The sequence below is a fragment of the Benincasa hispida genome, chromosome 1 (assembly GCF_009727055.1).
Source record: "Benincasa hispida cultivar B227 chromosome 1, ASM972705v1, whole genome shotgun sequence".
Lineage (NCBI taxonomy): Eukaryota > Viridiplantae > Streptophyta > Magnoliopsida > Cucurbitales > Cucurbitaceae > Benincasa > Benincasa hispida.
Genome location: NC_052349.1, coordinates 92,004,061 through 92,076,149, shown reverse-complemented (window position 1 = coordinate 92,076,149; position 72,089 = coordinate 92,004,061). Strand labels below are relative to the sequence as shown.

Genomic DNA, 72,089 nt, shown 5'->3' with positions numbered 1-72,089 from the left:
TTTATTTGGGCCCTAACCTTAGCTTTTGTATATAATTTCATTTTTGTTTAGATATTTTCAACTATTTTTAACTACTTTAGCCCAAGAATCTTGACATTAATTATAATCATTTTAGTTATTTGGTTAACTTTTTATAAAGGAAAATTTATGTTTTTTAATTTCTAAAATTTTATATATAAGCGTGTCTGGTCTCTAAGATTTTAAAATGGGCCTTTTACTCATCAAATTTTTTAGAATAAGTTTAAAGGGCTGGCAGGAGAAATAACAATGTTTCATTTGGAAAAAATAGCAAAAATGTTTTCAAGTTATATAAATAGCAAAACGAATTTATATACTAGAAAATACTAATTAGTAAATGACAAAACTATCCTAAAACAACAAAGCTAAGTACAAATGAGAATACAAAGATATGCTGTTTAAAAAATAACATGAATACAACAAATACACTCTACCTAAACATTCTAGAACCACAAATACACAGTATTTAAACATTCCAGAAATAAAAATTAAAAATCACCCAATATGGTCCATAACACTTTCTCTCACCTATAGAATAAGTGTATCGTGGTAGAGGTCATTAAAAACTTATGAATGTTTGTTCGGAGGAAAAGTTTATGGTGACGCCTCCAAAAGAATTTTGAAACAAAAGAAAATTTATAATTACATCGAACTACTCACGAATTATAGAGAAGCCAAGAATTAAATCTCTCATTAGTTAAATTTGAATGTGAAAAAGCAGTAAAACTGGGATTTTTATTTTTTATTAATTTGAAAACATGCAGAAAATTAAATTGTAAGGGATAAACATAAACAAGGGTTGGGTCATCTAGTTTTCAGATCAAGATAGACATTCAATGCAATTTCAATCATTGTTTTCTGCCAATTAATTATACAATCGAATTATGCATGCATAACTACTCGCTCAATTCAATCTAACTAGAACTAGCATGAATCTAACCAAGAAAGCGTCCTAATTATTAATTAAGGTCGAAAAGGTCATACCTTAATTAATTTACATGCTTCTAAATTCTATTGGGTTTGATAACGGTCATATAGAACTAAAAACACATGCATTACAATTTAGGATTCAATTATGTCGATAAACTATCAAGAAAACCATATTCAATTAACCAATTTTATCTTTGGACCTAGCAATTAGTATATTCTAGAAATAACCAACAAATGCCTAATTAACTATTGTTATTTAGATGATCTTAGCTAGACGTTCTTATGCAAAAATAAATTTAACAAGATATTCATGCAAAATTGTGACGAACTAAGAATCAATTAGCCTGCACGATTATGCATGAAAAGTCAGTCTCAAAATCATGCATTTAGGAATTAAAGAAAATTCAAAATAGACATAATTAAGAATGCAAAACATCAATTGAGAGTAGAGAACTCAAGAAATTAACATCAAATACTTGATCCAAGAAACTAGATGGAATTTATCTAAAAAATCCATAGACAAACCCATGAGATACAACCCAATCCATGCTTACAATCCAAAATAAAACATAAATATAACCTATTGATATGGAAAATACAAAGGGAAAAGAAGAAAACTAGACCTCTCCTCGACCTCCATGAAATTCAGCATCCTTTAAACCTAAAAATCGAAGAGAGTATTTATAAAATTGGTCGCAACGTTGCAATACTAGTGAGAGTTTTACAACGCTCTTACCGATTCAGCCTCAAGCGTCAGGCATGCATTGCAATGGTGATGGGACTCTCTTTTGCGACAGACGCGTGCGTGCAAACGCTGGCGTTTCATTAATCATCGCAATGTTGCAACATCAAGGGTAGCGTTGCAACGCTGCCCTGCATCCCCAGCTTCTACCGCTCAGTGTTGCGCGAGCGTTACGACACTCTAACAGGGGTAGTTTAGTCATTTCAATTCTTTTGAAGTTTAGATGCTCAAATCACCTCCAAATTGCTTCAAATTAACTTTGTTTCTCGTCAAATCTCTAATTATATCTCTTGATTGCTCGATACCTACAAAATAAGATAATTAACCCATAAAATCCCTTAACGAGCCTAAATTAAGTAATGAAATATAGCTCTTTTTGAGAGCTATCAATGTCTACAACGATGGACTTCCTCTAAGGTGGGAAAGAGAAAAGTTGATTGTACTGGTGGAGTTGTTGTTGGTAAGTGAGTATTTGAAATGATGTGACTATTAGAAATATAATTGTGTGACATCAAACCAGTTATTGGGAGTTTCATCGTTTTCATTTCATGTGACCATTTTGTTCATGGGTTCTTGAAAGCCAATTTTAAATACTATCAATCCTAGAACATCATTGTTGAAAACAATATTAAAAGTAGAAACAAAAGAAAGAAACATGTGTTCGAGCGAAGAAGGTCGGCAGCCTGGTAAAAGTGATCGTCAAAAGCTAGCCAAAACGATAGAATTCAAGAAATAATTGCTAAATGAACGATCACACACATGAGGTTGAGAAAGAGTCCTAAAAAAAGTAATGTAAATGGGGAATTTGAGCATATGACAAATTTTAAGGTTTGGTTTTGAAAAATGGCAAAACCGATAAATAATAAGATTTATGAAAACTCACATGACATACAGATGGCCACGAATTTTCAAATCCCTATTTTACCCTTGTTTAGTTTGTAGCTTTTATTATTGATGAAACTACAAATACATGGTAAGTGTAGAAACATAACAATGACGAGTTCTGTATATCGGGTAATTGGTAATGCATTAGTTCTTCACTTTCCCTCTAATCAATTCATTTGAAAATTTTAAAATAACTGCTTTCCTCAAAATAACCATCATTCCTGATTTTTCTCACCTAGCTAATCAATGAAGATTTTATTATTAATTTAGATTATGTTTAACCACTTTTCGAATTAATCTCACTTGAATTAAATATCTAGATTTTTCTACCAGATTTATATTTTAAATATCCATATATTATCAAATTTCATTTATCTAATCAAAATTTAAATTTATTCAAATGTTTGAATTGTTTTTCATTATTTTATACACATCCTTAATAAAATTAACAAGATTTCAACCATTTTTTTAAGGTTTAAATTGTTTTGTATATGTTATTAGATTCAACTGTACATATTTCTTATTTATTCATTACTTTAGCTGATGTTTTGATAATACTTGACTTGCTCTTAGTTGGTTCGTATGTTCAAAATATTAAATATATAGTAAGTGTAGAGCTTTATTTATAATCAAGATATAAATACAATATAAGTGGAGAGCTTGATTAATAACTAGGATATAAATATAATGTAATTGGAGGGGGTTAATAACTAAATTAATCATATTATAATCTAATAGATCCAATTTCAAAATTGAAAAATGAGCGTCATTTCATAATTTTCGCACTCTTTTGGAATTTGAATTTATTTTTAATATTTAAATTAAATTTTGATAACTACTTCCCGAAATGATTTAAAATAAGCCAATTTTTTTCCTAATTTTCTCTCTGTAATTGATTCAAATTAGTTATCTATTTTTATTTGATTTAACAATTTTTCGAAAATATTCAGAGTTAATCCATCTTTAATTTGTTTATCACCATTTTGATTTTAATTTATAATATATATTTAGATTTTACATTATTTTATTTATTTTTATTATTTTAAATTCAAATTATTTTTTTTATCGTGATTAAGATTTTACTTAATATTTTATACATATCATCGTCTAACAAACTGTATATTTCATTTAAATTTGATCATTTTTTGTATTTTTTTTAATCACCATTCATTATCATCTTATTATATTATTATGCCATTAATTTATCTTTTTGACAAACAAATAAGTATTCACTTTTGTAATCTCGCTGTTTTTGTTATGTTTCTACAACGAGTTAGACTTCTTTCGTAAGTTTTATGATTGGTGGAGTTATAAATATATTGTAATTGTTTAAAGCATAAATGAAAATGGAATTATGAACACACAATAATTGTAAATAAATGAACTCCCCGACCTTTCTTCTTCGAATTATATTTGAATTTATATTTTATTATCAAATTAAATTTTATCTAACTTATCGAATTAATTACAATAAACAAAAAATTCCTGATTTTTCTCTTGAATTTATATTTGAATTCATCTTTTATTATCAAATTTGATTTTATCCAACTAACTTTCAATTTTTTTTTAATGTTTGTCACAAATTCAATTATATCTAAATATTTTTTTTCATTATTTATACATATTGTTAATTTGATCTTTTTTTCCTTCATATTTTCAATTGTGAAATTGGATCTGTTAGATTATAATATGATTTATTTGATCATTAATCAAGCTTTCCAAGTACATTGTATTTCTATCCGGATATTAATCAAGCTCTCCACTTACATTAAGGGCAAGTCAAATAACATCAAAATGTTAGTTAATATAGGGACCAAATATGAGATATGAACAATTGAATCTAATAACATATACAAAAAAATTGAAACCCGCAAAAAAAAGGAAAAATATTCGATTAATTTATTAAGAATATGTATAAAGTAATGAAAAATAATTTAAACATTTGAATAAATTTAAATTTGATTAGATAAATGAAATTTGATAATATATGGATATTTAAGATATAAATTTGGTAGAATAATTTACATATTTAATTCAAGTGTGATTAATTCGAAAAGTGGTTAAACAGAATCTAAATTAATAATAAAATTTGCATTGAAACATTTGCTACGTGAAGAAATTCAGGATAGGAATGACGATTATTTTAAGGAAGGCTGTTTTTTCAGTTTTTCAAATGAATCGATGATAGGGAAAGTGGAGAACTGACGCATCAGCAATTACCCGATATACCGAATCGGTCATTTTTTATGTTCCTACACTTACCATGTATTTGTTGTGTTAGAATAACAAAAGCTACAAACTAAACAAGGGTAAAACATGGATTTGAAAATTTATGGCCATGTGCATGTCATGTGAATTTCCATAAATCTTATTATTGGCCGGTTTTGTCATTTTTCAAAACCAAAACATAGAATGTATCATACGCTCCAATTCCCCAAGTTTAAAAGGTCCTTAAGACTTAAAAATATTTTCTTTATAATTTTAAAAAATGGTGTATCATTTTGAATTTAAAAACAATTAAATAATAATAATAATCTTCTCCCTCTTCCATCAACTCTCTTCTCTTCTTCTTCCTCTTCGGTTGGAAAAAAATCTCAATACTACCGTAGGAATAAGTAGAAAAATAATTGAAAAATTAAACGAATGCAATAAAATTGGAAACACAATAATTGACATGGAAAAATTTCAAACAGAATAAAAAGCCATGGACAAAAAAATTTTCCCTAAAAATTATTACAACCACATAGAAATCTCTCATTGACTCTAATTATAAGATAACTCTCTCAAAGCATTATATCACTCATATAATTGAGCTATTATACCAAGTTTAAAATGTTTCAAATTTCAAATTAGCCAACAAGAGCGTAGCTCAACTGACATAGTGTTCATACTATCACTTCAAATTAGAATGATTTAATACTAAAAGCATAGGTTGCTTTTATAGTGCTTAGCTAAGAAGCACAGACACAGATACGGATACGATACGATATAGATACGGATACGTCAAAGATACGTTAAATATGAAGATTGAAGGATGAAGTTGTGGATGAAGGGGAAATCATGAGTGAAAGAGAAAGGAAGAATGTAGATTTAATTATGTTTAAAAAATTGTCCCACGTATTCCCTTCACGTATCTGGAACCAGATACGCGTATCTAAAAATAAAAAATAAAAATAAAAAAATCAGATACTTCAAATCACGTATCAGACACGTATCTGGACGTATCCATATCGTATCTGTATCTGATACCGATTCTCTACACAATTAGGAGTATCTGTACTTCCTAGTTGTTTAGAAAGTCGCTGACCATAATTATTGTACACTAATAATCTTAAAATAGAAATTGTTTGATTAATCTAGTTTGCAATTAAAAAAATACATCAAACACTAAGTTAATGCTAAAAATGCATCCAATACTAAATTAATACTAATAACCCATTAAACCCTAAACTAATACTAAAAAATTATTTCAAAAAAACTATATTAATCATAATAGTTCAACAACCACAAACTAATGGTTAAAAGTTCATCAAATACTAAATTAATACTAATAATCCATCAAACCCTAAATTTATTCTGGCAACTTCAACACATCTAATTTAGTACAAATATGATCAAGCAAAGCCTCACTTATACTAAAAAAATTCAACCAATACTAAATCAATATTAATATAATCCAACAAATCCTAAATTAAAACTAAAATAATCAATAAATACTAAACTAATACTAATAATCCAACATAAAACACCAAGAATTTAACACATTCAACGAAAAATACAACAATCAAACATAAAAATAACATGTGACTGGAAAATGAAGTTTAAGGAAGCAAGAGAGAGGTTATCGGTCTGAGGTATGGGAAAATTTGAGAAAGGATCAAAGGATCAAGACAAAGGATCTATTGGTTTTATTATTATTATTATTATTATTATTTTAAGGTATGAGAATGCTCTAATTTTAATTCTTTTTAAAATAAAGGACAAATATCAATTTATATCCCTAAACTTTGGGAGTTATATCAACTTAAACCCTAAATTAAGAATTGTATCAATTTAAATCCTATATCAGTTTAAACCCTAATTTTTTGGAATTGTATCAATTTCAACCCCGAACTTTCGTAAACGTATCAATCTAAACTCTAGACTTTCATAAATGTATCAATTTAAACTCTAAACTTTCATAAGTGTATCGTCCAATAAAATATAATGGAGGGTTTAAGTTGATACAATTATGAAGGTTTGGGGTTTAAATTGATACACATATTATAGTTCAAGATTTAAATTGATACAATTATTGGTTTTAGGTTTAAATTGAATACTCAAAGTTCAGAATTTAAATTGATACAATTATTAATTTAGGGTTTAATTTGATACTGATGGAACACGAGACATACGCAATGGAAAAATGACCTAATTACACTTTAATTGTTTTTAATTAAAAGGAAATTAGCATGTAATTTGAAGGAAAAAACAGTAATTAAAAAATTACCTTTGAAGCTCCCGAAAACCGCTTTTCCTTGTTAAATCTCGACCCAAACTCTTCTGGACTACCACTAGAGTTGACCTACTATCCTCTGGACTCAGAACCGGGTTGTGGGACCCGATGGATGAAGAAAACCGAGAAAGAGAAAGAGATGGAAAAAGAAATGGATTTTCTTTTGGTTTGGGTTTTCTTTTTTGAACTTCACTCAAAGAAAAGAGTTTTTTTTCAGCCCAACTTTTGAAAACTATTTTGACAAAAAATGACAAAAGTCTTTAATTCAAATTCAAAAGCCCATTTTATAGAAAAAAACCATGCTAACATTTGCATGAAACAAATCCATAAAAACCCAACACCTATAATTCACTATCTTAGTAGACTTAATTCTCCACTATAAGCCAACACCTAGTCCACTATTTTGTTAGTGGAATTATCCAACAAATGTTTGGATTTTCCCACTAACTTTAGTCAAAGCGCAATATAGTCATTTGGTCAAAGTCAAACTTTGACCAAAAAGTCAACATTATATTTTGACTTTTTATGATTTTTTTCATGTTGACTAATTTTGACCTCCCGAGCATGAATACGCATCCATTTTCTCGAAATTCAAATCACATTTGAATATATGGTTGATCAAAGTTTGATTTTTCAAAGTCAAAAGTCAATTCTTTGACTTTTTACATCTTTGACCATTTCCATTATTTCCGAGCTTTAAATAGGAACGTATTCATATTCTTGATATTTAAATCACATTTAAATATTAAAATTGTATCTCTAAACTGAAAAACCGACCACTATATCACATATACTTGTCGGTTTCTCTCTCTTCACCTAATTCGAACAATTCGAATTATTCTATCACACTATTCTAAGTTTATTCCATATGAACTAGTAGGGGAAACTAATGGACCTATAGATCATGGGCTCCAATGATCCGAGATTAGGTGGCTAAAACTCTTTTAGACGGAGCTAATCAACATTCGTTAACTAACGGGTCATTCCACTATAGTCCCGTAGTTGCACTCCCTTCACTATAGATATATTTGTGTTCATTTGATATAACCATGATTAGTAAGCTAATCCTTCACAGGTTGTTCGTAATCTCGGCTGGGTCATAAAAACCGTTTTACCCCCAAGACTATATCTTGTTCCTTAAGTTCCACTGATCCTCTAATGAACAATTAGTTTAAGGTCCAATCTATAAATCGAACCCCTCTCGGGCCAAGGAGAGGATGAGGCCCCTTGTTCAAGACCTGGATTCAGTACTAAAGGGAACAACCTATTTACTATCCCTATAACGAGTATGAGTGAATTCCGTCTTGCACCCTATGTTCCCAGCTATCCACCTGATCTTACCCCTAAAATGGAAGGCTTATTGGACCAGCGATAATGAGCTGCCCTCACCTATGCAGATCTAAGGATAATTCCGAGTGAACAGGAGTTCATAGTTAACTCAAGATTAAGATTAAGTTACCTAGGTCATCAATTAACGAAATAGTCAGTTTTATACATTAAACGGTATTTAGAATGTAAGAAGTGACTATTTCATGATTCAGTCTTATGTAAACTCTTTACATAGGACGCTCCCACTTTCATATCTCTATATGAACGATTCAGGATCACATCGTTTGTACTAACTTCAAAATGGGCCGCATCCGTAGTGTCCCGCGTCCAACCTTATTCATATATTATAGACCATTTTGGCTATATATTTAAACTTGATCCACATTTATGTCACTACATAAAGTTCAAACTACATTAAATAGTATCGGGACCTTAGTTTATTGGATTCAAGATTACAATTTCAATAACAACTTTATCGAAAAACAAAACAGAATATGTTTATTAATTTACAAAATACGAGTTTTAGGACATAAAATAACTTTAGATATAAATTGATATTTTCCTAAAATAAAATTAATCATTCGTGGATGAATAAAATAATCCACTTCGTCTCTTCAAGAGATCAAGATGCTTGCGTAATGCAGATGTGCAAATCTGGACAGAGAAAATCTAATTTGATTTCTATGTGCTCAGTAGTGAATTTATTTAATTAGAGAAGTCATGACCTGGAAAAAAAATTATGGACATCGATACTTGTCAGATGTTTTTTGTAGTAAAGTTTTAGGAAGGAGGGTTAACTTACTTTTTCTTGAATCATAATATTAGTTGACCTAGGATTTTCCCCCTTCCTCTTCGGATTCGGATTTTTAGGGTTAAATTTTCTTTCCCTTTTGATTATGGTTTGTCGAACCGATGTCCTTGAGCTCGAGCTCAAGGATGAAACTCATGGTGCCTCGCCCTGGGGCTCGCCTAGTCGAAGATTTATTTGGATTTTGAGCAAGATACCTAGCCCTAAGTCTTGTTTATGTCCTACTTGAGCCAAAATGGTGGCAACTCCAACCCATATACTATTGAGTAAAATTTACCTATAACACGTCAAATATAAACTATAATATTCAAATAATAAGTTTTAAAACAATCATATATTCTTATTAAGTTCCAAAAAATATAATATAAATAAAACGAGAAGAGGGAAGAAGGGTTAGGGAGAAGAGAGAATAGATAACTTTTTAATTATTTTTTAAATTTCATAATGACACATTAGCTTTTAAAATAATTTAAAAAATACTTCAAGGACCCTTCTAAACTTTTCTTAAAATCTCAAGATTAAAAGGAGCCTAATTTCAAAACATTATTGACTAAATACACCTATTTATCCTAAAATTCAAGGGTTAAAAAATTGATTTTCCCTTTTATAAATTATTGTGCATATCATTTGTTTAATATTTTACTTAACAATTAATATATATTTTTTTTAAATTACACAATATCTTTAAAGTTACCTATAGAACCTAAGTTGTTAGGTATTAAAATTTCCAAATAGTTGTAAGTTATGCTCGCCACACAAAGTTTATGAACTAAAATATTCTATATTCAAAAGTGGAAGAAACTTGATTGACAAATTAATTCTATGAAAACTCAAATAGACCAAAACATTTAAACTAACATTATGTTGGGATTGCGACTAAAGTCCTATATTGACCTAGATAAAAGAAAAACCATATCAGCCTCATTGGATATGAGGCCAATTGAGTGAAATAAAAAATAAAATTTATGCTTAAAATGAACTATATCATATTATTATGGTTACATATTGAAGTTTGTTGTCCCGGACACATTATTTTTAAAAATTACTAGTTCTAGTTTTGTAATCTAAAGACTTTAACCAAAAGGTAGCATGTAGTTTCTAAAAAAACATTTCATTAGTCATTTCAAACTTTATGCTTTGCTTGCTTGCTTATTAAACTTTGCAAAGTGATGCTTTATTCTACATGCAAGTCAACAAAACCAAGCTTCCCTTTTATTTTATTTCTTTGCAAGTACTATTTGGAAAAGATGGTTTGGAAGAATATTTAGTTGCCAAATTTGAATAGTAATTGAATTTCTAAAGTGGGTTGATGAAAAGAGAATTATTAATATAAATCAATCATAATATCGTTATGCTCTTTATAACATTTTATTTTATTAAGAGCTAGCATATGATATGAATATAACATCAAAATACTCAAATTGATGGGCCAAAAAAAATTACTAAATTTAATCTAATTTTATTGATTTACGAGAGATACGATGTTATGTGATTGGTTTGGAAGGATTTAGATTCGAAAAGATAATATTTTTTACATTATTTTTATTAGATAGAAGTTGCTCAAATTCAATGATTTTATCATATAAGTGTGATTTAATTAAATAAGCATCTTAAAAAGAACCATAATTTTTGTTGGATTTGCTTTATTATAAACTAGTGAACCACTTTAATTAACACATCAATTGAACAAATTAAAAGTGGACAAAGAAAATCTACATAAAGATTTTGGGAAGAAAATTTAAGAAACATAAAGAAAAAACCCAACAAAAAGGAGATCATGTACATTGGACTTTGCATCCAATTGGATATAAGCCAAAAAGAGGGAGATGAAAAATTTTAAAAGCGAATGCATTCTTACCCAATAGCATCTTCTTTCTTTTCAATATCTTTTTAGTTCAAGGCACTTCATTAACACAAACAATCAAACACATCCTCAATTCATTTGAATTTTTGTTGTTAATTCTCTCTCTCTCTCTTTTAAAATTTAAATAATAATAAGAAGAAGAAATTGTCTTTGACAGCTTACTTTTGTCGTACACAACAATCAATGAAGTGGGTTGTTTCTAATATTGAAATTATTTTACAACCTTTTTAAAAATTCATTGCCTTAAAAAGAAGAATAATTTCAATTGTACTAAAGCTATGAGTGAGGACTTAAATGCAAAACTAGATCTTTTTATATATATATAATATGTGGGTGAGGATCAAAACTCCGATCTTGAAATTATTAGTACATATTGATGTCATTTGAACTATGCTCTTTTGAGTAGAAAATAGTTATTTTTACTGAGTGATTAGCTAAACATCTTTTTAAATAATTTTTTAGAAAATAGAAAATGGTGCTTAAAAACAACTCTAGAATGTCAAATTATAAGTTTAGTTCTTAAACTATGGTAAAGTTGTATATTATAGGTCTCTTTAAATTTTTTATTTTATGTTTAGTTGAGTGTTTGAAATTTAAAAAACAATAATGAATAGATCTCATAAATTTTTAATTTTATATCTAAAAATTATCATATATATTAAACACCTTTTTTGAGTTTAGAAATTTTTTAGAAGCCTAAGCTCTTTCGCCTATATATATATATATATATTATCTACCCCTCCTTTTAATTGTATTTATAGAATCTTGAATAATAGATGTTAAACAATAAAAAAATATTATTTTTTATGAAAAAAAAATACTATTTTATTCCTTATATTTTGAGTTTAATTTCATTATTATTTTATTCTCAATTATCTAAATTTAATCTATGTACTTTAAATAAATGTTAAGTTCAGTCATTATTGAAATTGGTTGAATATTAATAGAAATTGTATGTAAGAGAAAGAGACCATATGAATATATTTTTTAAATATAGAAAAGGAGTGTTAATGCGAACTAAATTTAATGATTTATTAGAAATACAATAACTAAATTTAGATATTTAAAATCACATTGACTAAATAGAACAAAATATTGATATTGTTTTAATATTTCTTTGTGTATATATTATTTATAAAAAGAAAAATTAAATCATTGGAAATTAAATTAAAGTAAATTTGGATGATTGGTATTGACACATTCTGTCTCTTGAGATCGAAGATTCAATTTTCCACTGCTCCCTCAAAATTTTAAATTGGATCATTAGAAAACTTTTATTTATTAATTTACAAATATCTAAAAGAAATCCTTCGGTTCAGTTTTCAGTTTTCAATAATAAAAAATCATAGCATATTTTCAATAATTTTCCAATAAAATTCAACCATTTATTTAAACAATTAATGCAAGTCACGTTCCCGCACATCATGTCATCCTAATTATTTGTGCAAATATCGAAGTAAGAAAACAGCCAAAATGTCCATTTAACGTAGGAAAAATGTGAATTTCATTTTATCCACATATAATTCAATACTTTATTCTAACGTTTCATTTATAAATTATGGTTAAAATACTAGTACTCGGAAGATGGTTCAATTTTAGTTCGTTTCACTTTTAAATATTTAATTTTAATTTTTATATTTTCAATAAAATTTAAATTTAATCTCTAAATAGGATAAATTTCTATGAAATTAGTTCAATAACAATAATAATATTTTTCCTATAAGAAAATATAATATTATGAACGTATTTCCAAAATTTACTGTAAAAATATTAATAGATAAAAAATTGAAAAAATCAGTAATAAACTAATAAGAGTGATTAGATTTGTTGAAAATACATGGACTAAAATTCAACTAGTCTCAAATTACATAGACCAAATTTTAACCTAAAAATATTGATGAAACTAACTAATATTCTTGCAACTACTAGCATTAGAAGGAGGAGCATTGAGATTCTAGTGTGAGATATTTAACTAAAACTATTACAAAATCAATATATGGTTGTGTTTGGGAGTGATAGTTCAAGTATTGATTTTAGAAAGAGAGATTTAGGTATAATTGATTTTGTGAAAATTGATTTTTAAACAATCAAATTTATGTTTGGTTCCAAACTTTTTGAGTGATTTTCAAATATTTTTAAGTGATTTTGAATTATTATGTTTGGTTCTAAAAGTGAATTTACAATTATCCAATTATTCGAATTGTATTTTCTATTTAAGAAATTATTATTTAATTAAAAAATTATAGTAAGTATCTATTTTTATTTATTTTATTGTTAAGCATGGTTGATATTTTGAGTAAGATGAATGTTTATACTGAATATTGAAAGAAAATTTATAATATATACAATTGTTTATTTTATTAACAATTTAATGACATACAATGTTTGTTATTTTTTTTTCAATATTTAAATTTAAAAAAAAAAATTGATTTCACAAATAGCTAACCAACAATATTTTAACAAAAACTGAATTAGAAAGCCATTTTGGGACTGATTCCCGATCACTTAATAAAAATAACCTATCAACTAATTCCTCCAAAATCAATTAGAAATTATTTTAGATTTTTCTAAAATCAATATTAGCTCATGCTAAACACCACTATTTTAAGGAATGATTTTGGTAAAAGAAAGAGTGATTACTCCCAAACATACCCCATCAGGATATGAAATGTGAAGGTGTGTTTGTCATGATTTTCCAAAAAACTTAATACTAAATAATCATCCTTCTTTATTAAAAATAGAAATCAAAGCAAAACGACATATAGATATCAAATAAGTGAGATGTTTATTCAAAATTGTCATCATAACATATTCAAAACAATACTATATAATGTTGGGAAAAATAGTATATATAGAACTGAATATACTAGCAAACTGATTATACCTCAATTACTAGAAACAATACACCCAACGTATAATATTTAAACTCAACCGAAAGTCAGATGGTGCAATAAGGCTTAGATATGAAAATAACCAAAGACCTGAAAGAATTTCAAAACCTTTAGAGACTCAAAATGTAGTCAAGGCACGCTTCTGGTAAACACTATACTGAAGACAATTATTTCCTCTGCATGGGCGGCAAGTAAACTACAACTCAGACGACGAACAACAAACGGTCAAGGCATGGCGGTCAAGCAAAGAACAAAACCTGCAAAACAGAAACTTGTTATAGGCTGAGTTGCGGAGCTCACTCTCTTTAAGACGTTTCGCGGCTCTGCCCAAGTGTGCAAACAGGTCTGGAATATTGCCACGTCATCCCCAGGATAATATAGAAAAAAAAAACAATCGAAAATGCACCGTTACTGACCGGAACACATACCCTTTCTAACTCACTGCTCAAAAAATGAAAAATGGAAGAGTAGAAGAGGAAAGGAGAACATTCGAATGGAAGTGAAAAACTTTTGTGAATGAACTGTTGAAGGCCACACCTTTTATAGGCCTTTGGCGTGGAATCATAGAGTAAAAAAGATGTGGAGAGCCACAGAACGTACAAGACTAAGATGTGGAGAGCCACAGAACGTACAAGACTCACGCGGATGACTTGCCGGGGAGGACTTTTCTTTTTTCGGTTTTAAAATAAAAAATAAAAAATAATAATAATAATATTTTTATTAAAGAGAATAATAATAATCACATACTCGCCTCGCCTGACCGACCGGAAGGACAGCGTGCGTGTAGGACGTCCACCAAACTCACATTGGTCTATCTCCCCATTCCCTCCGAAACATGGGTACCCCTTAGGGCCGAAACCTAAAGCTCAAGATTGGAGTACATAAGGGAGGCTTCCAAAGCAAAGTTTTCTAATGTAGGATTTTCCAACCAAAGGTTGGTCCCCTCTTAAGTTTTAAAACTAAAATTTTCACCTAAAAATCCCCCACTTGAAAATTTCAACAAAAGAGAAAGAAAGTTTTTCATCGAGCAGTTTCAATCTATACAACACTGTGCATAAGAAAAGGTGTCTTACGATTTGAACCTTTACATAGTGTAGATAATTCAGAATATACTAGAGTAACCCTTAGTTTTGAACTCTATCTCTAATAACATCTCACACAAAGTGTCATTAAGGTGTAGTACGAAAGCCCGTGCTTTAAGGCCTAATACGTGTATCCCGGTTTAGTGAACGCTCTAGAGAGTTTGCCTAAAACTCCAAAGGAAGTGGCCCTCACTTCCACATTCACATAGGTGAGTCTATCAAGAGTACTCCTGTAGCTAAGTACCCCACTTGTCATCAAGTATAGATCTCATTAAGAACTATTCAACCTTTCTTATAGATCTCATTAAGAACTGTTCAACCTTTCTTACGCTTCAGGATATCATGCTCAGACTATAAGTCATAGGAATGGAACTATGTGTTTAGTTTAGCACTATATGTCACTCGTGATCAGTTATTACTCGTTGAACCTGCTTCTCGGGATCTCCAGTCCACAGATTGGGTTTTTCTCACCGTGTTTCATCTTTCTATAGGTATGAATCCCATTCTTTCTGAGGTTATGAAAATATTTTCTTTGGCCAGTCCTTTCGTCAAAGGATCTGCCAAATTTTTCATCAGCCCGTATATGATCCACACTAACTACACCAGTAGTGAGAAACTCTCTAATGGTATTGTGTTTACAATGTATTTGTCGCCTCTTTCTGTTGTAGTAACGGTTCTGAACTTTTGCGATTGTTGCATTACTATCGCATGGATCAATATGGCCGGTACCAACTTTTCCCATAAAGGAATCTTTGATAGCAGGCTTCTAAGCCAGCCTGCTTCTTCACTAGTTGTCGCTAGTGCTATCATTTCTGACTCCATCATAGATTGGGCTAAAATAGTCTATTTCTTGGACTTCCAAGAGACAATTCCGCCTGCTATATTAAAGATATAGCCACTTGTAGCCTTTGAATCATCTGAAAGAGAGTTCTAGTTAGCATCGTTGAACCCTTCCAGGACAACGGAAAACTTTTGATAATGTAATCCTAGGTTTTGGGTTTTCTTCAAGTACCTCATTATCCTTTCTATAGCATTCCAATGCACTTTACTAGGTCTGCTTGTAAACATGCAAAGTAATCCTACAACATAAGCTATGTCAGGCCTAGTGCAGTCAACAACATATCTAAGACTGCCTATGATGCTCGCATACTCTGATTGATCAATACTATCACCAGTGTTCTTGAACAACTTGACACTAGAGTCATAAAGAGTACATGTTGGTTTACAATCAAAGTAATTATATTTCTCTAGAATCTTTTCTATATAGTGAGATTGATCCAAAGAAATTCCCTTTTCAGACCTATTCACTTTTATGCCTAAGATTACACTAGCTTCTCCTAAGTCTTTCATGTTGAAGTTTGCACTTAATATTGATTTCATATCATTTATGACGTACAAGTTCGACCCAAAGATCAACAAATCATCTAAATATAGACATAAAATAGTGCAGAGATTATTTTCAAACTTATAGTAGATGCATTTGTCACTTTCATTATCCTTGAAACATTTAGATAGGATAAGGTCATCAAAATTTTCATGCCATTGCTTAGGAGCTTGTTCTAGTCCATAGAGAGATTTGTCTAATTTACACACCTTATTTTCTTGACTATGGACTACCAAACCCTCAGGTTGTTCCATGTAAATCTCTTTTTCAAGTTCACCGTTTAGAAAGCGATCTTTACATTCATCTGATGTACTATGAGGTTATAAAGGGAAACGAGAGAAAACAGGACACAGATTGAGGTAATTCTAGTGACAAGGGAGAAGGTATCAAAGAAATCTACATTTTCTCTATTGTCTAAAGCCCTTTGTTACTAACCTAGCTTTAAATTTGTCAACAGTTCCATCAGGTCTAAGTTTCCTCCTTAAGATCCATTTGCACCCTATTGCCTTGCAACCTTGGGGTAGATCTACTAAATGCTAAGTTCTATTTGACTCAAGTGAGTCCATCTCATCATTTATGGCTTCTTTCCATAGGTTGGCATCTACTGAGGATAGGGCGGCTCTCAGATCTTTAGGATCTTCTTTTACATTATAGGTTAGGAAGTCATTTCTGAAATATTTGGCAGTTCTAGCTCTTTTACTTCTTCTAGGTTCTAGATCGGTTTCCTCTCTAGGGTTAGGATTTCTAACTAGAGTTAGACCACTTGATCCTGAGCCCCCACTATTCCTTGAATGAAAAGAAAATATATCTTTAAAGAAATCGGCATCATTTGACTTAATGATCACTTGGTTCACTAGATCATAGGCTTTACTATTTAAGGCATAACCTATAAAGACGCACCCATAAAGCTCTACTAGCCAACTTTCTCCTTTTTGGGTTTGGAATCCTTACAAAGGCTAGATAGGCCTATGTTCTAAAGTAGAACAAGTTTGGTTTCTTATTCTTGAGAATTTCGTAAGGTGAAGTTTTGTTTTTAGACTTTGGGATTCTATTTAGGGCATAACACACGATAAGATGATTTCATCCCACCAATAAGATGCGGCTCCTGAACTAAGTAAAATAGCAACTACTAGCTTAGCTAAAGTTCTATTTTTTCTTTCGGCTTTTCCATTCATTTCAAGAGAATAAGGTGCGGTATTTTCGTATATTATTCCATGTGAGTTAAAGAACTCATTAAAACTGTCCGAGTCGTACTCGGTTCCCTTATCACTATGAAGTCTTTTAACCTTTCTATTAAATTGATTCTCTATTTCAGAAACAAAAAGTTTGAAGTCATCAAAAGTATCACTTTTGTTTTTCAGCAAGTATACAAAAGTAAAATCAGAGCAGTCGTCAATAAAAGTAATGAAATATCTTTTGCTGTTCCTAGTCAAGATGCCATCAAATTCACATAAATCATAATAAATTAAATTTAGAGGCTCAGAATTCCTAAGTACAGATTTATGCAAAGTTTTAATAATTTTAGCCTGATTACAATACTCGCATTTATTAAAATCATTCGTGGATAACTTAGATATCATTTCCAGCCTAATTGATTAAATTCTTATTCACATGACAGAGTCTAGCAAGCCAAATATTCATAGAACACAACATATACACAGAAGGTTTCATTTTATTGAGGTCTAAATTTAATTTGAAAATTCTCTCAATTGCATATTCTTTCCCTACAAATACATTATTTTTGGTAAGGGTATATAGATCTGCCCTTATAGTTTGAGTAAACCCGGCTTTGTTGAGGAGATAGCACGAGACCAAATTCTTTCTTATCTCCAGATTGTGCAAGACATCCTTCAACGTGAGGGTTTTCCCAGAGGTAAACTTCAGTTCCACCTTGCCAGTTCTAGCAACTTTCGTGGAGTGGTATTTTCCCAACAGAATATTCTTATCCTTAGTTTCAAAATAAGTTTTAAATAGACTAAGGTTGTGACAGACATGGTGCGTAGTGCCAGTGTCTATCCACCACCCTTCACAACCACCGATCACATTTACTTTTGTGATCATGGTGACTAACAGTTCTTCTATCAGGTTTGCCTGACCAGCAGGACAATTCCTGTTCCTATAGTTCCTAGCCATGTGTCCAGGTTTATTACAATTAAAGAAAATGAACTATACCATTTCTCCTGAAGGGGGCTTCTATTTTTTCTGTTGGTTCTGGTTGCTGGAGCCACGATTCTGACCTTTCCTCTTTGTCCCCTTAGATTTTTGGTCAGGTTTTACCATGGCAGAGGTGGGTTTTCCAAGTACTGCGTTCACCTCCTCCCTCTAGTCCTGTTTTCGAGCTTCCTCCTCGATCCTTAGTTGGGTGATAAGACTCTCCAAAGAGAACTCCTTGGTCCTATGTCTCAAAGTGTTCTTAAAGTCCTTCCACAAAGAGGGCAGTTTATCAATAATAACAGCAACTTGGAATTATTCGTCTGGAGGCATACCTTCAGTAATTATCTCGTGTGCTATCTTTTGGAGTTCATGGGATTGGGCATCCACGGATTTGTCATTCGTTATCTGGAACTTGAGATAACAGCTAACAACATATTTCTTTGACCCAGCTTCCTCGGTGTCATACTTCTTTTGCAAGGCATCCCAGACCTCCTTCGTTGTTTTCATTGTACTGTAGTAGTCATATAGATCATCAGTCAAACCATTTAAAATAAAATTCTTACAAAGAAATTCTTTCTCCTCCAAGTCAGTAGCTTCTTTTATCTATTGTTCAGTTAGTTCTTCTAAAGGGACGCTCGACTTATCTTTGGTACAAGTTTCAACAACTTTCTTGATGGTGAGAAAGAATAACATCTTTTGCTTCCATCGTTTGAAGTTCGCTCCTTCGAACCGGAATGGACAGTTGAGGTCAGATATCATAACGTCGTTGTTGCTAGTGAGGGCCATTAGTGATGTAGCGGTACAGGCATCTTAAAATTGTTGGAAATGGCAAGACCCTCAAACGACGAACAACAAACGATCAAGACACAACGATCAAGCAAAGAACAAAACCTGTAAAATAGAAACTCGTTATAGGCTGAGTCGTGGAGCTCGCTCTCTTTAAGACGTTTCACAGCTCTGCCCAAGTGTGCAAGAAGGTCTGAAATATTGCCACGTCATCCCCAAGATAAAATAATCTAAAAAAACCCGATAAAAAAATCCACCCAACCGGACGGCAGCGTGCATGTGGGACATCCATCGAACCCACAGTAGTCTATCTTCTTACTCCCTTCAAAACATGGGTACCTCTTGGGGCTCAAACCCAAAGCTTAAGGTTAGAGTACATAAGGGAGGCTTCCAAAGCAAAGTTTTCCAATGTGGGATTCTCTAACCAAAGGTTGGTTCCCTCTTAATTTTTAAAACTAAAATTTTCACCCAACAGATTGTCTTAGCAAGATACAATGACTAACTTTGATAGAACTACAACCTCAAACTACTCGTATCTAGCAGAACTCTTGGATCCTTGCTCTCAACTCAACTCAAGAACAAAAGAAAGAAGGAAAGAAATGAGAGAACTCTTCAATTTGGAATGAGATGCTACAAATGAAGAATCAAGTTGCTATTTACAGTCTAACAACTTGGTAATTATCCAAACTACAAAATAAAATCAAATAAATATAAAAATTAAAACATTTGTCAAATTTAACTCAATTAAGTTGTTACTTGACAAAAATCAAACATGACTCATTCAAATTGAAAAAAGAAACTACAAATTTAACTTTCATACATATTAAATTTGTACATGAAACATTATTTTAATTTGAATTTTCAATTCCATTTGAAAGTTTCTAAACAGTGAATTTAATCTACACAATTAAATTCACTTTATGTTTCAAATCTTCACCAAACTTTTACTATATATCCAACATATAAAAATGACATAATGAAAAAGATGTAATATATATACGTAATTGTGTATTTATCTAAAAAAATCCGATACGATCAAATTAAATGATCAATATTCCTTAAATTAAAACGAAGAAAATAGTTATCAAACGAGTAAAGATGTTTATTCATATTTTGCATCAAACAAGTTTGAAACACTAATTCAAAGGGGGACATAATCAAGAAGACGCGAAAGTATGATATATATATATATATATATGTGCGCGCGCGCTCTTTATTTATTTATATATATATATATATTTTTTGTGTGTTTGGTGTGGGACACCACCATGGAAACCATAATAAAAGAGCCTTTTTTTTTTCTTCCTATTTCTATTTGATAAATGATATCAATTGGTCAATCCAATTGTCGGCCATTTGTCACCTTTTCAAGAAACGCATAAAGACAAACCACATTTCCTATTCACACGTGGGAAGGTCCCATTGGCTTCCAATTAAGGCTTATTTGGGTCTCATTAGGGTTTTCCCATTTGGACATTTTCTCATTGAAGTGATTGAGAAGTGGGGGTTCTGATTTCTTTTTCTATGAGTTTTGTGTACAAAAATAAGTTTCTGTTTGGATGGATAGAATCAAATGTGAAACATTGAAATCAGAATCTCTTTTTCCTATTCTCCTCATTCTAATGGAATCTACCTCCCACACTATTATAACTTCAAAAAAGTTGATTAGACTTGGTTTGATAATCTTTTAGTATTACATTTTAAATTTAGAAAATTAATTTTATAACAATATTTTTGTTAGAGGTGATTTCGAAAATAAAAGTATAATCAACCTATAAAGTAGAAACATGAACAATAGAGCCAAAAAAAAAGAAGAAGAAAACGAGATTTGGATGAAGAACAACATTCCATGACCAAAATAGACGCAAGATAACTAATGGACCATGCACATGCATGCCGCGACCAAAAACAACACCTTATGACCAAAATGTGCCCAGAGGAAAGGTGCTTTAGCCCTGGTCAAGACCAAGGCCCACACTAGAAAAATGTCCAACAAGGGATGCCTCAGCTTGATGTGCAGAATAATTGTCCCAAAGTAGCTTTAAAACTCTAATGAAGATAACCTAGGTCATTTGCTCTATAAATGCATCACTATAGCTCCAAAGAAAGTAAGTCTATACTCTACTATCAAATTTTTAACTTGGTACATTCATCCACTCACTGAATTGAGTATCGAAGTGTGTGAGATAACTACCATACCAGTGTGTAGATCTTCCTAATTTTGAAGGTAAAGATACAAAATACAAAATCCATTTTCAAATAGTGTTGGACATGAATTTAATGTTGATTCTAAATGTGTATTTCTGGTTGTTTGATTTCATGGCGAGGATAATATTTTTTAAATTTCTTTTTTTTTTTTAAAGAAAAAGTATTTTTGAAATTAGGTGTTAAATGTAGGGAGGAAAAAAAAAGAAGGGAGTGAGTTATAGGAGGCGGCAAAGGTTATTATGGAATGAAAAACCATGATAAAATATAAACCGAGTTATTTATACTAATAGAAAGTAATAAATTAAATCACATAATTCAAATACTTTGTCAATCTAAATAACCAAATCAAATATGTGATAAAAAAAATATAATAATATCTATAATAAATAATGTTTATCTACAAATTAGGTAAGTGTGTTTTGCGTGTTTTATCCTGAATGGTTTGTTGTGCTTGTATCTGATGCGTCTAAGCCTCAATTTTATTAACAACAGGAAAAGTTTTGAGAGCTTTCCAAAAACCTCCTAATTCTCCAAGAGAACCCAAATACAAGATAATTCTCAAAAGATAAAGTAAACAAGTGTAACAAACATAACAGACTCAAGGCCCCTCAACTAACAAGATTCCTATCGGCCCACCCAAATAAATGATCTTTTATTCTTCCTAAACCTTTCTTATGTTGGAGTTAATGTCCTAAATCGAGTGTATCTTGTAGTTTGTAAAAAAAAATTATATATCTAATAAAATAAGAGGTATTTTATTAATGTTTATACTGCATAAATTCAATCCAGTAAACTAAGGTCTAAGGTTATTTTATGAAACTTAAACATGTATGTAGAGACATACAGGTAGATCATATTTAAGTAGTAACCTAAATGGTTTGTAGTAGATTAATAAGATTGGGTACCTTATCTTTGTGACACTACAAATACGGCCTATTTTGTAGATGTTACAATTGTTGTAAAGTGTTACAAATGATCTGATCCTGATCGTCATGTGGAGACATGCGAGCGGGGGTATTCTATACAAAGAGTTTGCATAAGACCGGTCTACGAAATGAATAGTCTCTCTATATAACACCATTGCTAGAAGAGACTCACATTTCACTAATATGACCATGAGTGACTTGACCTTAATCCTGAGTGAGTTGTGAACTCTTGTCTATGAGGACAATCTTTTGATTTGTATAGGTGAGAGTGACCTTGTTAGCCAACTCAACAAGCCTACCATTTTGAGAACTTGTCCAAGTAGAGAGCTCAGAACACAACTACAAAAGATGGATCACTCCTTTCCCAACCTTAGAGAAAGTAGATAAATTGCTTCCTTAATAGCTAAGTCTAGGTCTTGAACATTGAGGTCTAAACCTCTTGCTAGCTTGAGAGGTGTTAGTTTATAGTTGGACTATAAACTGTTTATTCATTAGAGGGATCAGTGGTATTTAAGGAGTTAGATGTAACTACAGGGGTAAAATGGTGTTTTGACCTAACTATAGTTGTGAGCAATTTGTGAAGGGTCGACTCACTGTTGATTGGTTATATCCGTGGACATAGAAATAAATCTACAGCGCGAAGAGTGCAGCTATCAGTCTTTAGTGGAGTGACGGGTAATTAATGAAAATTAATTAATTTAACTGAAGAGTTTAATTAATTTATCTTATATCATTCGAGCTTCTGATTTGTAAGTTCATAAGGTCCCTTTGTTAGCTCACTAAATAATATATAAGATGAATGGTTTGAATTGTTCAAATCAATTGCATATTAATGAGATTAATATAATATGGTTAATTATAGATGTATTATATAATTAAGAGAGAAAAATACTTGAATAAGATTCAAATATTAAAGAAATTTATATGTATAAATGTATGATAATTATATGTTGATTAATTTTATATTAAATATGATTTAATATAGTTGTTTAATTGATTAATTAGTGGTTAATTAATTAATTAATTAATTTTTGAAAAGTAGAGATAAATAAACATGTGATGTTTATTTACTTATTTGTTAATTATATATATTAAATTGGATTTCATATATATGGTTATTTAATTATTGTATTAATTAATTAAATAAAAGTTATTTAATTAAATTAGAACTAAAGTAGGAATAGGAAAGACTAGGAGGAGGGGGTCACCCCTCCTCTCTATAAATAGGTCTTCATGACTTAGGTTTGTGACAAAGTTGAATTGGGAATTCTCAATCCTAGTCTCCTACTACTTCTCTCAAAATCTCTCTTATTTTCTCTACTACTTCTTTCTCTTCCAAGTCTTGGAGACCACATACCCAATTCTTAGGATCCTAGAGAATAACAAAGTTTCACTTACGATGATGTCCCTTGATCATTGAAGAGACGTTTCGAAGAAGACATAGAGGAAATCGTAAAGAATTTGGGAATCTACAAAGGTAAGTTTTAGCTCTTCCCTTTTTTCTTCTCTTAAATACATGCTAATCTTGTTCTTTTATCCATTATGTTATTATTTTTATACCATATTTTTTTAATATAAAATCGAAAATAAAATTGCAAGGTGATCACACGTTTCCGCTTGGGATTCGATCCTTTCATCTTCTGCCTTCGAGCATATACCTTCAACATTGAGGTCTTATCATTACCCGCCCCCCAAAGAACCACCTTGTCCTCAAGGTGGAAATCTGGAAAAAGGGATTAAATCATATCAGCTTGCTCTAATGTGGCATCTCTGGTGGGCTATTATCCCTTTGAATTAATACCTCCAAATTAGCTTCAATAGTGGAAGACTTACGCAACCCCAACAAAATAATAGAGATCATCTACATAGACAAATTTGGAGCAAGATTGTGCGGTAGAGGAATGATAGGTAAATGATTTCCAATAGCCTTACGCAAAACAGAGATGTGGAACACTGGGTGAATGGTGAAGCTTTTTGGTAAAACCAAATAATAAGTCACAGGCCTTGGTGCTTAATTTTATGAAGTGAATTAAGGATGATATGCGATGGTAAAATTGCGTTGAGCACTCAAGTTTCCTCAGCGAAATCCAAGTGTAAACTCCACTGAGTTTCCTGATAAGTCCAGGGTCGAACTCAGGGACTTGGAAAAATAGATTGCGATAGTAATTTTTATGAAAACTTTGCGGTGACCGGTAATCAATTAATTGTGGGTTTGTTATTGTTTGCATTAATGAAAAATAAACAAATACGGTGGATTTGAGAAAAGTAAATTGTGTGATAGATACACTGAGTATGCAGATGAATGAGTTGAGAAGATCTTTAGCTAGCGTTACTTGGGAATGCGTTAGACTATGCGATCATGCTATAACCATGCACAACAAGTCATTTTCCAATGCAAATGTGATGCTTCTAAGTCTAGGACGCATGTGTTGAATGCAAAAGCATTCATAGAGCTTATCCCTAAGTCTTTACTCTTTTCTTATGCAATGATGCAAAATGCATAAAGGCAAGGTGACCGCATACAATCATATCCTATCTCTAGAATGCATGCGATGCATTGATAACAAATAGTGCTTATTCCTAAGTTCTTATCTCTTGATTTTGTGTCTAATTTGACACTTTCGAGCCTAGATTTTAACCTGACCTTCTCAAGCCTAGATCCTGTCCTTAGACTACCCTCCCAAATATCTCTAATGGACTAATGAAGCACATAATACAAGATAATCGCATAGAATGAAATTTTCTAGTTGTGCTAGCTAAATGCTTCTCAACCCATTCAACTGATTTAACTACTCATGCATAAATAACAAAGAGTGAACAGATATAGAGATGTAGATTCCATTTCGATAAATGAGTGGAGTACAAAATAACAATGGAAGTTAAAGGTAGAGAGCCTGGTAGAAATATCTTGTTGACCGAGGCTTTAACACTGTAAATCTCTATTCGGTTCCAAAGATGTTCTTGCTTCCTCTCTCTGTCTTTGAAGCTTTCGGCGCTCTCCCAAGCATACCGGAACGATCTTTCGGCATAACCTCCTCTCTCCGTCTGCCATAAAACGAAAGGAAACTATGAACAAGGACGTGCGAACTGAACATATGAAATTTTGAACTGCTGAACTGATTAACCCCTTTTCTGAAGGATGCCCTTGGTATTTATAGAACATCCAGGGTGAAAGTCAGCTTCTCTCTCATGATTGTATAGATGGGACTACTTTAATTCCTAACTGATGCGCCGAATATTTGTCACCGAAAAGTTGAATGTACTTGTGATTGTTATCAACTATCAACTTAATTTAGATTTGACTGTCATCAACTTTCTATCCAATTGCGATTAATTAGCCTTTCACCCAGATGCGCCCACCATATTGTGCTGACCAAGTTGTGGGAATCTTTCTCGGGCGAATATTTGCGAACACGATCACCGCAAAGCCTTATGGTAATGCTGCGCTCGACCAATGATTTCNGGTAATGCTGCGCTCGACCAATGATTTCCTATGATTGTAATTTCCGCCTGCATCAACGCATATTCTGCATAAAAACACAAAAATCAACTGTTCCTATGCAATGAACGCATGCGGCCGCAATATAATAAACTTAATACTTTTTGGATGCAATTTAACATGTTTTATCAATATAAGCCAGCATTGTTTAAGAACTTAGCAATATGATAACGTGCATTTCTACCCGTTATCACACCCCCAAATTTAAACAATGCTTGTCCTCAAACATAAGCTAAATATTTCCTTTAGCAAGTCAACCACAATGTTCTTTTCCTAGGTTTCTCAAGGATACTTCGTTCAAATCCTATATATCAAAGTTTCCTTAAGTCTTGTTCAAGTCTCTTCTTAAAATATTTCTAAGACCTAGGGACTGCAAACTTAACCTTCAAAAGGACTTTACTAATTTCCGGAACATCGCATGATTTATTTCAAAGAGAAAAAAAAATTTCTTTTCACTGGGGTGCCAAATGATTTTATCCTTGCATATTTCTTGTCATTGTTATTATTTTTTTTTTTGACCTTTCCCTGATCCAAGTGCCTTGCCTTCGTTTTGGCTTGCCCTCACGTGTGTCATGCAGACATCCAACTACGAGCAATGTGTTCTTCCTCATACTAAACTCATACCTACTTGGCAGCGGAGTTGCGGTCATTTATTTATGTGTTGATCCTGGCGACTTACTTTCGTTTTGGCTTGCCCCCACGTGTGTCATGTAGACACCTAACTACGGGTAAGTGTCTTTAACAACTTTACTCTTATCAACATGGGTTTCCCATTGCGTTGATATTGGAGTTGTTATTCTCAAAACTTTTCCTTCTTTTTTTTTTCAAAATAGCAAGGTCGAAAATAAATACCTCACCCCCAAATTTAAAATGCGGCAATGTCCTCATTGCCAAAAGATTGATATAAGTCATGCAATGTTCTTAGAAAGCTTCGTAAAGAGAGTTTGAAAGAAAGCTAGCAAACCCCTAACTTCTAGAAATATTTCATGAGGTGACTATCTTAAAGTTAAGTTGACTTTAGTATATATGAAAGACATAGAAGCATATTTTTCATCATTGAAATCATACTTGGCAAAGAAACAACATGCGGCGTCTTACCAAATTTATCTATGTCAAATGATTACGGTATTCAAAGAGGATGCGGTGATAAAACTTTTAAAAACTAACATGCGATGCGATAGTGCAAAATTTGAAATAAAGATAAGGAAGAATACACCCTCAAATTTGCGCTGTCGCCCGCATTATGTATTGATGCATTCATCTTTGCGGCGATCTATCTTTTTTGGATTGTGATGACGTAGCGAGATAATTTGCTGCTTCATGTAACATCTCCGCAATCCTATGCCTTAATTGTCGAAAAAAAAAAACAGTGAAAGGGTCAAATAATTTTAAACAAAACAACATTTTTTTTAGAGAAGTAATAATGAGTAAAATGCAAATAGATAAATGATGATTAAAGTGACGAAGGAATAAGAGTTCAAGAACCAAACAAAGGGTATTCCGGGTTTTTCAGATTCACGGAGGTCTTTTCTGGCTGGAATCACCTCTACAATATGCCTTAACTCGCTGTCCATTAACCTTAAATGTACGGCTTTCAGTGATCAGCTCCACCGCACCATGTTGGAATATTTCTTTAATGATGAAGGGTCCAGACCAGCGTGATTTTAATTTTTCCGGAAAGAGTCGTAGTCGTGAGTTGAAGAGTAAGACCTTTTGCTCGACTTAGAGGTTCTTACCACATATGTGCTTGTCCCACCAACGCTTGGTGCACTCCTTGTAAATCTCCGTGTTCTCATATGTGTTAATCCTTCATTCTTCTAACTCGACCAGTTGCATTTTTTCGCGCTTCTTCTGCTTTCTTCAAATCAGAGTTCAACTTCTTTACCGCCCACAATGCCTTATATTCCAGCTCCAGAGGCAAATGACACGCCTTACAAAATACCAACGCATATGGGGACATACCTATTGTGTTTTAAATGCAGTCTGGTATGCCCACAATACATCGTCGAGCTTCGTTGACCAATCTTTTCGTGAAGGCCTTACTACCTTCTCGAGTATCAGCTTAATTTCTCGATTGGACATCTTGGCCTGGTAATTCATCTGCAGATGGTATGTGGTGGCCACTTTGTGAAGAATGTTGTATTTGCACAACAACTCCTTAACAGTATGATTGACAAAGTGTGACCCTTCATCACTTATGATGGCACGGGGAGTCCAAAACGAGTGAAACTATTCTTCTTTAGGAATTGAGAGACTATCGCCGCATCGTTTGCGGCGCACACCTTTGCCTCTACCCACTTGGATACATAATCGATGGCTAATAAAATATAATGCTTACCATTCGAGGGAGGGAATGGTCCCATGAAATCAATCCCCCATATGTCGAACAATTCAAGCTCCAAGATGGTGTTCATTGGCATTGCATGTTTCCATGAAATGTTACTTATGTGTTGGCACCGATCACATTTCATTACGTAGTCAACTGCATCCTTAAACAATGTGGGCTAGAAGAATACACACTGTAAAACCTTAGTTGTGGTTCGCTGTCCTCCGAAGTGCCCACCATATGGTGAGTCGTGACATTGCGATAATATGCGTTGTTGAGTAGCATTTAGTACGTATAATCGCAAAATCTGGTTTGCCCCTCTTTTATCAGATTTAGCTCATCCCAATAATAATGTCTGTATTCATATTTGAGCTTCCTCGGTTGGTGGTAGGTGTAATCTTCAGGAAATTGCTCGCAAACCAGATAATTGACTATGTCTGCAAACAAGGAAAATTCTTCAATATGGAATAGCTGCTCATCCGGGAACACCGCACTCACCTCAGATTCATTGCGGTCAACCTTAGGATTTTTCAGTCTAGACAAGTGATCCGCAACTTGGTTCTTCGTCCCCTTTCGATCAATTATTTCTATATCAAATTCTTGAAGGAGAAGAACCCATCTGATCAATCTTGGCTTTGCGTCCTTCTTTGTCATTAAGTACTTTATTGCCAAATGATCAGTATGGATGAGTACCTTTATTCCCAATAGATATACTCGAAATATTTCCAACGCAAAAATTACCGCCAGAAGCTCTTTCTCTGTGGTGGTATAATTTGTCTAAGCAGGATTTAATGTTTTACTCGCATATACGATGGGATGCAAGATTGTTTTTCTCTTTTGTGCCAGAGTTGCTCTCATCGCATACCCGCTTGCATTGCACATTATTTCAAAGGGCAGTGTCCAGTCCGGTACAATCAATACGAGTGTGGTAATCAGCACATTCTTCAATATTCTGAATGCGTTGAGGAAATTGTCGTCAAGCGATGCATCATATTGCTATACGATGGTACTACATGATCGTGTAGCTTCTGGTGTGAGCTAACCAATGCATTGAGTTGCTATGCGATAACACTAAGCGATTGTTTACCTTTATGCGGTATCTAAGCGATGCGTTGAAGATGCTAAACGATAGCACTACGCGATCGTTTACCTATGATCAGTAGCTAAGCGATGCGTTAAGATGCTATGCAATAGCACTAAGCGATCACTTACCTTGTGCGTGCGCTAAACGATCAAGACGAGGCGCTAAGCGATCGTGTAGTAAATTGTCCGTGCTAAACGATGAAGTTGTGCGATAGTGTTGGACACTAAGCGATCGTGGAGCGTCCACTGGCACTAGACGATGATACTATGCGATAGAATACAAACACTACACAATCGTATACCTTGATCAGGAGCCATGCAATAATTGCTAAACGATCACGCAAACACTAAATGATCAGGCAAACGCATGACGATGGTCGTCAATGTCAAACGATCAGCCTTAGTAAGATATTGAGCAAGAGCGAGAGAAGTCAGTTTGAACGATTCTCTTGAGGTCTGGTCCGGTTCAGCCTCAAATGGTTTTTGGCTGGTCTAGTTCAAACTCTGCTGGTCTGGTTCAGACGGTTCGGGTTCAGTTCAAGCGATTTGGTGCGTTTCGAGCGGTGTTGAACATGTTTTTGTAATAATTAGGCTTTTGTTGCTTGTTTTTGCCAAAACTAAAACCATATCAGTTTATGTTTAATTATTTATGCATTGGATGTATGTTATAATTAAATAAATCTTGTATGTGCATACATATGCCATTTAGATTTAAAATCCCATCGTAGGAAGCTTGCAACATGCATTGAAAGTATGTTATAATTTGTTATAATATATAGTATGCATGTTAGGGTTTCTTGTATTTAATATAATGGTTATATTAAATATTGAATGCCTGTATGTTGTGGATGTTTAGCTTGTTTAAAGTTTTATAAGTTGTTATAAAATTGGGTTAGACATTTAAAATCCATAACACAGCATGCTCACGTAGGTCACTTGTTTTAATAGTTAAAATAGGTCGTTAAATTTGTAAAACTAGGATTACAAATTAAATCGGGATATAATCCTGTCGAAGGTTGGGGGTATTTAAATTGACGGTCTACGGAACACCTCCTACTTGAGGATTATGGCCGAATAATTAAGCATTGGTAACCCTTTTTGTGAGTATTCGTGAACGATGTGAGGTAGTAAAAAGGTTTATCACCTAGACATCATAGGTTTAAGTCCATTTATAAGTGTTATACTTGGATAAACCACATAGACTTAGGGTTGTTTTTATTAGTCGGAAAAGAACCTAAGTATAAATATTTGGGATTGGTGTCCTAATTCTCCCGAAGTCTCGTTGTTTTGTAAAGATACACATTGTTTGATGAATAAAATAAGTGTTATTTAATTTTGGCATTTACTCATATCCAATAAACAAGCTCCTTGGTTATCTCATGTGAACTTAAGCATGTATATGTGATATACAAGTGGATCATGCCTTAAGTGATAACCTAAATAGGTCTGTAGTATAAGGATTAAGGTGGGATACCTGATCTTGGTAACACTACGGATACGACCCGCTTTGTAGAGGTTTGCAAGTATTGTAAACTACTACAGATGGTAGATTCTGACCATTCATGTGGAGACGTGCGAGCGGGGGTATCCTATACAAAGAGTTTGTATAATACCTGGGACCGCGAGATGACTAGACTCTATATATAACGTTGTTGATACTAGAGACTTGCATCTCACCTAAACGACCATAGGTGACACGACCTCAATCATGAGTGTTTTGGAAACTCCTGTCTTTGAGGGCGGTCCTTTGATTAGTATGGGTGAGAGTGGCCAGATTGCCAACTCAATATGTCTACCTTTTTGGGGACTTATTGTATGGGAGCTGGGAACTCAATCCACAAGATGGAATTCACTCCTTTCCCGAAGCAGGGATAAGTAGAGAGATTGCTCCCTTAAGAGCTGATTCCGGGGCTTAAACATAGTGGCCACAACTTCTCTTTGAAAGAGAAGACTCAGTCATAGTAGGACTATGACTTATGTTCATTTGAGGGATCAATGGTACTTAAGAATTAGATGTAACTACAGGGGCATAATGGTTATTGGCCTAGATTGTACGTACGAACGATTGTGTGAGGGTTGTCGCACTTCTGATTGGTTAAGATGAACACATAATATATCTGTGGTAGGGAGAGTTCAAGTGTCGATCTTTAGTGGAGTGCCTGGCAGTTAACGGATGGTGGATCCCATGACTAAAGAGGTCAGTTATTCACACATTGTTGGAGCTTCGAGCTACAGGTTCATAAGGTCCCCTTGTAGCTCAATGGATTTAGTTGAGGATCAGTTCTTGGTTTGATTTGAAGTGTTCAAATTGATAAGAGGTAATTCAATTATATATGATATGATCGGTATGATGTATGAGATATATCTAGTAGAGGATTAATGTAAATGAGATTTACATTAAGTACCATGGAATAGAAAAAGAACTATGTTTATATGTTTCATGAGATGAAATATTAAAACTATAGGTTATAAATATAGTATGATAAGTTGGTTATCATTTATATTTATAATAATATTAATTATTAGATAATTAATTCTTTTTCTCTAATAACCAATTGAGTAGGAGGTTATTGGTGGTTCATGGTAACAGTGAGATAAAAGAAAAATTGTTTTCCTAATTTTAGTATGTTTTTTGGGAAAAATTGTTTTTGAGTTTCCTCTCTTGGAAAAAAGAATCTCACGAAAGCTTGTTAAGTAAATACAGATTTACTAAACGACAGCTTAAGCGAAGTAAACGATTGTGTAGTGTTTTGTAGGTGACAGACACTGAGCTAAATGATCGCTTAGCTTTTGCTAGACGATCGCTTAGCTTTAGCTAAATGATTGGGCATCGACGTATGCGATAGGTTTCTGTCTTCTCCCACTTGCCCAATCATGTACACGATCGTTCATTCCTCCTTCGTTTGTCTCATTGCAAGTCCACACAGAACACACCCTCTGGATTCTCACACCGAGAACACCAAGGTAACCTTCTTGGTGGTGTCATACTCATCTCGATGTGGTCAAGGTTCTGTGGAGGCCGTTCGTGTTGCTAGGGTACTCATGACCAAGGCGATCGTAGAGGACGAGTACGCAGTGTTCGTGCTGCGGAGCGGTCGTGTTGTTCGAGTGTTCGAGGTTGCTATGTTCGAGCATTCGAGAGTAAGGAGCGTAGAGACAAGTCGACAAACGTTCTTAGCATTCTCCTTGTTTATTTGTTTGTTCACGCTGTAATTTCTGTATTGATTGCATAACTATATGTTTTGTTTTACGACTGTAATTGTAATGTTCATGCATGATTGTAATTTGGAATGATCTATTTTCCACTACTCATGGAAATCCTCGTGATCGATTTCCTTCAATGGGTATTTGAGCCAAGTTGTTTTGATATTCCAAATTCCAACTTAGTTTTGAACAAATTTTACAGTCGCAGTGAGTTTCTACATTTGTGGTTGATCGTTTTATGCATTTGTGGTTGAGTTGATGAATGTTTTGGGTTTAATTGCCTTTTGTTAAAGCTTTCTGTCATACAAAGTGTTAATTTTTAAGGGCCCATGTGTTTTTAGGCGTAATTAACTTTACATTCAAGTATGTAATTCAAAGAGTTTTTGGTCATATCGTGTAGCCTCAGGTAAACGATCGTTGGGATATAACTAAGCGATCGTTTAGATTTTTCTAGACGATCGTGTAGTATTTTCTAAACGATTAGCTAATGCTAAGCGATGGGGTAAATCGTTTACTCTATCGTGTAGTGTTGGTACCCGATCTCGTAGGCACTGGAGGTAGACGATCGTAGTGGGAGCATGTGATGTTCATCGCTTAGTAAATGGTGCGCTCTAGACGATCGTGTAGTTAGCAAGCTTCATCGCGTAGTTACTACCTACACGATCACGCGTATGCAATACGGAGGCGCTAGTTAGGCGATCGCTTAGGCGATGGTGCTTCGCGGCATCGTAGTCGTTTAGACGGTCACGAAAGGAGGGCGTTTTGTGGAGCACACTAAGCCATCGTGTACCTAAGGCTTCCTCGCTTTGTAAAAGGTACACGATTGTGTAGTAATAGCTAAACAATCGTGTAATAAATGCTAAAAGATCGTTTAGCTCTGGGAGCGCTGGTAAGCAATAGATCAAAGCGTTTGTTTTATCGTGTAGATGATCGCAGGGTGCTTAGTACACAATGGTTGGAGACGCAATGATTTGCCCTAGCGATTCAAGACCCAGTTCGCCTGTTTGAACTGGAGACTCCTTGTCTTTGTAATAGTTAGCTTTACCTTTTGTGTTTTTAAGGCAATTTTACCCGGTTCATCAACATTGGTTTCTTATACATGTGATGTCTAGTGTATATGCCAAAGTGTTTGACATATAGTTTAAAACCCACATTAGGTTGTGCAATTATTCATGCATCATGTATTATAAATGTTATAATATTGCATGAAGAAATTACTTTAAAGCATGTGCATGCATCATGAAATATAAGAGTTATATTTTGCATGCAGTGAGCATTTTCATGCATCATTCTTTTATTATAAGTGTTATAGTCTAAGGGTGAATGGAAGCATGTTTTGCTTGTTTCATTGCTGTTTTGTATAAGTGTTATATAAAAGAAATAGCAATGAATGTACAATGCACTAAGCATCACATTTAGGCTGTTTATAATCGTTATGAATGCCTTGCATGTGTTAGCTTAGCATTGTGGTTTTGATTTCTATTTATAAGTGTTATAAAGGAAATTAGACCTAAAATCGATAATTCAGAGTTGCATCCTAACTTAGGGTAAACTCAAGTTTTTTTTTAAGGGTTTTAAAATTGGATTGAGATAGGCCTAAGTTCAAGTGGTTCTAAAGAGTTTAGCAACCTAGATTAATATTTTAAAATCGGTTTAATAGGATTAAATTGGTTGAAATAAAAGATTAAATTTGTTTTAAACCTATCTATAAGGGACCTTTTGTCTAAGGCGGATTCTGGCTAGGTTGGGGTTCTTAAGTTGACGAAAACTAATACCTCTACCTGGGAACCTACCTGGAAAGGTGAATTAGATAGATTTTTAACAAGCATGTGATGTTTTGGTCAAAGACTCCATTAAAAAGTTTAATGGATGAGATCAAAAGTTGTTTAACTATCCAAGGTAAAAGTTACTCTTGGGCAAACCTAAAAGTCACTTAGTTAAAATCTTAGGTTATAAAATACTCAGTGGGAGGAAGAGGTGTATCTGATGTGTCTATGATTCCACTCACGTTTCTCCCTGTATGTTCACAACGTGAGTTTCATGCTTGGCCTCGTGGTACCCTTGGAGCATCCCTCTTCCAATGGGTTTGCATGAATCCATATTAAAGTGAACGGAGAGAGTGTTTATAGCAAGTGGGTGAAGGGTGTGTGTCAACACGTTCTATGGTCTTTGTCAATGGTTCACACCGTGAGATCATTCTGTACTCCCTCGTGTCGCCTTTGAGTGTCCCCCTTCAGATGGGTTTTGTGCAGTTGGTCAAGATCAAGGTGAACTTCAGAAATGGATAGGGTCGCTTTAGGTTTTGCCCCAATCGGATTTTTCCCTTCGGATTGGCCTTTTGAGACGGACCTTTAGGACCTAAAATGGCGGGTCACACTTACGATAGATTGTTAAGCAAGTTAATGATCTCTTGGCCAAATCAATGATGGCTCGTCGTTATAGGAGCAAGAGTTGTTCTGGTATTAATGACTGGTTGAGAACTTCTCAATTCAGATGAGGGATAACTGACCTCCCTTTGACGGCTTTTGTCCTAAACCTTTGAAGCATCATTTCGAAACTAGATGTCACACAGGGTTCATATTAGTTTTACTAAAACCTTATTGGATGTTGTTTTGTTTTACAACAGGTATTTGCTTAAAACCTAACGTAGGTCAATGTGTTTTTCTTCTCAGCAACATGGAATCAACCCTTAAGGGAGCAATTTATCTACTTACCTCTGTCTCAGGAAATGAGTGAATTCTATCTCGTGTAGCTGTATTCCCAACTCTCCAATTAGACGAATCCTCAAAATAGTAGGCTTGTTGACTCGGCGATCTGGCCACTCTCACCCATACAAATCAAAGGACTGCCCTCACAGGCAGGAGCTCACAACTCATTCAGGATTCAGGTCATGTTACCTATAGTCATCCTGGTGAAATGTAAGTCTCTATTATGAATGGTGTTATATAATGAGACTAAACATTTCGTGGTCCGGTCTTATACAAACTCCTTTATATAGAATATCCCCGCTTGAGATCATTGGTAGCACTTTACAACAATTGTGAGACCTACAAAGCGGGTCATACTCGTAGTGTCACAAGGATAAAGTACCCAGCCTTATCCATCTACTACAGACCATTTAGGCTATCAATTAAACATGATCCACCCATATGTCTCCACATACATATTTAAGTTACAAAGATAACTTTGAATGTTAGTTTATTGGTTTATGGTTAATGTAACTAAAATATTACATATATTATAGACAATGGATAAAATATCAAATATTTTACTAAGTACATAAAGAATTTGTTCAACAATGTTTACAAACTATAGGACCCTATGAGATTTAGGGCATCAACCCCAACATTATGGAATCAACACTTTGCAAAATGAATTACTCACTAATTCACTAAAAGTTGAATTTTTCCACTAAGTGAAGTCAACATTTTGATTTTTGACCATTTTGAAGTCAACATTTGACTTTAGTCAAATTGTATCAAAATTAATTCAAAACTAATTTTGGAATTTTCCACTTAGTGAAGTCAACTTTTGATCTTTGACCTTCAAAACTTCGTGAAATCAACACTTGGCTTTGTCCAACTTTGATTAATTCTATTTAATTCAAAATTAATTCAAATAATTAATATTAAATAATTTAATCAATTTAATTTAATATTCATTTATTAAATCCAATACTAATCCCAATGAATTCTTATTCATACTTTTGATATTTAAATCTAAATATCTCCAACTCTCTCTTTATATCATAGATATTTAACGATTATTCCCTAATTCGGATATGAACACTTCAAACTCACACGTCACACAATTCTAAGTTTAGTCCAATATGAGCTAGTAGGAGACCTAATGGACCTGCAGATCATGAGTTCCAACAATGCAAGATTACCAACTAAACTCTTTAACCTATTAACTACATTCGTTAACTACCGTGATACTTCACTAAAGCCAGTAGCTGCACCTTGATTTATTTTTAATTAAACATTAATTTATTTTGGACTATTTGGATAAATTAAGTTTCGAGACTCAAGTATTTGGCTAAGTTAAATTCATTTAATTATTTGGAATTTATTGGGATTTAATTTGGCTTGCAATTGGAGATTACATTATTTTAATAAGATAATTCAATTTTATTTTTGGAGGGAAGATTTAAAAATATGTTGGAAAAGATGGGAGTTATTAAATTTGAATTTTATTTAGGAAGAGAATTTATTGGTTTTATTTGATTTTTGATTTTTTATTTGGATGAAATTTAAGGAGATATTTTGGATTTAATAAAAGAAATTGGAAGTTGGAATTGAAAAGAGAAAAAGAAAGGAGTTTTAATTAGTATATATTTATTTATATAATTAGAAGGAAAAAGGAAAAAAAAAAAAAAAAAAGGGAGAAAAAAGACTCCCCTCTTCCTTGCAACTGTGAACCTCTCCGTGGCCTTCCTTCTCCATGCAATGTTTTCCCCACCCATCCCTAGCCACCGGAGTTACTACGAGCCAGCTTTCGTTGCCGTCTTCGTCCAGATCTTTTTCGTTGAACATATTCGCCATTTCGTGCTGCCGACTCGAAGTTGCCAGTGCTCGATCAATTCGCGAGCCGCCAGATCGGACAAAGCTTAGTCGTGCATAATGATGGGCAGAAATGCACATTATCTTACGCCTTTTATTTAGAATTATGAGGATTGTTAAGTGAAATATGTGACGAATATGTTAGGAATTCATGAGAAAATTAGTTTGCATCGTCCAGCATTAAGAATCTCGGCTAACCCACTATTATGCATTCAATTGTCTATCTTTGTAGCTAACGCAGGAAGGAAGCGCATACGCAAAAGTCGGGCTGCCACAAAGACGACCACATGTAGAGAATTTCTCCATCACAAAAGTGAACGCATACGTTCGACACATGGATGTTGCGGCCATCAACTGCATGCGTCCATCGCATAGAAGTTGCGGTCGTCAAGCGAATGCAACAGTCATCTCATAGAAGTTGTGGTCATTAAGCGAATGCGGTCATCGTAAGATTACGGCTACACGATGATAACCATAATAGAGGGATGGACGCAAAGTCTCAGGAGAATCAAAAGATGATGTTGACATTTCACCTACCATGCCGTTAACAGTAGAGATTCAGAAAAGAACCAATGCGCCACGAATGTCAGAATCAGAGTAGGTCCATTAATGCTATCAGCGATTAAGCTCTATAAATAAAAGCCGATGAGCAGAATTTCAAAGCATTCAATTTTCTACCTTCGGGTGGATCCTTGTGATCCAGACCAAAGTGTTAGAAGAAAGTTTGAGAGTTCTTCATCTCCTTCATTCATTCCGAGTGACGACCGGAGCCTTCGCTGGAGTTAGATCTCGAGAGAGTCAATTCCACCGCCCTTCCATGGAACCACAGGCAACCTTGACACACATTTGCTGGAAGCAAGACATTGCTTCCAGCTGGTCCTCTCATTTTCTCTTCTTTCCTTATATTGTATTGTATTACATTTTGACTTAAGAAATTAATACATTTTGTGATCAATGCATTTCTATATTCTCCTTCGACTCCATCTCCATCTTCATTTACTTAGTATCCTTAACTTTCATTGCATCACTTAGTGAGACTGTTAGAGTATCGCATACTTAATCATGCGGCATAGGAATATGAAGCATGTAGCAAACCACTGGGAGGTGTGCATTGCGTGAGTGTTGTGAGAAAACCTTATTTGCTTAATGTGAAGCTGTAGCATGCCTGTCTATAAGCGAACGCAATGCTTGTCTATGAGTAAAGTCAACAACAACTAACTGTCCGAGAGGGTAAGTGGTTGGTCGTATTAAGCAATGTAAGCAAGTGTTCACTAGAGATAGGAGTAATCTTAGGTCAGCCAGGTTTATGCGATTACCTTATCTTATGAGGGCATCATTCATCATTTAGGCACACTAGGGAGAGTAGTCTAAAAATCAAATCTAAGACTCGAGAAGGCGGATTGGAATGCATAAGCAAGAATGGGGAATTTAGAGATAAGCTCCATTTGCTATTACATAGTGTATGCACCCTACGGATGGGATATTGCATGCGTCCAGAAGTAGGATACGTTGGTATGCGGTCATCTTGTTTATGTGTGAGAGCACGTAAGCAGGAATAGAGACTTAGGAATAAGGGCTCTCGACACTGTCGCATATACATCGCATGCGTCCCAGAATTAGGCTCAAGTGGGTGTAGCATGATTGCATAGCTTGTATTGGCTGAAGTTGCCCTTGCAGTCAAGCTCAGTGTGCAGTGAAGACATCCTCACATTTTATCTCTTTTTCCATGCATTTACTACGCGTCAAAAGTTGTCGTCTCTCTACCTCTCATTCATATTCTCATCGCTTAATCTGTTAGTTAGGAGTAGGAGTAGTTTATAGCTTACAACCCCCATCATTCTTTTATTCATCTATCACAAACACATCACCGCATAACCTTTAGCTACAAGTCACTGAGCTCGACCGCGGATCACCCAAGAAACTTGTGTTCACATTATACTTGGCGTGAGTGCAAGAAAACTTTTGACAGGAACGCATGGTCATTGCATAAGAGATCAACGCATATTTTCCATCCCAACGCATGACCACCGACGCATGAGAACCAACGCATAGCTTAAGACATGCATCGCATATTTCGTCCCACATAATTTCAGGCATCAAGTCTTTGACAGCTAACTTTACGTCACCAGTGCACCATTCCTCTTTTGGTCAGTTGCCAGTGTTGGGGTTGGTGCCCTAAATCTCGTAGGGTTCTGTAGTTTGTAAACACTTGTGTGAACAAACACTTTGTGATTTATAATATATGATATTTTATACATTTTAATCTATGAAATATTTGATATTTTAGTTGCATTAACCACAAACCAATAAATTAATATCCATGGTTATCGTTGTAACTTAAACATGTATATGGAGACATATAAGTCGATCGTGTTTTAAGTGATAACCTAAATGGTCTGTAGTATATGGATAAGAAGGGATACCTTATCCTAGTGACACTACGAGTGTGACCCGCTTTGTAGGTGTTACAAATGTTGTAAAGTGCTATAAATGATCTGATCCTGATCATTCATGTATTAGACATGCAAGCGGGGATATTCTATACAAAGGAGTTTGTATAAGACCGAACCACAAAATGTATAGTCTCGTTATATAATGCCATTCATAATTGAGACTTTCATTTCACTAAGATGACCATAGGTAACATGACCTTAATTCTGAGTGAGTTGTAAACTCCTACCTATGAGAGCGGTCCTTTGATTTACATGGGTGAGAGTGGCCAGATCGCCGACTCAACAAACCTACCATTTTGGGGATTCGTCTAATTGGGGAGCTAGGAACTCAACTACATAAGATGGAATTCACTCCTTCCCCAAAGCAGGGGTAAGTAGATAAATTGCTCCCTTAAAGCTGATTCTGGGGCTTGAACAATGTGGTGCCACACCTTCTCTTGGCCCAAGAAGTGTTTAATCATAGTAGGACTATGATCTATTGTTCATTAAAGGAATCAGTAATACTTAAGGAGTTAGATGTAACTACAGGGGCAAAACGGTAATTTTTCCAGTTGAACTTACAAGCGATTTGTGAAGGGTCATCGTATTGTTGATTGGTTATATCCAATGGACACAGAAATATATCTGTAGTGCGAATAGTGCAGCTGCTGATCTTTAGTGGAGTGCCCGGCAGTTAACGAATGGTGGATAATGTGATTATAGAGTTTAGTCAGTTATTCACGTATTGTTGAAGCTTCAAGCTACAGGTCCATAAGGTCCCCTTGGTAGCTCAATGGATTCAAGTTGAGAATCAGTCTTTGGTTTAGTTTAAAATGTTCAAATTAACAAGAGGGAATTGATACATTATTATTTGATTGGAGGAATTAATATAAATATGATTTATATTAAATGCCATAAAATAGAAAAAGAACTATGGTTTATATGTTGCATATGATGCAATATTAAAACTATAGGTTATAAATATAATATGATAAGTTAGTTATTGTACTTATTTATAATTTATTAATTATATGATAATTGATATTTCTTTTTCTCAATAACCGACCTTAGTGGGTGGTTATACACCGTTTTATGTAAACTGTGAGACAAAAGGAAATTGGTTTTCAAAATCTTACACTATGATAACAAGTTATCTTATTATTAATTGAGAGATCATATGATAGTATCGAGTATACTAAATGAAAGCTGGAGAGTATCTAAACGATCGAGTATCAAGTCTATACGATAGTTCATCGTTTACTCAATCGTCTACTCCAATCCTTTCTTCTATCCAAAATCAGCTAGAGCCCACAACTCTTGGATTCTCACACTGGGAATACCAAGGAAATCTTGTGCTAGTGTCTGATTCTGATCGAGGATCGAGTTGATACTTGTTGCTGGTGTTCGAGGGAGTTCGAGTTCTTGATCATTGCATTCGAGTTTGATCAAGGGATACATTTGAAGATACGTTCTTCAAAGATATTGTCTCTCTTATCCTTTGTATTTGATGTTGTAATTTACGATTAATGCATATTCTATTTAGTATGATTGTAAATGTTTGAATTCTTTCACAATGGAGTTATGGACCATCCGCTTCCGCTCAAGGGTCCTCCATAATTAGAGTTCCTTCAGCCGGCGCCACACTGCCCTTCATCCGTGCCTCTCTAAGTTTCTCAAGCTGCTAGATTTAGTCCGTGTTTTTCCAATCAGCCACCGTTTCTTGGATTTTAGGTGAGGTTTTTGTGCTTATTGGATTAATTTTTTGGATGCTTCTAATGCCCATTAATTCTCGGTTTCAATCTAACGTTGACCTTGGGATTTCGACTTTTAGGTCGAGGATGTTGTGCATTTTAGCGAGTTGTCCAGCACGTTAGGCATGAGTTTGGGTAAGATTCTTGGCAATTTTCTTGGGGTATCTCTAATACCCATTAGATTTTTTTATCTAATCGACTAATACCCTCGTTTGGGTTCAAGGATTGAAGGTTGTTAAGGTGTTGTTCACCAATTTGGGACCGTTTCTGACACAGTTTGGGTAAGTGATTGGTACTTGAAACGGTAAATTTTGGTGTAGTTTGGATTGGGAATTTTGGCTGTATTTCAAAATCCTAATTTTGGTTTATAACTTAGGACTTGGTTCGTGATCTTTTGGGCAAGTAAGGTTAAGGTTCATTGAACTTGTCTAGGCAAAAATTTAAGGTAAGTGTCTTTCTACTCGTTCGCCGTCGAACCAATCACCCCTACACTACGTTAATGGCTATGTTAGATTGATGATTGTCTGAGCATGATTGATTGGATTGTTTAAGTTTGACTTATTGGACTGCCTGAGTTTGGTTTATTGGTCTGTCTAAGTTGGACTGATTGGACTATTTAAGTCGGACTATTTGGACTATATATTTTGTACTATTTGGACTGCTTTAAGTCGGACTGTATGGACTGTAAAATTTCATGTTATGCACTGATGGAATGTTTTGACTAAGATGATATGTACTGTTTCCTGACGTTATGTTTATATGAAATTTTTAACCCTAAGGTAAACAGCTATAGAATGTAACACAAGAATTACATGAAAACTGATGCATCCTAAGTTATTGGGTTCCTGTTAGTTTTTCTTATCTAGGTAGGTTACGCGCATGACTGTATATGTGCACATTATGACTGATTCATGTTCCTTCGAGTTCATGTTTATGACTGATTAATGTTCCTTTGGGTTCATGTCTATGACTAATTCATGTTCCTTCGGGTTCATGTTTTTTTTACTGATTTATGTTCTTTCGGGTTCATGTCTATGACTAATTAGAGGACCTTCGGGTTACACCCTATGACTGATGCATGTTCCTTCGGGATCACTACGACTAATATGTTGGGTGTACACTGATGCCTAGATAAACTAACTAATAGGTAACCTAGAGGGCTCAATAGTGGGTCACTTACTGGGTATTGTTATACTCATCCTTTCTTCCTTTTATGTTTTTCTTTCAAGCAATTACAGGAATGGACTGGCAAGGAACAGTCGGGACCCATGATAGTGCCATATGGGGACATTAGAAAGCGCTTTCGAACATGTTTTTTTTAATTTATTTACATGTTTTTTTACTCGAGGTTGTAGACAGATGACATGTTTTACTGTTTCAATTTGAAATATTATTATTATTATTAAACATTTTTTATCCCAATTAAATGTGTTTCTTATTTGATTTATTTATCAAATTAATATTTCGATTTGAAATAGTCATTCATGTTTTCACTGAATTTATGACGATCAAAATTTTGAGTGAAAGGTCGGGTCATTACAGTTGTCGTAACTGCCCTTGTCTGAGTACTCGAAAGGTTGAATCGTTACAGTTGCTATCAGAGCCTAAGTTTTAGGTTCTATAGACTGACTTACAATGTAAGTCTTGGCTTTATGTTCCTTATGGCTAACCATGGATTTATCATCCTCGCCAGGTATATTTCTAGTTAAGGTATTCTAGAACTTGTATATTCTTGTCATTGCATGCTTTCCCTGAGGTTGGTTCTAGACTATTTATTTTGACTGAGAAGTTAATTGAGGTTGACTATGAATGGTAGAAAATTTCACCACGACGAAGTGCACGAAGGGGTGGTCGGGGAGGAAGGACGGGAGGTAGGAGGGGCAGACGAGACTCCCCCTTCCCCCTCCCCTCTCTTGTGTTGATAACATCGTAGATAATTAGGAACAGATATTGATACACCCACCTCTTGATGCACTCGTCACCTAGGCTGACCTTGCTGCAATGTCGGCTCAGCTAGAGGAAAGGTTTAAGAAGATAGTGGAGGAGGCGTTAGTTCGATGAGAATAACCTCAGGAGGTTCCTACTCCTCAAGACCCTGCCATACAGCAGAACTTGTAGGATCTATCCATGGAGACTAAGCATCTGAGGGATTTCCAAAAGTATAATCCTCGCACATTTAATGGGTCACTAAAGGACCCTACCAGCGCAGAATGTAAGCGGGTGCGAATGGTACCATTTAGAGCAAATCATTTGATACATGAAGTGTCTGGAAGACCTTGGTACAATGTGCAGTTTTCTTGCTTACAGATAATGCTACCATCTGGTGGCAGTCCGCTGAAAGGATGATCGTTGTTGAAGCTGGAACAATAACTTGGGAGCAGTTCAAAGAACGGTTTTATCTAAAGTAATTCTTTGTCATTCTGAGGAATGTTAAAGAGAAGGAGTTCTTGGATCTGAAGCAGGGTTGGATATCGGTCAAAGAGTATGATTAGGAGTTTGACGAGTTATCTCATTTTGCTCCGGATTTGGTTACCATGGAAGCTAAGAGGGCTGAAAGGTTTGTACAGGGTCTAAAAAGTGAGATACGTGGTTTCTGCAGACCTTCAAGCCAACTACGCATGCAGAGGCACTCCGTTTAGCAGTAGAGATGGACTCCCTGGAGGAGAGAGAATGCCCACGTGCTCAAGGGTCAGAACCTTTATCGGGACAGAAAAGGAAAGTGGAACAGAAGGCCCTTAAGCCCTCACGATGAGCCTCAGGAATGTTTGTGAAGGAACTCTTATACAAGAGTACCTATGAGCGGAAGCGAATCTTTCCAATTTCATTGTGACAGAATTTCCACACATACATTCTAACATACAAATATGCATTAAAACACTAATTACTGGCATGGTTTAAAAGATAAAAATAAAAGACCGAGAGAATGTACCAGTTGAAGACTTTCTTTACAAGAACTCGGTCCAACCGTGAACGAACTTCTCTCGTTCCTTCTCGTCCAGCAAATAATCGCCTAGCAGCACCACGGTCATCTACACGAATAACAGCACATGAACAAGGCAATAGGAACGCCACCACCATTTGAAGCCCTCAGTATTCTTAGAGTGAGAATCCAAAGGGTGGAATTTGATGGAATTGGTAGAGGGGAAGAGGAAAAGCAATCGTGTACTATGAACAAGCAAGTGGGAGAAAGGGAAGACTATCGTATAGTTGGGTGCTTGATCGTCTAGGTTGAGGTACATGATCGTGTAGTAATTTCTAAGTGATCGTCTATCAAAAGGTAAGCGGTAGTTTAGTTATGCTCAGGCACTAAGCGATCATCTAGTAAAGGTAAGTGATAGTTTAAGTAATTGCGGGCGATCGTTTAGGAAACACAGGTGAGCGATCATTTACTAGGCGGGCGCTATCGTATAGGCTCTCAACACTAAGCGATACAAGACTTTAACACCGTGAGCGATTTAGCGTGTCTTTTTCAAAATGAAAACAATTTTCATTTTATTCTTCAGTTACTAGAACTGAATTCAACTTCCCACTTTCACACGCATTCGGAGAAAACTTCAGCCAATTATCTCATAACTACCCAATTAATAAAATAATGAATATAATCATATTGTATTCTTAACCTATAGTTTGATATCATATATCAACTATAGTGTTTTCTCCTCTACTTGATATAAATCATATTTATATCCAATTTCCTCCAAACTAATGTATTTCATACATTTAGTCAATCATATCATATATAATTAACCATATATAATTGAACTCCCTCTTGTCAACTTGAATGTTTCAAACTGACCCAAAAACTGATTCTTAACTTATATCCAAGCTAACAAGAGGACCTTTTGGAGCTATGGCTCTAAGCTCCAATGGTATGTGAATAGCTAACTAAACTCTTTAGCCACGAAATCCACCACCCATTAACTGCCAAGCATTCCACTAAAGAGCGACAACTGAACTCTTCTTACCACAGATATATTTCTATGTCCATCGGATATAACCAATCATGAGTACGATAACTCTTCACAGATGCTCGTAAGTACAGTTGGGCCAATTTATCGTTTTACCCATGTAGTTACATCTCACTCCTTAAGTACCACTGATCCCTCTAATGAACAATACAACATAGTTCAACTATGTGTGAACACCTCTCGGGCCATAAAAAGGCCACATCGTTCAAGCCTTGGAATCAGCCCTTAAGGGAACTATCTATCTACTTACCTCTGCTTCAAGGAAGAAGTGAATTCCATCTTGTGTACCTGAGTTCCCAGCTCCCAAATCAGACGAATCCTCAAAATGGTAGGTATGAGTCGGCATACTGGCCACTCGCACCCATGTAAATCAAAGGATCGCCCTCAATGGAAGGAGTTCCCAACTCACTCAGGATTAAGGTCATGTTACCTATGGTCATCCTAGTGAAGTGAAGTCTCTGTCATAAAAGGTGTTATATAACAAGACATTAATACTTCTTGGTCAAGTCTTATACAAACTCTTTGTATAGGACGCCCCCACTGTATGTCCTCTACACGAATGATCAGGATTAGACCATCTGTGATAAGTCATAACACTTGTAACTATTCCACAAAGCGGGCTGCATCCGTGGCATTATCAGGATAAGGTTTACCTCCTATATTCATATATTTTAGACCATTTTGGTTATCAATTAAGACATGATCCATTTGTATGTCACCATATACATGCTTAAGTTACATAAAGACAACAAGGGATTTTAGTTTATTGATTTGTGGTAAAGAAAATAAAACATTCAGATGAGCAAAATCAAGAAGTGGAGTAAATATCATATATTATACATCACAAGCGTTCGTACAAACTGTTTACAAACTACAGAACACGAGACTTTAGGGCATCAACCCCAACAGTTTAGACCTTTACGGCAGTATCAGCAGCAAAATCCTAAGATGGGAGGATCTTGGAAAGATAGGTTCGTATGTAGATCGTGCGGGAAGTCCCATGTGGGGCATTGTCCAGTCAGCACAAGAGTATGCTTTAAGTGCAAGTAGGTGGAGCATATGGTAGATAGATGCCCTGGTGTTCCTATTGAGGGTGGTCAGAATCAGTCACAAAATGCCCACACATTCCGAACAGACAACAACAACAGCACAATCGGGTCTATGCCACCAACCGTCGAGAGGTTGAGCAGTCGGAGACAATAGTGACAAGTACGCTCCCTATCTTGGGACATTATGGATAGCAAACAAAAAGATAAAAGTATGGCAGTTAGAAATAGTGAACCGTACCCTTGACGTAGCTTTAATAGTGTTAGACATGTGTAACTTTGATGTGATTTTGAACATGGATTGGTTAGCAACCAACCATGCCAGCATAGACTGTTCTCGTAAGGAGGTGATTTTTAATCCTTCTATGGAAGCTAGTTTTAAGTTCAAAGGGGTCAGAACTGTGGTCTTGCCCAAGGTAATTTCAGTTGTGAAGGCCAAGAGGTTGCTTAACCAAGGTACTTGAAGTATCTTGTCTAGCATATTTTACACTAAAGAAACTGAGGTTGCCTTAACTTCAAAACCCGTTGTGAGAGAATACCATGATGTGTTTCCAGAGGAAGTGTCAGGTTTTCCTCCACCCAATGAGATTGATTTTGTGATCAAGTTGGAGACAAGCACCATTCCTATATCTAAAGCTCCGTATAGAATGGCTTCGGCCGAATTGAAAGAACTTAAGGTCCAGTTGCAAAATTACTTGATAAATGGTTCATACGACCTAATGTGTCCCCATGGGATGCACCAGTTTTGTTTATAAAGAAGAAAGATGGCTCCTTACAGTTATGTATAGATTACCGAGAATTAAATAAAGTGACCATCAAGAACAAATATCTCTTCCCGAGAATCGACGATTCATTTGATCATTTGCAAGGTGCCACGGTGTTTTCCAAGATTGATTTACGTTCGGGCTATCATCAGTTGAGCATTAAAGATAGTGATATTCCCAAGACTGCTTTTCATTCTAGGTATGGGCACTACGAGTTTACCGTGATGTCATTTGGGATGAAAAATGCTCCTACTATATTCATGGATCTGATGAACATGGTGTTTAAGGAGTTCCTAGACACTTTTTGTTGGGTTTTATACCCTAAAAACTCGCAGTTTGTAAAATCATAAACATTTTCTATTATCAATGTACTTTTTATTGATCTCATAAATTGTATGAAAGCCTAAATCCAATAAACTAAGACCCATGACTATTGTATGAGTACTTGAACTTTATGTGGAGACATAAGAGTGGATTGGGTTCGAGTAAATTGTCAAAATGGTCTATGGTATATGAATGAGGTTGGATACCTTATTCTAGTAACACCATTGGATGTGGCCTACTCTGTAGTTATTACAAAGAGTTGTAAAGTGCTACATATGATGTGATCCTAATTCGTACATGTTATGCCATGAGGAGTGGGGGCGTCCTATGCAATGAGTTTGCATAAGATCAGGACCAAGAAATAAGTCACTCTTATTTTATAATGTTGTTTACTGTTTAAGACTGACTATTTCACCTAGATGACCTAGGTAACTAGATCTTAATCCTGAGCTAACTATGAACTCCTGTTTATTCGGGATTGCCCTTAGATTTACATAGTTGAGGGTTAGCTCAATAGCACCGGATCAATAAAACTCCTATTTCAGGGGTAAGATCGGATAGATAACAGGGGACATAGGGTGCAAGACGGAGTTCACACCTACCCGATTAAGGGATAGGAAAAAGGTTGTTCACTTAAGTATTGAATCCAAGTCTTGAACAAGGGGCCCCACCCTCTCACTAGGTTGAGATAGTTTGGTTTAGTGATTGGATCACAAACCAGTTGTTCATTAGAGGATCAGTAGGGACTTGAGGAATAAGACGTAATCTCGGGGGTAAAACAGATATTTGATCCAGCCATTATTATGAACAACCTGTGAAGGGTCAACTTGTTGATTATGGTTAAATCATGTGGACATAATATCTACAGTGAAGACTTTGGTGGAGTGACCCATTAGTTAACGAATGGAGATTAATTTGGTCTAATGAGTTTAGCCAATTAATGTCGGATTGTTGGAGCCCATGATCTGTAGATCCGCGAGGTCCCTCTACTAGCTCGTAACGGAGTAGCTCTAGAATAACGTGATAAGTTAATTTGAGACGTTCAAATTAGAATTAAGGGATTTAGTAATTATATGAGATATGATTATATGTTTAATTTTAGAATTAAATGGAATAACAGAATTTATATATTTAAATATATAAAGATGGATATGTGTTAAAATTAATTTAATATTTGATATTAAATTAATTAAGTTTTATTTAATAATTAATTTATGAAATTAATTAAATTTTCATATTTAAAATCAAAAGAAATTTTATAAAATCAAATTTTGATTTTTAGATAAAATTCGAAAATTGGAAAACAAAACACTTAAATGGAAAAAGAGGTTTTTCCATTATCCATCACCAAGTAGCTCACTCAAATGGCAATATCTTTGCCTTGTCTTTTCCAAGTATGAGCTGCAACTCATGCAACTCTTCTCTTTGCATGTTGACCTACAATATAATGAAGAGTTTGGAGTGAAAGTCGGGCATGTAATCCATAGAGAATTTTAGAGAAAAATCGATTTGAAGAAAGGTTCTTCAACAAGGTTGCTGCAGTGAGCTTTTCTCCTTCATCCCTTGATTTAAGCTTGTTTTGAGTCCCACAACTCAATCTAGAGCACCAAGAGAATAGTGGGGAAGGTCTTGAGGTGGTCTACAATAAGATTTGGAGAAGATAGTAGCTGGTGAAGAAGCTTTAAAGAAGTTCTACAAGAGGTATGTCTTGAAACTCATTTTTTCTGCAAAATCATGCTTCATATTTTGCCAAAATTAGTGAATTTGAGTACTTAGATGATCCTTGTGCTTCCGCTATTGTTGATGCATTCCTACACTTTTGTCATAGTCTTTATTGATGAATTCCTTGTTTATTCTAAGACGAAGGCAGAGCATGAGAAGCACCTACATAAAGTCTTGGATAACCTAAGGTCAAACAAGATGTACGCTAAGTTTTCCAAATGTGACTTTTTGTTGAAGCAAATTACTTTTCTAGGCCATGTGGTGTTCGGAGATGGAGTTTCAGTAGATCCAGCAAAGATTGAAGTGGTTACTAACTGGTTTCGGCCTACTATAGTTAGTGAGGTGCGTAGTTTTCTGGGGTTAGCAGGCTATTACTGACGGTTTGTTAAAGATTTCTCTCAAATAGTTACACGTTTGACCCAGTTGACTAAAAAGGGAGCCCCCTTTGTTTGGAGTAGAGTGTGTGAGGAGAGTTTTCTGAACCTTAAGTAGAAACTTGTTATTGCTCCAGTTCTTATAATGCCAGATGGATCAGTAGCTTTGTAATTTATAGTGATGGCTCGAAAAAGGGGTTAGGGTGTGTGCTTATGAAACATAGTAAGGTGGTTGCTTAGGCCTCTCGCCAGCTGAAGAACCATGAACGGAGCTATTGAACTCATGACTTGGAATTGGAAGTTGTTGTTTTTGCCTTAAAGATTTGGAAACACTATTTGTATGGGGAGAAAATACAAATCTTTAGAGACCATAAGAGCCTAAAGTACTTCTTCACTCAGAAGAAGCTAAACATGAGACAATTCAGATGGTTGAAGTTGGTGAAAGACTATGATTATAAGATACTGTATCATCCGAGTAAGGCGAACATAGTAGCAAATGCTCTCAGTAGGAAGATAGCTTATTCAGTAGCTTTGATTACTGGACAGATACCTCTGCGTAATGATATTGAACAGGCTAAAATTGTAGTAGCTGTGGGGGAAGTCACCGCAAAGTTGCCACAGTTGACGGTACAGCCGACGTTGAGACAAAGGATTATTGATGTGCAATAGAATGATTCATACCTTGCTGAGAGATTTCGTCAGTTGGAGCTAGGGTGGGACAGTGAGTTTTCAGTGCTCCAAGATTATGTGTACCTGCAGACGACAATATTAGGAATGAAATATTGCCAGAGGCCCATAGCTCTCTATTTTTTATGCATCCTAGCAGCACCAAGATGTATTAAGACCTGAAATGATGTTATTGGTGGAACAATATGAAAAGGGGAATTGCTAAGTTTGTCAGCAAGTGTTTATGTGCCAGTAGGTTAAAGCCCTGAGATAGAAGCCAATGGGCTTATTGCAGTCTCTGGGTGTACCAGAGTGGAAATGAGAGAATGTGTCCATGGATTTCATCGTGGGCTTGCCAAGGACGGCTAAAAGCTATATGGCGATTTGGGTTATAGTGGACAGACTCACAAGCAAGCACATTTTATCCTAGGAAAACCCACATATTCAATCAATAAGTGGGCACAATTGTATATGAAAGAGGTGGTGAGATTGCATAGGGTATTGGTGTCCATCGTGTCTGATAGGGACCCTCGTTTTACATCCATATTTTGGAAGAGCCTCCAAATAGCATTGGGTACTCACTTGGATTTCAGTACAGCTTTCACCCATAGACTAATGGTCAGACTGAGCATTTGAACCAAACCTTGGAGGATATGTTACGTGTGTGTGCTCCTGGAATTTACAGGGAGTTGGGTTTCCCATTTGCACTTGATGGAGTTCATTTATAATAACAGCTACCAGGCTACTATTGGCATGGCGTCATTTGAGGCCTTGTATGGGAAGAGTTACAGGTCTCCAGTGTTTTGGAACGAGGTTGGTCAATGGAGATTGTTGGGTCTGGAATTGGTGCAAACCACCAATGAGGCGATACAGAAGATTAGAGCCCGAATGTTAACAGCTCAAAGTAGGAAAAATAGTACATTGATGTTAGGCGTAAAGACCTAGAGTTTGAGGTAGGTGATAAAGTATTTCTGAAAGTGGCACCTATGAAAGGGGTGTTGAGATTTGGCAGAAAGGGTAAATTGAGCCCTCGATTCATCGAGCCATTTGAGATCCTAGAATGGATCGGTCTTGTAGCTTATCAACTGGCCTTGCCACCGTCTCTTTCTGCAGTTCACAATCTTTTTCATGTTTCCATGTTGAGAATGTCCATAGCAGACTCATCTCATATTGTGGATTATAAGCCTTTGAATTTGAATGAGAACCTGAGCTGTGAAGAGAAGCCTATTCAAATCTTGGCCAAGAAAGTGAAAGTTTTGCGCAAGAGATAGCATTGGTGAAGGTTCTTTGGCGGAATCATCAGTTCAAGGAAGCAACGTGGGAGCAAGAGGATGACATGAGGTCGCAATATCCCGAGTTTTTTCAGGATTAGAACATTCGAGGATGAAAGTTTCTTAACAGGAGTAGAGTGTAACACCCCGATTTATTTTATAATTAAACATTAATTTATTTTAGACTATTTGGATAAATTGAGTTTTGAGACTCAAGTATTTGACTAAGTTAAATTCAATTTAATTTATTTAGAATTTTTTGGGATTTAATTTGGCATGCAATTGGAGATTAGATTATTTTATTAAAATAATCCAATTTGATTTCTGGAGGGAAGATGTAAAATATGTTAGAAAAGATGGAAGTTATTAAATTTGTATTTTATTTGGGAAGAGATTTTATTTAGTTTTATTTGGTTTTGATTTTTTATTTGGATGAAATTTAAGGAGATATTTTAGATTTAATAAAAGAATTTTGGATTTAACAAAAGAAATTGGAAGTTGGAATTGAAAAGGGACTTTCTTTTTCCCTTTTCAATTCCAACTTCCAATTTCTTTTATTAAATCCAAAATATCTCCTTAAATTTCATCAAATAAAAAATCAAAACCAAATAAAATCTCTTCCTAAATAAAATTCAAATTTAATAACTCCCATATTTTCCAACATATTTTAAATCTTCCCTCTAGAAATCAAATTGAATTATCTTCAAAAAATAATCTAATCTAATCTCTGATTGCAAGCCAAATTAAATTCCAACAAAATTAAAATACTTAAATTGAATTTAACTTAGCCAAATACTTGAGTCTCATAACTCAATTTATCTAAATAGTACAAAAAAATAAAGTTTAATTACAAAATAAATCAGAGTGTTACACCCTATCCCTATACTTATAGACCATTTTGGCTATATACTCAAATTTGATCCACTTTTATGTCTCTACATAAAGCTCAAGTATTCATGCTATAGTCAGGAGTTCTTTAGTTTATTGGATTTAGACTTTTACAAGTGCAATTTACATATTCAATAACAACTTTGCTAAATATATCTCAATAACATCTTTATTGCAAAATAGAATATGTTTAACGTTTACAAAATGCGAGTTTTAGGACATATAATCCAACAAACTCCCACTTGGACTAAAACTCCAATAGGTTCACATATATACAATGTTGAGTATAAATACAATAAACTAGGGCATCAGATACCCATGAATTCACCCACTTATCCTAGATTTATGAATCTCTCAGTCCTAGTCCGACTAGGTGACCCTCGAACACTTTAGCCGTGAGGGCCTTCATGAACAGATCAGCACGATTGCCTTCTGAGGCAATTTAGGTGACCATCACGTCTTCTTGATACAATCTCCTTGATGAGATGGTACTTTCGCTCGATGTGCTTTCCGTGCTTATGCCTTCTTAGTTATTTCGAATTTGCAACTGCTCTATTGTTATCACAATAGAGAGTGATATGAAAATGCATATTTGAAACTACTTCCAAATTAGTTAAGAATTTCCTAAGTCATACCGCTTCTTTCGCTGCTTCATATGCAGCTACATACTCTGCTTTCATGATGGAGTCAGCAATACAACTTTGCTTTATATTCCTTGATAATTGGTAGAAATACTAGTTATTAAAGCTCAAATTATTAAAACAATGGCAGAAAGCGATGGTGAATAGGCAATATTACGATTGAATACACCAAACTAAAAGAAAATTGTGATCGCTAACGCTCATCGCATAAAAGTAGTTAAATTGAGTTATTCAGTGCAGGAGCAATGTGATAGCACGTTTTGAGTTGCGATCCAAGGGTACCTCAAAGTTGATCGCGTTATGAACTTACATAAAGGCAGTGGCCTAATATAATAAAACATGATGGGATGTAAAGCCGATACCGGTCAGATCAGAAATTCAATTGACAGTCATTGAAGACCATACTATTACAAATACATTGAACTTTCGGTGACTATCAAACAGCACAACAGGGTATGGAAATTAATGTTGCCCATCCACCCAATCATTAGTGACGAGAACTGTTTTTTCTGGAAGTCTATAAATACCCAATGCTACCAAACTAGCAGGACTTCCAAACGAGAAAGCGAGGCGAAGCCAAGGGAAGGGAATTCTTGAAAAGAAATTAATTTTTGGAGAGGTCGAGAGGCTGCCAAAAACATCACGGAGGAGAGACACCAAACCCTTGCGAGAACAAGAGTTAACGACGTGGGAAAGAATTGAAGTGATAAGAGTAGCGTAAAAAAGCCAGAGGAAGCAAGACATTGCTTACCTGGCTTGATCCTTCTTACACCATTTATTGTTTTGTACTCAAACACTTTATTTACAAAAATGAAAACTTCATTTCAATTTATGTTCAGTCTCTTCACACCATGCATGAGTAACTAAATTTGTAAATGTGTTGAGAAGTACTTAGCTAGCACGACTTAAGCTATGCACTTTATGCGATCACCTTGTCTTATGTATGCTTCATTCATCATTTGGAGTACTTGAGAGAGTAGTCTAAAGACAGAATCTAGGCTTGAGAGAGTCGAATTAGATCGCATAAGCAAGAGTAGAGACTTAGAAATAAGTTCTATCTGCTACATTCCATACATATCGCATGCATCCTAGAAATAGGAAGTGTGGTCTTATGAATTAAGACATGTAGTGCTTAATATTTGTGTATAGCATGATCGCATGACTTGTACAATATCTTAAACAATGCTAGCAAAACCTCTTCTCAACCCTTTCATCGCATATTTGTTACAACACCACCCTTTCATCACTGTGCATTTAATTTCATCGTATTATAAAATCAAAGTTAAATCACCATCTACTTCTTACTTACCATCGCAATAGGATTAGAGAGTCCATCGCATATCTATTTAGTAATCCCTGCGTTCGACCCTGGACTTACTAGGACCCTAAGAAGTCTTATACTTGGGCTTTGTTAGGAAAACTTGCATGATCATCATATCCACACATCTTTTCATTGCATGATAAATCAACACATCAAGTTTTTGGCGCCGTTACCGTGGATTACGGTATAGATTACGCTAACATCAATTCTCTTTGATCTTTGCAGCTTTCAACCTTTAGAGTATTTCCATTCCACCTGTGAAGGAAGTAGCAAGCATTGTATGAGCGAAGGAAATACTCTTGAGCTCAAGTACGACCTAAAGATTGAAAGAATTTTTCGTAAAAGGCAAAAAAATAGAAGTAAACGGCAAAGAAGAGTTCGTAGAATGGATTAACAAACTGAAGAACGAGTAGCAAATGAAAACAAAATGATGGAAAATCCCATCCTACTGGCAAATGATCGCAATAGACCCATCCGGAACTATGTGCCACCAAATTTGTATGATTTCTCCCCAGGAATCATGAGACCAGCATTAGATGGATCAAGGTTCGAGATGAAGATCCGCACGGCCATCTACGAAGCTTCATTGAAATTTGCAACACTTTTGTGTTCCCTAAAATTTCCCAAGAAGAGGTTCGACTCACGTTATTTCCATTTTCACTATGCGATAAAGTGAGAAAATGGACATACTCTCTCGAAACAGGAGAGATAACATCATGGAACCAAGTTGTGGAGAGATTTATGAAGAAGTATTTCCCTCCTACATAAAATGCCAGAAGGAGGAAATTGATCACCAATTTTGAACAAGAAGAATATGAATCGTTCAATGATGCATGGGCGAGATTCAAGAGACTAGTATGCGACTGCCCACACAATGGATTACCAGATTGCCTCCAAATGGAGATTTTCTATCATGGACTCAACTCTACATCGCAGACAGCTGCCAATGTGGCAGCAGCAAGAGGTCTTCTGGACAAAACATATGATGAAGCAAAGAATATTTTGGATCGCATCTTAAAAAACCATAAAGATTGGCAAGAAAGCGATCAAAGAACGAATCTCAGAGAAGGTGATTCAAGTAATGATGCCATCGCATCGTTACAAAATCAGATGATGCGATGATAAACTTATTTCAAGGCATCGCAATAAACAATTCAAGAGCTCGAAATGGGCAAGTCAATGTGATAGAGCAAATAAGCACTAATTGTGTCTTATGTGAAGAATTGCATTCTTTTGAGGAATGCCCACGAAATCCTCAATCAGTTTCCTTTGTCAAAAACAATCCTTTTTCAAACACTTACAACCCGGGGTGGCAAAATCACCCTAATTTTTCTTGGAAGAACAACTAACAACAAGGCAATTAGCTTGTGGCTCAGAGAGAGGGACCGTCAGGGTTTTTCCATAGATCTAATGGACAACAGCAAGCTATCAGTTCTCAACCACCATCCTCATCATCCCTGGAAAACCTGTTGAAGCAATACATCGAAAAGAATGAAACAGTCCTTCAAAACCAAGCTACATCAATCCACAATTTGGAAATTCAAATGGGACAAATTGCGGGAGAGCTAAAGAACAAACCCCAAGGGACATTGCCTAGCTTAACCGAGCTTCCACACAATCCAAGAAATACCAGGAAAGAACATTTCCAAGAAGTCACCCTAAGGAGTGGAAAGGCGGCGATAGAAGTCATAAAGGAGCCATGCAAGACAGAGTCAAAGGAGCAACCTGTGATTGAATCAAAAAAGCCCCTATCGCAGACTAAATCAAAGGAGTCAAGACTAGGGAGCCAGAAGATGCGACCACCTCTAAGCCTTCAGACCATGAAACATTAAAGTATAGCTACTCCATTTCCTCAAACACTGACAAAGAAACATAATGATGAAGGCTAGTATCAGCGCTTCTTGGAAATTTTGAAACAATTACACATCAATATTTCATTCATAGAAGCGATAGAGCAGATGTTGGTGTATGTGAAATTTTTGAAGGACATTGTCTAGAAGAAGAGAAGCACGGGAAGATTTGCCACGGTGGCATTGACACGAGAATACAACACTATAATTCCACCAAAGATGTGCGATCTAGGTAGTTTTACAATACCCTGCTCAATAGGAGGAATTTATATTGGTCAAGCATTAAGCGATCTTGGGGTAAGCATAAACTTAATGCCCCTTTCAATTTTCAAAAGATTGAATGTGGGACAGCTAACGCCCATAACGTGACTCTTCAACTCACCGATAGATCCTTGGTGCATTTTGAAGGGAAATTAAAGGATGTCTTAGTAATAATAGACAGATTCATTCTACATACAGACTTCATTATCTTAGATTATGAGGCGAATAAAGATGTTCCAATCATATTGGGACTACCATTCTTGTCTACTGGTCATGCTCAAATAAATGTGCACAAGGGAGAAATCATAATGAGCATCAACAGAAAGAAGCTCAGGTTCAATATTATCAAGGAAATGAAGTTCCCAGATGAGGAAGGTTTATCAGATTCCGATGATGAACAAACTTGCGTTGAAAATTGGGAGTCCGAATAAGAGAATGAAGAAAGAGAGGATATGATAGCATCCATTAAGATTTGTCATGCGATAACAGAGATGTTGTAGAATGATGAAATGCTAAATTTGGATGAAGAAAGAAAAGCACAGAAGCCCTCTTTAGAACAACCACCTACACTAGAACTAAAAACTCTACCAACTCACTTGAAGTACGTATTTCTCGGCCAGAATGGAACCTTACCAGTCATCATATCTTCTGCGTTACCGGAAGAAAAAGAAACTGCACTGATCAATGTTTTAAAAAAATATATTAGAGCAATCGGATGGATGCTTGCAAACATCAAAGGTATCAGCCCAATGTATTGCATTCATCGAATCTAGCTTGAAGAAAATCAGAAGGGCTCAATAGAGCCTCAACACAGACTAAACCCTACGATGAAAGAGGTTGTCAAAAAATAAATCATCAAATTGTTAGATGTCGGCATTATCTACCCTATCGCAGATAGTACGTGGGTCAGCCCCGTGCAATGTGTTGCCAAAAAGGGTGGGATGACAGTGGTTCCTAACGCAAACAATGAATTAATCCCCATGAGGACTGTCACGGGTGGTGGATTTGCATGGACTACAGGAAACTCAATGCGGCGACAAAGAAAGATCAATTCCCCTTACCTTTCATTGATCAAATGCGCGACAAATTAGCGGGGAATGATTATTTTTGCTTCCTTGATGGATACGCAGGCTATAACTAAATTATGATCGCACTAGAGGATCAAGAAAAGACCACGTTCACATGTCCATCTGGAACATTAGCCTTTCGTCGCATGCCTTTTGGATTATGCAATGCACCCAGTACGTTTCCAAGGTGTATGATGGCGATCTTCTCCGAGTAACTTGAAGACTCGGTTGAAATCTTTATGGATGACTTCTCAATCTATGGACAAACATGTGAAATCTGTCTGCAAAACCTGGAGAGAATACTGAGAAGATGTGAGGAAACTAATCTGGTGTTGAATTGGAAAAAGTGTCATTTTATGGTCAAGGAAGAAATTGTGCTTGGGCACAAGGTCTTAAGAATTGGGTTAAAGGTGGACAAAGTAAAGATTAAAGCTATAGAAAAACTTCCACCTCCAGCGAATGTGAAAGCTATGAAGAGTTTCCTAGGACTCGCGGGGTTTTACAGAAGGTTTGTGAAGGACTTTTCCAAAATCGCTCGACCATTGAATGCGTTGTTGGAAGCTGATAGACCCTTTGATTTCGATTCACACTGCCTCACGGCATTCAAAACACTAAAAGACGCTTTGACTTCAGCACCAATTCTGATCGCACCAGATTGGACGAAGCCATTCGAACTGATGTGCGATGCCAGCAGATATGCGATGGGGGAAGTCTTGGCACAAAAGGTAAAGAAAATGTTACACCCCATCGCATATGCTAGCAGAACGCTAAATTCCATGCAGACAAATTATACCACTATCGAGAAGGAACTTTGAGTAGTAATTTTTGCTATTGGAAAATTCAGACCTTATTTGTTGGGGTCAAAAGTGATTATCCACACAGACCACTCTGCGATAAGATATCTGATGACAAAAGAAGATGTGAAGCCTAAACTAATCCGATGGGTTCTCTTACTTCAAGAATTTGATATTGAAATAATCGACCGAAAGGGAACAGAGAACCAGGCCACTGACCATTTATCGCGATTAGAGAATTCAGAAGTGGATCACATCTAATAAGTGGTAAACGCCTCATTTCCTATGAACAGCTGCTTAAGATTGAAGAACTGCCCTGGTATGTAGATATTATCAACTTCTTGGTCTACAAATAATTCCCTGAAAACTACACATCCCATCAAAAGAAAAGGCTCATACATGAATGCAAATTTTACCACTGGAACGATCCAAATCTTTACAAAAGAGGACAAGACCAGATATTGAGACTCTGTGTTCTTGAAACTGCTTTCCATCGCATATTGTTTCAATGTCATGAATCACCCTATGGAGAGCATTTCGGCAGACAGCGCACGACAACGAAACTTTTTCAATATGGGTATTATTGGCCCACTTTGTTTAAAGATGCACGAGAATACTCCATGAAATGCGATAAGTGCCAACACACTAGAAGCATTTCAGAAAGAAATGTGATGCCAATTAACATCATTTTGGAGATGGAGCTATTCGACGTCTGGGAATAGATTTCATGGGACCATTTCCATCATCAAATGGTCATAAATACATTCTTCTGGCTGTCGACAATGTTTCAAATGGATTGAAGTTGATTCATGCATTGCAAACGATGCGGCAATAGTCTCTAAGTTCTTGAAGAAAAACATCTTTACTCGTTTTGGCACCCCACATGCCATAATAATTGACGAAGAGACCCACTTTGTGAATCGCATTGTTAGTAAACTGTTGATCAAATATAATGTCCACCATAAGATTGCCACCGCATATCACCCCCAAACAAAAGGACAAGTAGAGTTTTCTAATAGAGAAATCAAGTTAATCTTAGAGAAGGTGGTGAACCTATCGCGGAAGGATTAGGACATGAAATTGGATGATGCCTTGTGGGCATATCGAATTGCTTATAAGACACCCATAGGCATGTCACCATATGTGTTAGTGTTTAGAAAGGCTTGTCATCTACTGTTGGAACTGGAATATAAGGCGATATGGGCAGTTAAGAAACTTAACTTTGATCTTAAGGCTGCAGGAGAAGAGAGAAAACTTCAACTACTAGAGCTGGACGAGTGGAGATTACAAGCATATGAAAATTCCAAATTTTACAAAGAACGCACCAAGTGATGGCATGATAAGCGTCTTTGCGAGAAAAACCTCAAGACATGTCAAAGGGTATTACTGTTCAACTCTAGGCTGCGTCTCTTTCCTGGAAAACTAAAGTCGCGTTGGTCCGGGCCTTTCATAATCAAAGAAGTATTCATGCATGGAGAGGTGGAATTGACCAACGAAGATGAGACCAACGCATTTAAAGTGACTGGACAAAGAGTAAATCTGTATCATGGAGGGGATTTCCAACGCAAGAAAACCTCTATTGACTTGGGTAAGCCAAAATGAAGTAGAAACACTCAGTCCCTGCAATGATAAGCGGCTTACATTCATCAAGGACGAAATATATCCTTTTGAGTATCCTTTTTGTTTTTGTTTCAAGAATCTATTTTACTTTATGCATAATTACTACTTTTTATGATTGTCAATTCTTTTCTTCGTACTTTTTCTATCTTTTTTATTTCATCATTTTGATCTCGATAATCGAATGTGACGGAGTAACATGATGGGCTTAAAACACGCGATCGGTTGATCAAAAAGAAAAGCACAATTCTTCGCAAATACAATATTAGCCCATCACAGGAAAGGATGCGATCAAAATTATGCGAGCGAAAAATTAAATTTGGGGGTTATGTCCCTCTTTGCCTCATCTTATTTCAATTTTTGTACTTTCCAGTTTCAATATTGTTGAATTCTACTATCGCATTCTCTCTCGTTTGGCTCAAATCTGAATTTTTTATTACTTTATTTGGTCGTCGCATTCTTGCTTTGCTCATTAAGACTTCAATGATAAAAATATATGTCTCTTCTCTTATCGCATGAACTAGCGTCAGATTAATTTTAGGACATTCGATTCACAACGAATTTCTAAATTTTAGTTGGTCTGCCAACTTTACTTCACAACTATTTTTACAAAATTTTCTGAGTCCATCGCATGAATTATCTTGTTTTCACCAATGAGGACATTGTTGCGTTTAAATTTGGGGGGTGTTATTTTCAGCCTTCATTTCAGTTTTAAAAAAAATTATATATATAGTGTTGAGATCGGATCCTGCTCGTAATTGGATGTCCGCATGACACCCGTGGGGGCAAGCCAAAACGAAGGTGGGAATCGTGATCAACGCAGAAGATAAGTGATAACAACTCCGCTACCAAATAAAAATATAGGCATGAGTTATCACTGAAAATAGGGCCTCGCTCGTAGTTGGATGTCCGCATGACACCCATGGGGGCAAGCCAAAATGAAGGCTGGGCACTCAGATCAGCGAAAGATCACAAAACTAATATTTGAATCTTGCGAAGGCCAGAACCACTTGAACACCCCGATTTGATAAAAATTTGAAATAAATCATGCGATGTCCTGGGAAATAAGTAAAGATTTTTTTTTTAAGATTAAGCTCGCGGTCCCTAAAGGTTAAATATTTTAGGAAGAGATTAGGATAGAAATTAAAAATGACAACGGTTCAGCGACATGAATAAGGCATCATGAGAAGCCTAGGCAGGGTAAAGGCGATTGAAATTTTGAGAAATCTTTAGTTTATGCTTGAGGGCAAGCATTGTTTTAAATTTGGGGGTGTGATAACTGGTAGATTACAAGTTATTAAAGCTCAAATTATTAAAACAATGGGAGAAAGCGATGGTGAATAGGCAATATTGTGATTGAATGCGCCAAACTAAAAGAAAATTGTGGTCGCTAACGCTCATCGCATAAAAGCAGTTAAATTGAGTTATTCTATGCAGGAGCAATGCGATAACACGTTTTGAGTTTGTGATCCAAGGGTACCTCAAAGATGATTGCGTGATGACCTTACATAAGGGTGGTGGCCTAATATAATAAAACATGATGGGACGTAAAATCGATAACAGTCAGAACAGAAATTCAGTTGACGGCCATTGAAGACCATACTGTTGCAAATACATTGAACTTCTGGTGACTATCAGACGGTGCAACAAGGTATAGAAATTAATGTTGCCCATCTATGCAATCATTAGTGAGAAGAGTTGTTTTTTCTGGAAGTCTATAAATACCCAATGCTACCAAACCAGCAGGACTTCCAAGTGAGGAAGCGAGGCGAAGCCGAGGGAAGAGAATTCTTGAGAAGAAATTAATTTTTGGAGAGGTCAAGAGACTGCCAAAAACATCACGGAGGAGAGACACCAAACCCTTACGAGAACAAGAGTTAACGACATAGGAAAGAATTGAAGTGATAAGATTAGTGTAAAAAAGCCAGAGGAAGCAAGACATTGCTTACCTGGCTTGATACTTCTTACACCATTTATTGTTTTGTACTCAAACACTTTATTTACAAAAATGAAAACTTCATTTCAATTTATGTTCAGTCTCTTCACACCATGCATGAGTAACTAAATTTGTGAATTGGTTGAGAAGTACTTAGCTAGCATGACTTAAGCTATGCACTTTATGCGATCATCTTGTCTTATATATGCTTTATTCATCATTTGGAGTATTTGAGAGAGTAGTCTAAAGACAGAATCTAGGCTTGAGAGAGTCGGATTAGATCGCATAAGCAAGAGTAGAGACTTAGAAATAAGTTCTATCTGCTACATTCCAAACACATCGCATGCATCCTAGAAATAGGAAATGTGGCCTTATGCATTGAGAAATGTAGTGCTTAATATTTGTGTATAGCATGATCGCATGACTTGTACAATATCTTAAGAAATGCTAGCAAAACCTCTTCTCAACCCCTTCATCGCATATTTGTTACAACACCACCCTTTCATCATCGTGCATTTAATTCCATCGCATTATAAAATCAAAGTTAAATCACCATCTACTTCTTAATCACCATCGCAATAAGATCAGAGAGTCCATCGCATATCTATTTAGTAATCCCTGCATTCGACCTTGGACTTACCAAGACCCTAAAAAGGCTTATACTTGGGCTTTGTTAGAAAACTTGCATGATCATCGCATCCACACATCTTTTCATTGCATGATAAATCAGCGCATCACTTCTTCATACTATAGTTCCTCCATTTAAAGTGGACATTGATCCTGAAGTTGATTTCCTTGAATCAATATCAGTCCAAAAATCAGAGTCAGTGTATCCTGTAAGGATCATGTCCTTAGCACCCTACATAAGAATATAGTCCCTCATTCTCGGACAATACTTGAGGATTTTTTTAACAGCAGTCCAATGATCATATCCAGGATTGGAGTGAAACTTACTAACTATTCCAACTACATAGCATATGTAACAGACCTCTCTTGGAATTTTGCATCTTATGACTAGACAACATCTGGTCTATATAAGATTTCTGAGATAAATCTAGCGTTCTGTTCTTGCTATTTTGCACAATTTGGATTCCAAGAACATACTAAGTATCTCCCAAATCTTTCATTTGAAACTATGATTCTAGTCTTCTCTTAATGCCATCAAGGAATACTACCTCAATCCCATTGAGTAGGATATCATCAACATATAATACCAGAGAAGCTACAGTCTTGTTGCCAATTTTCTTGTAAACACAAGGTACGTCAACGTTCTGTTCAAAGTCAAAAAATTTGATCACAATGTCAAATCTTATATTCTAGGATCGAGATACTTGTTTCAATCCATAAATTGATTGCTTGAGCTTGTAGACCTTTTACTCTTGACCCTGTTCAATGAATCTCTCTAGTTTAGACATATAGATACTCTTTTCAAGATAGTCATTCAGAAAGGTTGTCATGACATCCATTTGTTATATTTCATAATTATAAAAGGCAGCAATGGAGAGAAGGTATCTTCATAGTCCACCCTTTCTCTTTGGGTAAACCCTTTTGCCATGAGTCGAGTTTTGTAGGTATGTACCTTACCAGCTTGGTCTCGTTTTCTTTTGTAGATCCATTTACAACCAATAAGTTTTACCCCATTGGTTGATCTACAAGTTTCCAGACTGAATTGTAATACATTGGCTTTATTTCAAGATCCATGGCTTTTATTCACTAGTCTTGATCTACATCTTCCATTGCTTTCTTAAAGGTCAAATGATCTTATAAGCCATCATCAAGTATGATGACCTGAGTTTCTATCAAACCCATGTAATAGTCAGGCTATTGTACAACTATTCCACTATTGGGTTTTATGTCCTAAAACTTGTGGTTTGTAAACAATAAACTTATTCTGTTATCAATAAAGATGTTAGTGAGGTTTATTAAATAAAGTTGTTATTGAATGTATGAATTGCTCATTTTGTTTTAGAAAGAACTTAAATCCAATAAACTAAATCTATGACTATTACATGAGTACTTGAACTTTATGTGAAGACATAAGAGTGGATCAAGTTCGAGTCAATAGCCAAAATGGTCTATAGTATAAGTATAAGGCTAGGTACCTTATTCTGGGACACTATCGAATGCGGCTCACCTTGTATTTAATACAAAGATGTAATCCTGAATCATTCATGTGGAGATATGCGAGTGGAAAAGTTCTATGCAAAGAGTTTGTATAAGATCGAACCAAAAAACAAGTCACTCTTACTTTATAACATTGTTTACTATTTAAGACTAACTATTTCAAAGCGATGACCTAGGTAATTTGACCTTAATCCTGAGTTAACTATAAACTCTTGTTTGTTCGAGATTATCTTTAGATTTCCATGGGTGAGGGTTGGCTTAACAGCGCCTACTCAATAAGCCCCTTATTTTAGGGGTAAGACCAAGTAGATAGCTACAGACATAGGGTACAAGATGAAACCCACTCCTACCCACTTTTAGGGATAGTATAGAGGTTGTTCCCTTAAGTGCTGCTGACTCCGAGTCTTGAACAATGGGACCCTCCCCTCTTGTTGACTCGAGAGGGACTCAGTTTGGTGATTGGATTGCAAATCAATTGTTCATTAGAGGACCAATGGAACTTAAGGAGCAAGATGTACTCTTGGGAATAAAATAGCTTTTGACCTAGCCATTATTATGAACGACCTGTGAAGGGTTGACTTACTGATTATGGTTATATTTAGTGGACAGAAATAAATCTCCAGTGAGGGAAGTGCAAGTACTGAGCTTTAGTGGAGTGAATCGATAGTTAACGAATATTAGTTAATTAGATTAAAGAGTTTAGCTGGTTAATCTCGGATCGTTGGAGCCCATGGTCTATAGGTCCAATAGGTTTCCTTACTAGCTCATAAACGGACTAAACCTTAGAATAATATGATGAGAGAATTTGAAATGTTCAAACTCGAGTTACAGGAATTGTTAATTATATGCGATATAATTAAACGTTTAATTATTTAATTAAACAAAATGGGAGAATTGGATAATATTTAAATATGGTTTAAATATTAATTACATGAATAGGGATTCATGTTTTGGAATTGGTGTGCTATATTAATTTAATATTTGATATTAAATTAATTTAATTAACTAAATTGTTTAATTAATTATTAATAATTAAAATTATTTTTTGAATTATCTAATATTAATTTTTGAATTAATATTTTATAAAATTAAATTTTGAATTTTATTTGAAAAACTCAAATAAATTAAAAATGGAAGGAATTGGGTTCCACTTCCTCCACTTCACCATTCGATTTTCAATTACCTTAACAAGTTAAGGTCTTCGTGTAAATTTCTTATCAAATTGAGCTGCTTGTTGTGTTTTAAACAAAAGAGGTTACTTTGTTGAGAATGAAGAGGACATGCAATCTGAAATTCTGTGGTTTTTTTTTTTTTTTTTTTTGCGAAGAAATGTTCTTCAACTCTTGGACTTCAAATCAAAAAAACTTTTCAAATTTTCCTTAAATTCTATTTCATTTTGGATCCTACAATCTAATCTAAGGTCCTATAGAATAGTAGAGAAGATCAAGTGGTGGTCTACTAGCCATTGGAGTGGAAATTCGAGTAGGAAGTTTCTGATTTGTGAAGGATTCTTCAAATGTATGAATTTCAGAAACCTTATTTCTTTAATGTGAACATGCTTGTTTCATTGCTAAAATTAATGAAATTAGAGTGTTTAAAATCCAAATTTCTTCCACTTGTTGATTGTCAACACCAACACCCACTGCATCGAGGCGCTCTCAACTCTTGAGAAAGATGTGACTGACCAGATGTGCCAATTTCATCAACAATTTTGTTGATGGACTGGTGTGATCAACAACTCTTTTTGGTCTCTCTGTAGATTCTTTGGAAATTTTATTCAAAACTAGTTTACTGCGAGGTTGATGATTTCTTATGTGGTTCTCTTCTAAGAATGTAACGTTTTTCAATACAAACACTTTATCATCTTGAGGATCATAAAATAGACCACATTTTGTTTCTTTGAGGTATCCTATAAATAGGCATACTTTTGAACGACATTTCAGTTTCTTTGGGTTCTGCATCAACACGTGTATTGGGCATCCCTAAATCCTGAAGTGACGTAAACTACTTTTATGCCCTTTTCATTACTCATATGGTGTTTCAGAAACACTTTTTTTGGGAACATGTTCAAAATATATAATGTTGTTTGTACTGCATATCACCAAAATGAATTAGGAAATTGAGCATAACTCATCATTGAAAAAACCATAACGAGATTGTATTTCTCCTCTCCACTATACCATTCTGTTGAGATGTATCGGGTGATGTGACCTGAGACTAAATTTCATGTTCTATCCAATAGTCTTGGAATTTCAAGTCCATATGCTCACCACCTCGATCTAATCGAAGTGTTTTGATATTTTTACTTAACAAGTTCTCAACCTCTGCCTTATACTCTTTGAACTTTTCAAGAGTTTCGAGTTTTTGATGCACAGGGGCAACCATGCAATCGCACCACTTCCCTTACAAAATTTTCAGCCACAGACTTCGCAGTGAAGAGGTGTTTCAGGAAATAAAATTAGCATATTTAGATAATTGGTCTATTACGACCAAAATAGTATCATACCCACCGAAAATAGGCAACCCCTGAATGAAGTCCATGCTAATATCTTCCAAATACGATCCGGAATAGGGAGAGCCTATAGAAGGCTAGCTGGTGTGAGAGTTAAATACTTAGCTTACTGGCATATGGAACACTTAGCTACATAAGTACAAACCTGACCCATCATTCCTCACCAATATGCCTCACGAGCTAATCGTTGATATGTTTTCAAGGATCTTTGGTGTCTGCCCATGAGGCTATTATGGAACTCTGCTAACAATAATGAAATAGTAGGTGAAGTGTTTGGAAGCACCAATCTGCCATGATAACAAAGCACCTCGCCCTGAAGGGTATAACCAAGTGGGGCAGGTAAGTCATCCAACAATGTTTGATGCACGCCATTCAGGAAAACATCATTTTCTACTTTATCAAAAAACATTGTTGTATGCAGTCTACCTATAACACTCAAAGTACCTAATTCTAAAGCGGACGACAAACGAGATAAGGAGTTAACTGCCGAATTTTCTAAGCCCATTTGTACTCAATGGAAAAATCATAGCCCATTAATTTCAATATCCAACGTTGGTATTCTCCAGCGATGACTCGTTGCAATAAGAGGAATTTTAGACTTTTCTGATCCATATGGATAATAAATTGATGGACCAACAAATACAGATGCCTTGCACAACTAACAAAATCGCTATCAATTCTCTCTTGTATACTGCTTTAAAATGATGTCTAAATGGTAAAGATTGGTTGAAGTTGAAGGAACTCTTACACAAGAGTACCACTGAGCAGAAGCGAGATCGTTCCAAACTCATTTTGATAGAATTAACGCATTCACAATTAAAGAGAATAGATATGCAATATTCGATTACCGATATGCTTTGAAACTTAAATGACAAAGAGAACAAGAAACGTACCAGTTGAAGAACCTTTCTTCACAGAAAACTCATTCTCTCGAAATGAACTGCTTCTCTCGCTCTCGCTGAGAACGTCCGCTCTAGTCATTCACCAAATCTCAGTCGTCTACCTACGTACAGCCTTCACATGAACACAGCAACAGGGAGGACACCACCACTTAGAACCTTCGATATTCTCAGTGTGAGAATCCAGGAGGTGTGGCCTCTATTGGATTTGGCAGAGGGAAGGAGGAAGAGAAGATCGTATACCACGACCAAGAAAGTGGGAGAAGGTTGATGTCTATCGTATAGATGATGCTTGATCGTTTAGGAAGTGGTACACGATCGTTTAGTAAATAGGTTGTGATCATATAGACAATCATTTAGTAAATGCTCAGGCGCGCGATCGTTTAGGAAAAAGTTAGACAGTCGTTTGAATCCTATGCGATCGTTTAGAAAGAGGCACGCGTGTATACGATCATTAGAAACGTTGAGCTATCATGTAGACTCTCAGTTTGCTATGTGATAAGTAGTATACACTATACGTGAGCGAATGACCGATCTCTTGCAAAGTGAAAATGATTTTCGTTTTATTCTTCAGTTACGAAAACTGCAAGCAACCTCCCGCTATCACACGGTTACGGAGAAAATGTCGGCACAATTATCCTATAATTGTCCAATTAAAATTAATAAATATAATCATATTATATTCATTAACCTATGGTTTAATATCATATATAAACTATAGTATTTTCTCCTCCACTAGATATAAATCACATTTATATCATTTTTCCTCCAAATAATATATCTCATACATAATGTCAATCATATCATATATAATTAACCAATTCAATCATAACATATATAATCGAACTCCCTCTTGTCAATTTGAACACTTCAAACTAACCCAAAAACTGATTCTCAACTTGAATCCATTGAGCTACCAAAGGAATCTTATGAACCTATGGCTCAAAGCTCTAACGATACATGAATAGCTTACTAAACTCTTTAACCATGAGATCCACCATCCATTAACGGCCAGGCATTCCACTAAAGACTGACAGATGCACTCTTCTCACCACAGATATATTTCTGTGTCCATCGGATATAAACAATCAACAGTACGATAACCCTACATAGATGCTCGTAAGTACAGTTGAGCCAATTTACCGTTTTTCCCCTGTAGTTACATCTAACTCCTTAAGTACCACCGATCACTCTAATGAACAATACAACATAGTCCAACTATGTGTGGACACCTCTCGGGCTATGAGAAGGTGTGTGGTGCCACATTGTTCAAGCCCTAGGATCAGCCCTTAAGTGAGCAATCTATCTATTTACCCCTGCTTTAGGGAAGGAGCGAATTCCATCTTGTGTAGCTAAGTTCCCAGCTCCCAAATCAGACGAATCCCCAAAGTGGTAGGTTTGAGTCGGCGCTGTCTCTTATACACATCTAGATGTGTATAAGAGACAGGTCCAACTATGTGTGGACACCTCTCGGGCTATGAGAAGGTGTGTGGTGCCACATTGTTCAAGCCCTAGGATCAACCCTTAAAGCTGTCTCTTATACACATCTAGATGTGTATAAGAGACAGGTGAAGCCTCTATCATGAACGGTGTTATACAACGAGACTATAACACTTCGTAGTTAGGTCTTATACAAACTCTTTGTATACGATGCCCCCGCTCGCATGTCCCCACATAAATGATCAGATCAGACCATCTGTAGCAAATCACAACACTTGTAACTATTCTACAAATCGGGCCACATTCGTAGCATTACCAAGATAAGGTTTCCCTTCTTTATCCATATACACAGACCATTTTGGTTATCACTTAAGACATGATCCACCAATATGTCTCCACATACATGCTTAAGTTACACACGACAACTAGAGATCTTAGTTTATTGGTTTGTAGTAAAGCAAAAAAACATCCAATGTTTATAGACAAGAGTGAAGAAAATATCATATATTATACATCACAAACATTTGTTCAAAACTGTGTTTACAAAGTACAGGACACGAGAGTTTAGGGTATCATCTCCAATAATCTCCCACTTGTCCTAAAGCGAGTGGGGTTTATAAAAAACTAGTACAAAACAATAAACTAAGGCACTAAGTCCTAATATAAAAATATCTCCCACTTGCCCTAGTCCAGCCACGGGCGGTCCCATAGACCCATGCTCTGAAGGTGACCCTCAAACACTATAGTCGTGAGAGCCATCATAAACGAGTCAGTAACGTTGTGTTCCGAAGCGATCTTCGTGACTATCACGTTCCCTCGATGCACTATCTCGCAGATGAGATGATACTTCCGCTCTATGTGTTTGTCGCGTCTGTGACTCTTGGGCTCCCTTGAGTTCGCCACAGCACTACTATTTTCACAATAGAGGGTGATGGGCCTAGACATATCTGGAACAACTTCCAGATCACTCAGGAACTTCTTGAGTCAAACAGCCTCCTTTGCAGCTTCACAAGCCACTATGTACTCGACCTCCATCATAGAGTCGGCGATGCACCCCTGCTTAGGCTTTGTCACACTACTACTCCTCCGTTAAGAGTAAAAACTGACCCTGAGGTGGACTTTCGAGAATCCTTGTCAATCTAAAAGTCAGAATCTGTGTATCCAGTAAGGATCAAATCCCTAGTTCCATACACGAGCATGTAGTCCCTTGTTTTCCGAAGATACTTGAGGATGTTCTTAACTGCGGTCCAGTGACCCTGGCCTAGATTAGACTAATACCTACTGACTATTCCCACAACATAATAGATTCCTAGTCTAGTACAGAGCATCGCATACATCAAACTACCAACAACAGGTGCATATGGGACCCGTCTCATCTCCTCAATCTCTTGAGGCTTCTTAGGACACATTTCCTTAGACAATGTAACTCCATGCCTAAACGGCAGTAAACCCCTTTTGGAGTTCTGCATCGAGTACTTGAGTAACATCTTGTCAATGTACGATGCCTGAGACAACACTAGCACTTTGTTCTTATGATCCCGAAAGATCTATATACCCATTACAAATTGAGGCTCTTCCAAATCTTTCATTTGGAATTGGGTCACTAGCCAATTATTAACTGCAGTCAGTAGACCTACATAATTCCCAATGAGTAGGATATCATCTACATAAAACACTAGGAAAACTACTGAACTATTGACGATTTTTTTGTATCCACTTGGCTCATCAACATTTTGGTCAAAGTCGTAAGATTTGATCGCAATATCAAATCAAATATTCCAAGATCAAGTCACCTATTTTAGCCCATAAATGGACCAATTTAGTTTGCCAACTTTCTTCTCTTGACCTTGGGCAATGAATCCCTCAAGTTGCACCATGTAAAAGGTCTCCTCAAGACTACCATTCAGAAAGGTCGTCTTGACGTCCATTTGCCAAATCTCATAATCATAATAAGCGGCAATGGGTAAGAGGATGTGAATCGACTTCAACATGGCAACAGGCGAGAAAGTCTCCTCATAGTCGACTCCCTCCACCTAGGTATAACCCTTTGCCACAAGTCGAGCCTTGAAGGTTTAAACCTTCCCATCGGCACTTCGTTTCCTCTTGGAAATACATTTGTAACCTATAGGTCTGACCCCATTAGGCTGATCTACAAGATCCCACATTGAGTTGAAGTACATCGACTTCATCTTGAGATCCATGGCTTTGACCCATTCATCCTGGTCAACATCCTTCATTTCCTTCTGATAAGACAACGGATCCTCAACGTCGCCATCGGCTACCATAGCTAGGATTTCTGTAAAACCCAGATAGCGAATAGGTGGGTTCGCAACCCTCCCACGGCATCGAGGTTCCCTCAACTCTTGAGGTGGAACTGACCTACCAAATGAACTATCATCAATAACTCTTGCTGATGAACCAGGCCCTTCAACAACTCTTGTTAAAGTTTCAGTAGTTTCATTGTAAAGCTCACGTAACACGACCTTACTACGTGGACAGTGTTCCCTAATATGATCCTCCTCTAGGAAGGTAGCTTTCGTGGAAATAAATACTCTGTTTTCCGATGGATCATAAAAGTAACCCTCTCGTGTACCTTTAAGGTAGCCTACAATGAGGCACAACCTTGACCGTAGTTCCAATTTCTATGGATTAGCCTCAAGCACATGTACTGGGCAACCCCATATGCGAAAGTGACGTAAACTAGCTTTACGCCCGTTCCACAACTCCAAAGGTATTCTCCCAACACTGTTGGAAGGAACACAGTTGTGTATATACACTGCAATCTCCACTACAAAACCCCAAAACAAGTTCGATAAGGAAGCATAACTCATCATCAACTGAACCATGTCCAACAAGGTTCTGTTTCACCTCTCTGCTACACCATTCTACTGAGGTGTACCTGACGTTGAGAGTTGGAAAACGATTCCATGTTCTATCAAATAGTCCTGGAACCCCAAATCTAAAAAATTTTCACCTCAATCTAATCGAAGTGTCTTAATTCGTCTACTCAATGCATTTTCAACTTCAGTCTTAAACTCTCTAAACTTTTCAAAGGATTTAGACTTCCGTTGCATCAAATAAGCATACCAATACCTAGAGTAATCATCAGTAAAACTGATAAAATACCCATAGCCTCCCCTGGCTTGCACATTCATCAGACCACAGAGGTCAAAATGCACTAAATCTAGAGGCTCTTTGGCTCAATAACCTTTTCCAGTAAAAGATCTTACCCTCAAGTCAAGATT

At 35.6% G+C, this 72,089-nt stretch overlaps 1 protein-coding gene and 1 non-coding gene across 2 annotated transcripts; one reads left to right on the top strand and one right to left on the bottom strand.

Annotated features, from left to right (window-relative positions):
• Positions 1–50,976: 50,976 nt before the first annotated feature.
• LOC120080176 lies at positions 50,977–51,494 on the top strand. The gene is made up of 2 exons (XM_039034752.1): positions 50,977–51,127; positions 51,217–51,494. Exons 1-2 carry the CDS (start codon positions 50,977–50,979, stop codon positions 51,492–51,494), a joined length of 429 nt encoding a protein of 142 aa, XP_038890680.1.
• A 3,624-nt stretch (positions 51,495–55,118) lies between these two features.
• Positions 55,119–55,225, bottom strand: LOC120070462. Its single transcript, XR_005479957.1, has one exon. It is a non-coding gene; the product is annotated as a small nucleolar RNA R71 (small nucleolar RNA).
• Positions 55,226–72,089: the final 16,864 nt, after the last annotated feature.

Coding starts and splice junctions, on each gene's coding strand:
- LOC120080176 (XM_039034752.1), top strand. CDS start 50,977: ATGGCGTCATTTGAGGCCTTGTATGGGAAGAGTTACAGGTCTCCAGTG. Junction 51,128..51,216: donor CCGAATGTTAACAGCTCAAA/GTAGGAAAAATA, acceptor CACCTATGAAAG/GGGTGTTGAGATTTGGCAGA.